The sequence below is a fragment of the Lathamus discolor genome, chromosome 3 (genome assembly GCF_037157495.1).
Source record: "Lathamus discolor isolate bLatDis1 chromosome 3, bLatDis1.hap1, whole genome shotgun sequence".
Lineage (NCBI taxonomy): Eukaryota > Metazoa > Chordata > Aves > Psittaciformes > Psittacidae > Lathamus > Lathamus discolor.
Genome location: NC_088886.1, coordinates 50,864,010 through 50,935,511, shown reverse-complemented (window position 1 = coordinate 50,935,511; position 71,502 = coordinate 50,864,010). Strand labels below are relative to the sequence as shown.

The window sequence follows — 71,502 nt, the reverse complement described above, 5'->3', positions numbered from 1 at the left end:
AAAGCAGGAGAATAAGGTGTAAAGTGGGAATTTCCTTGGCACAAGGAAGGCAATACCAGCTGATTAAACACTTGTTGGTCTTTGCCAACTCTGCCCATCGTGCTACCCACCTCCTTGCACTGACTTCTTTAAGCCAGTAGCCATCACTGCAGAAACCTGCCACCAATGGAATGCCACTGCTGCTGCTTCTGTCATGCTGCTTAGACAGATGGGAAGTGCCCATATCCTTAAGTTGACTTAAGAAAATACCTCTTACCAGCAAATTATGAAGCCAAGATAAGATTCAGCTGGGTGTCTGCATGAGGTAGGTACCTCCATCATTGTTATAGGAGCTGTGGTCTGTAACTGGTGTAGTCCATAAAGTTGTTCAGTTGAGCAGCTGTAGTTGTCAGCTTTGAGGTGCACTCACCTGCAAATCTGTGACTCTGAAGAGTGTCAGAGCTCAGATGAAGCCTTCAGTGAGAGCCAAAAATGGAGAATAGTCCACTCTGTAATATGCAGCCTGCTGGGATGATTTGTACAAATAGGGTGTACCCTAAAATGCTTGCCCCGCAATGGAGCAAGCAAGTGACTGACTGATTTTTGATGCTCCATTGCCCAAGTTTATGGTACAAAAGATTCTTCCCCTCTGGCCCTATTCATTGTAAAGCAAAAGGCAGTTTCTAAAAGGTGAATTCATGATGCTGCCAAATAGGTCCCAGTCATCATCTGCTGGCAGGGCTGAGCTTTTTGACCTGATCAGAAAAGGGATCTTTTACATAGAAAAGATATCAAAGATGATGTGTGTCTCTTTCCATTGATCTGAAAAGAAGCAGGTCACTGGGTAAATTTAGGATTTAATTTTATGAATCATCTTTTGAACTATGCTCATTGTGCTGCTTGATAGAGTGTGTTTCGCCCTTGATCTCTGCTGATAATATATTTTCTTCCAAATGGTATCTCTCATTTCTAATATGCTACTATTATTTGAACTGATTAATTGGAGTCTTTGGTCAGATCTGTATCTGGATATCAGTTTTAACCATATGTGTACCATACTGAAGTCACATTCTTGATCTGTACTTTGTGAGTCACAGGGCATCATAAAACATATTAGAGACTCCTGTGGTGGTATTTCCACAACAGACAATGCGATAAGAGACAAAACCAAACAGGTATGATGTTGCTGGTTCTTGGAGATCATTCACAGCTCAAGGCTACTCCTAACACAGAGCCAGAGCTTTCTCATTTACCACTGCTCAACCCAGTGCTTGTCACCCTATACCACTGGCCAGTCTTCAGCTGCACAGCAGATGGATGCTGTATGAATAACCATGTACAGTCCCCATGTGTGTGCCTGGCCCATCACTGTACTGAGCTATTAAATCCGGCTGAGCTGCTCAGCTTTTCTTTTCTGGGAGGTACCCATGCAGTCTTACTCTCAGTGATTGTGATGATGATAAAATCTTTTCCTAGATTTGCTGCAGAACTGCTTGAGAAAGAAGTTATAGAAGTGTTGTTTATTGTCTTTATTTTTTTTTTTTTTGAGAAAACAACTGTAAGGAACCTTTTAGCTGTTATGTCTTCATTCACTTTAGGTTGCGGAAAAGGATGAATAAAGACAGGTGATATAGAAAACCCCCATGTCAATATGGAGGAGAATCAAACTACCAGCAGTGGGTTTGTCAGACCTGGAGGATGACACCAGCATGAGGGATGAAGGCAGCTGCTGGCTCCCTGGGTCAAGAGAGTTGGTCTTAACACCTCTTCTCTGAACGGACACTGGCTGCTCAACCTGCTGAACTCTCTGCTCCACTTCTAATACCTTAAACTCCTGAGTGAATCATCTACAAAAATATTGAGGGTACAATTTGCTCCCCTCTGATCCTTGGAAATGCAAATATGATGGCTCCATCAGCAGGGCAGGAGCAAACACCTGGATATCCCATTTCAAGCAGGACTGATGGAGGATGCTATGGTATCAGGAGCTGATACTAACATTGCTGTGGCAATGATTTGAAAGATGTGACAGGCACCTGCAGCTCACAGGGGGTGGCAGCCAGGAGTGGGCTGCTGTCATCTTCCCCTGTACTGTGACCTGCTGTCTATGCATGGAAATGCTGCTTGAAGTGGACATATCAGGGCCCTCTCCCCGTGCTCTGCTGCTGGAGACACCCCAGACCTCATTACTCAGGTGCCCAGAATCAGGCTCTGTGCAGACTAAATGCTCGTGCCACCCTGGGGCTCAAATCACGATTAAACTAATCACAATTAAATAGCAGTGTGGTGTGAGGAGTAGAGAGGAGGGCTGGCCAAGGCAGCAGGATGCCTGAGCCATCCTCTGTCGGCAAAGTGCTGAGACAACAAACTTAACCTCTCTGTCCACAGCGCGCCTATCAGCCGTGGTTATTAAATCCCACAAAAGGAAGAAGAGGAGCAGTGAATAGGGTTGAAAGAAAAAGCACTTTCCCCATTTGGATTACCTCCTACAGAACAGGACCTGCCAGTGAAAGGCGGAGAGTGTAATTGCTGGCCTGAAAGAGAGAAAAAAAAAAATGAAAAGGAAAGGAAAAAAAAACCCACTATAAAAGGAAAGAAAGAAAGAAGGAAGGGGGAAAAATTGATAATGAACAATTTATCCTCAGAGCTAACAGTTAATTAATTCTGAAAATATCTGTCAGGCTAATGGCAAGGGGGGTGCTGTGCCACCGAACACAATTAGAAAAATAATAATAAAAAAAAAAGGAGGAAAAAAAGAAGAAAAAAGAAAAAAGATTTTTTTAAGGTGTTGCTATCTTCTTAGAGACCAGGCCCTTGGCTTCCCAATGTCATTCTCAACACAATTTTTTTCTTCTCTCCCTTCGTCTCTTTTCAGAAATTGTTCTCATGAATGATTTATATATGTCTAGTTATCTGGAGTGATTTCTATGGACCCGGGCGCATTGCTGCATAATTGTTAATTTTAATGCCATAATAGCTTCAGATGGAGGAAGAGATTAGGCGTTTATTGCACAATTAAATGAAACATACTTGAGAATCACAAAAGGTTCCATAATTATTTCAGACCATTAATAAAATGGGCATTAAATTATATGGGACACAAAAGGGAAAGGAAATAGATTTTCATTACAGCAATAGAAGCCGAGAGTAGTAATAGATCCTTGTTGAATTCTCTTTCTCTCTCTCTCTCTCTGAAATTAATTGTTGCCCGGCTTATTTCAAAGCAAAATAAAAGAGAAATAAAGTGTGTTAAAGAAGCTCTGATGAAAGGGCTTTGTTTGATAGGGACAATAGCCACTGATACACTCTGGGAAGAAAAAAAAAAAAAGGAAAAAAAAGAAGAATTAAAAAAAAAAGGAAGATTTGATTTTGTCTTCCTGCCCTCAGTCCTGAAGGCAGTTCGGGGGCTACATGTGGACACACGAGGGCCTCTCCTCCCGTTTCCACACCACAAGTTTGGGAGGGAGAAGGGAGAGCCTGGAAAGTTCCTCTGTCCTTTCCCAAGTGCCCCCAGGGATGGGGCCAGTTGTGGTTTTGGCATCAGGGGCAGAAGATGCAGCAAACTGGTAGAAAACCCAGTGATGACCTCACAGAGGGGCTGCAGGCAGAATTTGTCTGTTTCTAGACAAGACCCCATACGACGGATTTGCCTCGGATGCACAATGAAGGGCATACTATGGAGAAGGAAGCTGTGGCTGGAGGCTCCCAGGTGTCCAAACCAGAACATCCAGCCCCACCAGAGCCTGGATAATTTGTCCTCTGTCCCCTCTGACTCCGGAGAGCTCAGCAGAGAAAATGTGAGAGGCTGAGTGAGGAAAACCTCCTATTGCATATGGAAAAGACAGCCCAGAGGAATTTAGATCTGAATGCCATCGAAACCTCACCTTTTGGCCTGGGAAGGTCCAAACACAGAACCCACCTGAAAAGCATGTCACCTTCAGTATCACAAGAGCCCAGGTATCAGCACACACAGCCCTCATAAGCTCTGATTCTGGCTTATCTGATCAGCTATAATCTAAGTGGCTCTTTATTCCAACAGTAATTATTTCCAATTACAAAATGAAGGGGCATGATCAATGTCTTATCCCCTCCTTGAACTGAGGACAGTGCTGATGAGGTGGGAAGGAGTCAGAAGCCCACCAGACTTTCCAGGGGTACTCAGGATTTCTGGAAGTAAAAAGTGGCGCCTCTGAGCAGTTGTAGAAGTCCATGGATCTCAGTTATTCAGGCAGTTTTGCAGACCTTACGCTGTTTTCAGGCTCCTCAATGTAGTTGAAAACGTGTTGTTGATCCTAAGAGAGTTTGCACTGATCTGAGTGACCAGCAGTAGAGTTAAGAGTGGAAGAGGTCAAAAGAGGGTCATTGGGAGCTAATGGAAAGTTCATCTTCCAGACTAGCAGCCCGACTTCACTGTCCTTAAACTCCTTTGAGAAGCCTAAATGAAAAACTACCTCTAAACCATTGCTTGGCACTTGGTCCATGAAATGGTGTGCATGGCCAGTTCCCTTGCACAGATCACTCCAGGTGCTGCAGAGGTTTTTAATAAAATCCTTTCATTACAGGGAAAAAAACCCCAAGCAAACAACAAACAAATAAAGGAAAAAGAAAGTAAAAAGGTGGTCATGGCAAAGCCAAGTTATTAAAAAAACCAAAATACTATGTCTGAGGAAACCAGAACCAGTTTGTACATTACACCCAATAGAATTTGCCAAGAAGCTGTCAGCCTCCCCCCTTGCCTGGGTATGGGAACTGCAGAGGGATCAGAAACAAGGAGCATCCGAACATGGGGATAAACAAGCAAGAAAGCAGGGGTGTCTCTTCCTGGAACACAACTGCACTTGGAAACGTAGCTCAGCTGACGCAGATGAGACGCATGGCAGCTATTTTTAGGCTCCATGTAGTGTTCTACTTAGCAGCTGCATTCTAGGCCTGCCCCCATTCACACTGGCACTGGGAGGAAGCGATCCTTTGATGGAAAGGAAAGGTCTTTGGCTACCCATAGATATGGGCAGTGGGAAGCTGGCAGCAGAACTTCTCCTGAGAAAAGAGGGGGTTTAGTAGCAGCTGTGTGTTAAGGGCAGGGAAGCATTCTTCAGAAGGCAGTCAGGGAAGAGGAGAGAGGCAGGGGAGGTGATAGCCCCCCCTGCCACATCTGTACCCTTGTATCTGTGGTGAAACCAGAGCAGACAGGAAGGTGTTTCTGCTGTCACTGCAGCTGAGTGGGATGGTCTCTGAGACTCCAACAAAGAGCAGAGAGATGCGACAAGGGCCAGCATCCCACAAACCCTCGTAGTCTCCTATCCTAGTGCACCAGAACAAGCACCACCAGGTAGGTGTCCAGCACCATGCTGAGCACCTCAAGCGTCAGTGATGGGATTAGGCCTGCAGAGGGGACCAGCAGAAAAAGAGTTTGACACAGAGAGACTTAAGGAGAAATTGGGGGAAAAAAAATATTGGAAAATAAATAAAGGGGGGGGGGAGGGGGATATGTCCGAGGGGGAATTCTGATCCACGGCGGGAGGAGCAAATCAGAGCCTAAGTAGCAGCAGCAGCAACAAGAAAAGAGAAGTTAAATAGCTTTAGACTGCAATAAAGATGCTGTGGGCTGCGGCGCCAGTGCCCTCTCCTGGGCAGAAGGAGCAGTGCTCCGGGACCGGAGACCCCCGCGGGGAGTGGGGCCGTGAGGTGCAGCCCTTCAGGCAAGCATGGACCCCTACACCGATCTGGTACAATATCGAATAAAGGGATAATTAAGAAGCTACAGGGAGACTTGGTCAGGGTGGGGGAGTCTTAGGGAGGTGGAAGAAGGTCGGCATTAGGGGAAAATGAAGAAGAAGGTGAAATAAAACACGAACAATGCGAAGTATTAAAGAGCCTCTAAAAAGGGTGAGGAAAACAACCTCAAGTACAGCAGGTCACCAAGCTGAAAATAAGTAAGAAGAGGACTCAAGCCCTCTTGTAGGCCTCAAGAAGAGGCTGTCGAGAAATCTGGAGAGGGACTTTTACAAGGGTATGTAGTGACAGGACAAGAGGCAATGGCTTTAAACTGGGAGAGATTTAGATTGGATATTAAGGAGAAGTTCCTTCCTGTGGGGGTGCTGAGGCACTGGCACAGGGTGCCCAGGGAAGCTGTGGCTGCCCCATCCCTGGCAGTGCTCAACGAGGCTTGGAACAACCTGCTCTAGTGGAAGGTGTCCCTGCCTGTAGCAGGGGGTTAGAACTGAGCTTTAAGGTCCCTTCAACCCAGACCATTCTATGGCTGTATGTTCAAGGCACAGCTTTTGGAGGGGTGGCTCAGAGCACAGGCACCTGCCCAGCACAGGTGGCACAAGGTTTTGCCTTCTCCCCACCTAGGACACTCATAATGGGGAGGATTACATTGCTGGGGCAGAGGAGCAACACTTTGTCCTCTGCTCTGGAGAAAGCAGTGCCCCTGTTGTCTCCCGATGCATGATGACAGGGGAGTTCCCATTTTGGACTCATCTGTGTGTGCTGGTGTCACACAAGGACTCACAGCAAACTGCCTTATAAACGGACTTCAGGAATATGTGCAACTTGCATGTCCAGCTTTAGGCAACTTCAGATACACTGCTGTTGTGTTCTAAGGAGGAATTGGCTAGGGAAAGGGGCTGAAACCCAGGAGCTCGATAGAGCAGTGGGACAAAATGGAAGCAGGAGGAGATGGCTAAACCCAGTGACTACCTTGATGTCAGACCTAAAGGCAAAGGAACAGACCTTAGGCTAAGGAACAAAAAATCGCTGTCACCCCACTGTGCCTGGAGATGGCAAGGAGGAGTCTCAGGGCCAGCAGTAGCTGGGATTTGACCAAGAGAGACAGGGAAGGAGCAGATCCAGGGCAGGAGATACTTGGAGACCAGGGGCATCATAGCACATGGGAGAGCCTTACTAAATTCAGCCCTAGTGCATAGCCTGTCCTTTGGTTATAGGCAGGTAATACAGGTTACTAGATACTGCAGAGGGGTCTCTCTCCAACAGCAAGTGTAAGTTTTAGTCTTCTGTGTGAGCAGGGAGGAAGAGGGTTGTCAGTTTGAATATCCCTTGCCCTTATAGTGCATTATTCTTTAAATGTAGGCAGGATTTGCAAGGTTAACCTGTAGACACAAGCAGGAAACACATTGCTTCCTGGCATCATCCCATGCGGTACAGTCCCAACCCAGTGCTTTCTCCTAGCAAAACCCAAATGGTTTGACCGACAGTGAACAGCTCCATTCTGCTGACCACATTTCCCCAGACGGCCTTCCCCAGCCCTGCCATAGGCTGACAGTGGTGCTGAAGCTGGCATAGCCCCCCGCTCCAGCTCTGCCTCTAAGGGGCTGTGGCTCTTGACAAGCCTTGTACAGATAACACGCTTAGCACCAGCAAGGGGCAGAGGGAGGCAGGAGCAGCACAAGTGCAGCCATGCATCCTTCAGTCTCCAGGACCCCAAGGCAACTCTGGTCTAATCACTTGGTTCCCCCGACTAACACTGGGAAAGCCACATTTTGGCAGCTTCACCTGCCCTGGCGGAAAGCCCAGCATTCATGGAAAATTCAGGAATTCCTGGATTTTCTCCCACAGCCAAGGAAAATGTCTGCTCCCTATGCTCCCCTCTAGCATCTCAGTTCATTTTGATGGTCACTATGGAAAACAGTCACCTTGTCCTGGTGGCCACAAGCCTGTGATGCATCAGCAATGATGATGAGAGCTGCTGTGGTTGTGATCTTGCAGAGAGCAGAAGCCCATGGTCCCTGCCCTCTATGCTCTCCTGCTCTGGCTTGATTCAGGGCTGCCTGACAACTGGAGTGATCAACTCCCTTTCATTAACAGGGGCTAACAAGCGCCCTGATTATCATCATTCTGATCACCAAAATGACATTGACCTCAATGATGCTCCAGAGAAGCCTGTCCTAGCTAATCCAAACCAGGATGCCAGCACTGAGGGCTTTGGAGAGCAGTGCTCATCGTGCAGAAACAGGGAAAACAGTGTAAAACTATTTATGTATAAATAATTCGGCATGAACCCCTATGGTTGAAGGGGACAGTGGTTTTGTTTCCAGCTGGAGTCGGCCACTCTTGAACACAAAGGTCACCCTTGGCAAGAAAAAAGACCCCAAACCAAAAAAGAAACCAACAACAACAAAAAGAAAGGGAACTGGTGAAGCCAGTGAGGCTGGATTACAGTTTCCGAGATGGGGGTCAGAGAGGGGAGAGCTTTTAGCAGTGATTTGCACTCTCCAAAGGAAAGCTTTAGGATTTCTCTCCACTTCAAAGAAAAGCTGCCCCGCCGGAGTGCAGCCCCTCCTGGGCACGCCAGGCAGTCGGGAGCGGTGTTAGCACTGCTCACATGTAAGCGAAGGGAGCAGGGGATTCACACCTCTCCTGCTGCCTCTCCTCCTGCACCGCATGAGAGATTTCAGAGCACAGCGCAAAGACTTAGAGACCCAGCCTCCATTGATCATAACAGCAACTGAGCAGCCAAATCCCCGGGCAGAGATTCCCAGACTCACTCCCTCCTTCCCAAAAGCTGTTCCACTCTGGGGTGCATGATGGGGATTCGGGAAGGAAGTGTGCCAGTAGAGCCCATCTCACAGCTCTGCCGCTTGCCACCAGTGCAGAAGCTCAGCAATGGGCGTACCCCAGCCCTGGGAAACAAGTTTTGGTGTCTCCTGCAATGGAATGATCCTTCCCTACCACCTGCACCAGCACAGACCTACTCTCTCTTTGGGCTCTTACACAGTCCTGACCTTGCACATATCCCTCTGGCTTATTGTTGCAGGCTTAACTCTGACCATCTATTAGTACATCCTAAAATGTTTCTAGCACCTCCCTGGAGCCTGACACATGGATCCTCCCCTCTAGTGTATGGAGTTTCTCTGCCGTTTGCCCATCCTAGGTGATTTGGATTGGCAGTTACAGGCTAAGAAGCTGGTCCTTTCACTTCAGTGGCACTGAGCTATTCCAGAGCAGCTGGGACCTGCCCATGCCACTCACCACCTTTCACAGACACTGGTGGAAGTGGGAGTGTTTGATGAAGGTGGCCTACGCTGTAAGCTCAACAGTGTGACTGCGAAATCACTGCATGATGGGACCAAGAAGTTGAACACCTCCTTCTGCAGACCCCATCCCTTCCACAGCCCCCTGCACCCCTCCCTAGGCTCCAGCAGCTGCCCCCATCTTTTCCCCACCCATAGCCCACAGCTAAAATACCTGCTGCTGCCTGCCTCTGCTCTCCTAGCAGTTCTCAGAGGGGCAGAGCAGGGCATTAACACTCTCCTTTAAAGAGCTCCTGCTTGTTTAGCTGTGACCCTAAAATGTTGTAGGTACAGCAGCACTTGGGTGAATTAGGTCATTTATTCTCCCGAAGAGTAGCTTTAAGTAGAAAAATGCTGCTATCCCAACTGTGTCCCCTGCATTTCATCCTAATTTGAGTGTGCAGCATTCCTGTTTTTTCCTTCCTTTCCCTGTTTTTTTGAAGCATGATTTATTGTAGTTTCCAAAATGTGGAATATCGGTAAACTTATTTCTTTTAAATGGAAATTTTCCAGAGGAGAAACATTCCTGTTTTGCAAGGGAAACAGAAAATTCATTTGCATCCTTAAAATTTCCCTGCATTAGAATAAAAAGCCCTTAAATAGGGCCCGAAACACAAATGTTGTGCAGCAGCCACAGAAAAATGGAAACGGGCAGCATTTTTGCAAGCTGTTTTGCACTCCTGCCTTAGAAAACAAGCAGAGTTTTCAGGAAAAAAAAAAAAACCAGCACTACCTAGGATGCAATTTTAGTGTCAGCCCAGAGATACAGGAATAAAGCCCAGATTTTGGAGGAAGGACAAATGCAGTGAAAGCCTTTTGTCTGACCAAAGAGATACTAAGCCTTTGGGCAGGAGACACCAGGTTGTCCTAGCAAGAGAAGCCTGCCCAGACTCCTTTCATGGCAAACAGGCTCTGCTTGTCCTCTCCAGCCAATTCAGAGGGATCAGACCATGGGAGCAGAGAGACCCAGATATCGCAGGCTGTTGCTGTTGGGAGGGAGCAGTCCACATTTGGGGGTGTATCGAGAGGCCATATTCCTATAACAGGACCATTTAGTCCTGAGATCCCACTGAAGATCAGGAGCAAAGCCCTGACCCAGGCACACAGCTGCGTACCTAACAGATAACGATTAAAGGCATTGTGTGAGTCAGAGAGAGGGTTTTTTGGCTGCAATTAAATACGCAGCACTGATTAATTGGAAAGAAATCTTTATCCGTAAACGGAAGAAAATACTCCACTCACTGCATGTGTTAGGGCAGTGATGGGAATCAGCAGAAGGCTTGGCACGACCAAACTGCCTTCCCCCAGGACTCAAGCACACCTTTAACCTTGAGGTAAACTGGGTGCTGGGACACTATCAATGCCAGGAGCTGGTGAGAAAAAGCCACACAAGAAGGAAAATTTTCTTCTCCTGCTCTTTTCTTTATAGTTGGAATTAGTTTGGGGGACAAGTCACCAAAGAGCAAATCTTTTCTTTATCTCAGTAGTGCTGCTCTAATAGAAACATGTTGTCATCCCACAGGAGAAGACTCCAATGTTAACATGGGAATAATAGCAAAGAAAGGGAGAAAACTACCTATTTCCTCTGCTTTGATTCACTTTGGAGGCTATGTCCTCCTGTGTTGCTGACTGACAACAGCTTGAGATGCTGAAGTCAGTTAATTGTTATGGATCCCTGGAGCATTATTGCAAGCCTTGTGAAAACACAGAAGGGAGCAATAATCACCTGAGAGCATTAATCCTATAAAACCGGGGAGATTCATCAGTTTGGGGATCACATGGACCAGTTTACCCATCTGCAGTGAACCTCCTCTATACCAAGGGGTTGGATGCAGTCCTCTGGGCTGAGATGCAGCTCATCTTTTTGAAACTGCTCAGCTGTGATTTAGGGGCTCCTGTGGCTGCAGAAATGAATGATGCCAGCAAAGAGAAAGCAGAATGAGACCCTGACTGGGGATGCCGAAGTATCATTACATAGCTGCTTGTGTCACTGTATCTAAAGGGAGTCACTAAGCTAATTGATGCAAAGTTGCCTTTTCCCTGATAAAACCGTGCAATAGTTCTTTCGGTCTAAAAACCTCATGTCTCCTCTTGGGCAGGTCTGTAAGTCCAGGAACCGAGTAGACCAGCCTCCCAAGTGAAAACCAGCATTAAGCAGAACTGCGGGGGAAGAGGATGCAACAGTCCGGGTATGACAGTGGGGTGGCCTGTGTGCCTATATAGCCACCATATCTGGTAGGTCTTAGAGATGACTTGATCATCACAAGCCATCGGGTCACAAGACAGTCAGAGCACCAGAGGGAAATGAAGATGTCTTGGCTTATGTCCTGGATTGTGTTTGAAAGGATGGGGTATCCTGATCTCATTCCTACAAGTAGTCTTTCCCAGGGGAGGGTGGGGATCAGGGTATTTATCTGTGTGCCCCATACCGGAGGGAGTGTGAAAAGTCAGTGCTTTACACAATGCACTCATTCTTTCTCCTTACCCTGCAAATTTGTAGCTGTTGATTAAATCCCTTTTCAGAGGGGAGCATTACAAGGCTCCTACATGCTTTCCCAAGCAAAGACCTCTCTGCTCCTTCTGTGTTTTCATTCTCACATCAGCCTCAGCCCACTGAATAACAACAGTAATTGGATGTGTTTAAATAGCGCTGCTTGTTATTGTTTGACCAGTAATCAGACAAGTCTCCCATCCCCTGCAACCTGACTGCCACGTGCCACTGAGGAAGGCCGGCCACATCTCCTCCTCTTCTCCACCCCTGTGTTCCCTCACCTCTCAACCCTGCCCAAGCTGGGTGGGCAAATCGTGTTCCAGTGTTAGCAAGTTGTTTCTCCCTCTGTGGCCAGTGGGACACATGAGGTACATTGAGGCAGCCTTGAGATATTAATTTGTTGGGGTGGTAATTGCATAGAGGCAAAGGGCTTGAATGGAGGAGATGGGGCTGATCTGATGTGTTGCTTTGGTTTCTTGTTGGCTGGGATTGAGGCAGACAGTACAACAGAAGGGAATGAAGTGCTCTTCATATATCTTTCCAGGTGCATTCTGACTGGCAGGTAAAGAGCATACTGCCTTGGTGTGTTGACTCTTAGAGGTGTATAGACAGCACTGGTTGACCTCTGTGAAAGCCTGGATGTCAGATGCATTGGTGGACACCAGTCCTCTTGGGTCTGGTATCAGGTCACAGTGGCCTCAGCAAGGATTACCATCCCCATACAAGTGCCGGTCTCGGACTGAGCAGCTGTGCTTGCAGGAGGACCAGAGAATTAGTGCTGAGCATCTTCATAGTCCTTCCTCTTTGCTCCCATTGCTTGCCAAAAAGCAAAAGGCAAAAAAAAAAAAAAAGCCCCATCACAAATTCAGGCTCAGAAGCAGCAGCAAAGGACCTGAATTACTGTTCATATGTAGATACCAGACCAATAACAAGTATTTGCTGACAGCCCATTGGCCACACGTTTTTGCATGAGCCATGCCACATCTCTTTATTATGACTAATAGACACACTTGCAGAAATCAGAATCTATTTCCAAGTGATTCATGAGCCTGTAGGAAAAGGAAGGGGGGGAACAACAGACTAAATACACCTGGTAATTTATTTGCTATGAATAATTTGAGCAGCCCCAAGTGACGGAGCTATCTTAGTTATTTATCCTGAGGGGGAAATTTGCAGGTGCTGCAGACTGGGTGCGCTCCAGAGCAGGCCCTCCCTTTAACGTTTGCCTCCCCCGCCTCAGCATAAACCTCGATGGCCATATTTGGAACAAGATATAAGACATGCTTCATCCAAGTCTTTCATTAATTGCTGTTTCTGGAATCTCCTGCCGGCTAAATTATTCCCCACAGAATCCCTGTCTTGAGGGTTAGGAAAGGGTTACTGAACGTGCCTTCCCATTTGGGCTGGGTGGGTGGAAATATCGTTGGCTTTCATCTCCAAGCCTCGTAAAGAACAAGCAGCTGCTGGAGAGATGGGTGCCTTGTAAATAATCACAATAAATAAATAATGAAGCGGGCGCATCCCTCTGTCATAGGCACGGCTCTGTGCAAGGACCCTGCAGAACCGACCCTGGAGGAGACATTGCTGGCTGCTCTGCCGTGCTCTGCCCAGGAGTGGGTGGTTTGCCCTCATGTGGCTCCTTGGGAGCATTCGCTGTAGTTTTGGGCCAAGGCTGTTAGAGTTTTTTCCTTGCAGGTTGCAAAAGAGTAATTTTCTGTAGCCTGGCTGTGTTAGTCGGCAAAATAGCTAGTGGCTGCTCCTCCGTATCTCGCTTTTTGTGTGACCATATTGTAACTGTAGGGTTTTGTCTTCTGGCACCACCAGACTGTGATGCATTTTATTATTTTTGGTGTTAAAATTCAGAGAGATTTTTCCATGAAATATCTTTGTATTTGTTTCCAGAAACAAATGATTAACATTAGTATTCATTAGTATTCGTGTTAACAATTGATAAAGGGCCCACTACTGTAGTATCTGTGCACAGCACACGAAATTCAATTAAAAATATAATAATTTCCTCAAGCCATGATCATATAATCTGTACCATCCCCCAAAATTAGTTCCTGAGACTTGCCCCAAAGTTTATTGCAGAGGAATCTGTTTGCCAGTGAAAAAGGGCCCTGAGTCAGGGATGCTGCGGTCGAATGAGCAGGACCAGGCTGGGGAGGGCAGGAAAGGGCATGTACAACACAAACCAGGAATGCTTTTGGGTAGTGCCAGGTCAGCACAACTCTGCTCCCAGTCATTGTGTCTGTCCTGCAGCAGAGTTAGTGTGTCTTAATAAGGCTGCATCTCCCACCAGCATGGATCTCCAAGTGGCTCAAGGGATTGGGCTCTTCTCCATCCAAATGCTTTTCTGCCTCCATCCCTCTGGTTGACTCATTTTTGGAGTCCAGCAGTGATGTTTCCCTCTTTCCTGGCTCTGCAGACTGGTTTCACACCCTTGCTGGGCAGAAGATCAAACTGATGCCCAAGGAGGATGGCAGAGACCGTTTCATGGATGGTGACTGCAGCCCTGCTGCTTCCTCTTTCAGGAATGGCTTCTGCATTCCTGGAGAGGATGCTGGAGGGGTCTTTTCCTTAACGCTGGGGACCCATTGCCAGACTCCCCAGCAGAGCATGATATCTGACATGGCATTTAACTCACAACTAACACCCCAGAACAAAGAGCCAGTCTACGCAGAGTCTATGTGTGATGTGTGGACACCTTCCCTGCCCAGACATGTGGCATTATTCTGCTCTACTGAGCCTCTGAGAACTGGGGGTGAGCCAGTGAGGATGTTTGCCTCTAAGATGCCACCAGAAAACTCCAGCAAGCAACAAAAGGCATATCAGAGCCATCCAGGCTCCTGTACAGCAGTGTTTGGATGGAAGCCGTTGCATTTTCAGACAGTATGGGTGGGTATGTACCTTGTGGTTTCCCTGAAGCTGGTTCACTTGGTGAGGTCAGTGCCAGGGTTGGATTTTCCATGAACAACAGAACTGACTGGCTGTTTAGACCTTGTGTCACTGGTTCAATCCAAAGCTGTGTTTGCCAGACAGGGTTGGTACTGCCAGCCAACATCCCAATATGTGATGTACTTTGTATAGAGTGAAGTCTACACAGGGACTCAGGTTTGAGGCAAAAGACCATCTGTTACTACTGGTTGTCTCTTGCTACCATGGAGTGGCTTTTGCTTACTGGAGCATCTCTTACAGCTGTGGTCCCTCTCCAGCAATTCAGGACCTAAACAACACACTTAAAACCTCCTTATATGCACTGCAGGTTATCCACATGACAGATGACATCTCCAGGTTTATGGCAGTCAGCACTTGGCTGTCAATGTTCCTAGAGTCCTGCCTTTACACTGAGAATGTGTCATGGGGAAGAAATGTTCTCCAGTGTTTAAAATATCCCAACCCACCCCTGGGGCTTCATCCTGAGACACTGAGAACAGTTTCGTGAAAAGGGAGAAAAGGTCTACAGTCCTTCTAGCACGACAAATTGTCTGTTCATTGAATTTTTGATGGGTTTTGAGCATCACCTTCTCAAAGGCATTTGGATTTCTGATGTGTTTAACTGCAGTGCCATATCAGTGTACCTGAGAAGGGCAGGAAGAAAACTATACTCCTGCATGGTTTGGTTCATATAGGTGGGAAGTTAAATGTGAGCTTATCTGTGCTGTGGGCCTGTGCTTATGGGTGCAAATCTTTCACAAAAGGGGCACATTGACCAGAGAGCAGATTTGACAAAAAAGCTAACTCCACCTTGTTGGTACATGTGACACTGACAGATCTGAAATAAATGGAGTGGACATGAATTGAACCATCCTTCACTACAGTAACAGATGCTCCTGAAACTCAGAGCACCACAGCCTTCAGGAACATCTACAGAGGCTGCCTTTAAACACCGTTCCTCTCATTCAGATCTCTAAATGCAAAATGAGGAACTCGAGGACAAGACATAGATTTGTAAGAACTCCTATGAGCCTATGAACTGGTGTTGAGATTACATAAATCAATACAAGCATTTTCCTCTGTACCTTCGCATCTTGACCAGACCTCCACTTTTCATGTTATTTATCTGTACTAGAAGAATAACAGTGTGATAATACTTTTGAGCATATCCTTTGTCTGCAGAACACAACACTTGGTTACATTTGAGCGCCACGTGCTTTCCACGTGTAGCTTTTGACTGAGGTCAGTGATCCAGAAAAAGGCTATTCCAGAGCTCACCTGAAATACCAAGCCCTGTGGGTCACTTCCTTCTTCTACCCCAAGCTTTTAAGCCAACCTTGGAGCAGCCTCTGCATTTCTCCATGCCTGACATGTAGCTGGGAATAATTAGACTTCTGTGCTTCATCCTGCACCAGTGAAGATGGCTGTATTGCAGCCAATGAAGCCATCAGCATCCCCAGAAACAGAGGCGGGTGAATACATGAGATAAACAGTTCAGCCTTGGCACTTTTCTTGAAAGTTGCTGCTTCTATTTCAGAGCTCGTGTGCCTGAAAGCCTGTCTGGTTCTTTCTGACTGTATCAGTTGGTCTAATAAAAGATACTACCTTTCCTTACAAGCCTGCTCTGCACTTCTGAGCTTAGGTCATTTATCCTTCACTTCATGTTGCTGACAATGACTGAAGCTCCCTGGCCATACAATATCTAGAAAGTCAATTGTGTGTCAAGCCCTTGGGTTTACATGCATGGCCACAGCAAATATACTTATTTACTGGAGAGGCTCATCAGCTCTCCCTCCAGCTGCTTTTGCTGCAGAGAAAACAAACAGTGATCTCCATGGATCCTTCCCATTCCTTGGGATGTGGGCCAATGCACCAAGGACCTCATGGGGTCTACCCAACGTAAGGGGATCCTGCTGGGTTTTCATTGGGCAATTCTCACTGGGAAAGGGTGAACCACTCTTTATCCACTTGTTAGCTACCATTTAACAACTAATGCTGAGGAGAAGGCACAGAGTTGGCCCTGCCCCAGGAGTCTCTTGCAGGGGTTGCACCCAGAGACCCTTTGTGGGTCCCATGGAGCCCAAGCTACTGTCTGGCTCTGCACGGGCATTTTTGGTGTTCTCTGCCCCAGCATTACGCACTTCACAGTGGCAGGAATGTCAGCCCAAGTAGCTGCTGGCCCGGCTGCAGTCAGTACAGCTCAATGGAACACTTCCACACATACAGAGAACCATGTTTAATGTTACCATCCACAAAGGCTGCTATAAATCGGGGCACAAAATTATACTGTACGGTAGTGCCACTGACTCACCCAGCCCAAGACTCTCACCAGTAAAATGCACTGGACCTGCTGGTGATGTCAGCTGGCAACAGGTTTCCCATCATCAGTAGCTCCTGAGAAGGACTGGCCACACTGCACAGTTATCATCGGGAGGAAAATCCTCTGGTGCAAAAATACGCATCACCTTCCTCATTAACAGTGGACTACAACAAAAAGGAATGCTGCAAAAGCGTAATGAACAGATCACCTGTGAGAAATGAGTGTTGTAAATGCATATAGCACTCTGTTAAAGGACAGGGTGTTCATAGCAGATCATGTGGTGCCACGGCTAGATAAAATGAGCAGAACAAAAATGAAGTTTTGAAAGGGCTGTAAACTTCAGGCTCAGGGCATAAGCCACGTCCCAAGTAATGGGGACTGAGGCAAATCTTTATTTTTCTAGCAAGTTATTTTACAACTCTCTCTCACAGAGCATGGTGCCTTCCCAGGAAGTGTCTCTTGTTGGCCAGTGTGAGAAAGCAGTCACTGGGCACACCAGATCGTAGGATGATCCAGTCTGCCACATCCATCACTGCTACCCTCTTCTGTCAGGTATGTGCAGGGCAGTGACCTGCTCCATTAAATCTTTTCATGCAGAGAATTTACAGACTCCGTACAGAAGTCTGTAACAGTGTCACTACTTCTAGCTGTAGCTTCATGAATGCTTTTCTCAGGGTTGGCGGGGGACCGAGCAAGAAATACTGCAAACATGCACAGGGAAGGATCTGTAAGTATGTATTCTGTTCCACACAGTATCTGTGAATACTGTGAGTGCTGTGTGCTTGTGTGAGCTGTATGCGTCCGTTTTACATATATATATCTTATCAGAAAATATTATATGGTGGCATGCGATTAAATGGGTGTTTTTAAAATATGTGGCACATGCATAAACAAATGTATGCATGCACCTTCGTGTAAAACAACCAAATATGAAAGGAAAGTAGCAGCCTGTGCACTGAGCTAGTTCTATGCATTTGTAAAAAGCACGGTGTGAATCTCCCCAGGTCACTCAGAACAGCAAGGAGGACTGGTGTCCTCAGTGCCTGTGAAAAGCACCAGAGACCTGAAAGTCTTTCCAAAACGTGCTCCCTTCAATTCAAAATAAACTCAAAATCCACTCCCTTTCTTAGCACCTGAAGCATAAAGAAACCCTGTTCTTTCAAATATCAATTATTTTCCAGCAAGTAAAAGTTTGGATCGGATGTATTTTCAAATTACAGCTCTTCACCTCCCACTTTTGGCAACTGCAACACTGCAAGCCCGACCGTGGTTCCTGCGAGGAGGAGGAGGAAGATGAAGGCAGAAATACAGCTATATTTATGCTGATATTAGATCTCAGGCTACATGATGTCATCTAATTTCAAGTTACTCCAAATAAGCTACCTCCAAGAATATAATTTTAATGTTTCCATATCAGGTCGTTCTTATCTTTCTGCTTTACCATGATATCATTCAGGAATAATAATCGCACTGTTAGTTTTGGTGTCTAAACAAGCTGGCGAAGAGAAAAGGATTTCAGTCACCGCCTTGGAAGTCGCTTCTGTCTCAAAGTAAAAGACCCCAAAGATGCGAAGTTTATAAAACCCGTCCTCGGGGGTTGTACAGCTCCAACAGATGCCCTTCCAAGAAGGATGATTTAGGGTAAAAATGAAAGTATTCAAAAGTTCAGGCATTGGCACCTCGAAGGAAATCTTTCTTTTCCTCTCTGCCTTTTATTTTAAACGGGGGCACATACGGGATGTAAATGAACAAAACAGAGCCCGAAATGCCCCGAGCTGATCGGAGAGTGTGGGATGATGCATCAAGGCAAAGGCGCCAGCCAATGAAAGCCGGGCTGCCGATTTTTTATCATTAATATTGCGATGTAACATTTAACTGATTGGAAAGACTTTTCGGGAGCAGGCAGAGCCTACGAGCCATCCCCCCTTCCGAACGGTTTGTCTTGCTACCCGGATTTTTGAGAACGACGCTAGGTTTCCTTCCTTTAATCTTCGTGAGGGATGAAGAATGTTATAATTCCCCCTTCCCTTCTCCCCCTCCGAAGAATCTGAGAATAAACAATGAAAACAAAGGGAGTTTTGTTGTTTAAACGGCGGAGGGGAAAATACAATATATAGACGAGAGGGGGGTCGGGGGAAGAGGCGCCAGCGCGGGTTTAACCGCGGATGTTAAGCGCGGCCGCGCACGCCCAGCCGCGGCCGCTCCTCGGGACACAGAGGCAGCAGCCGGGGCCGCTGGTATCGCTGCTCCCACGGGGGAAGGGGAGTGAAAAATAAGTTTCCATGCGTGTCACCCTTCCAGTGCCGCGTCCGAGCCCGCAGGTGGCCGCCGGGGCCGGGGCAGCGCTTGGACGTCCCCGCTCCGGCCCGCGGTGAGCGTCCCGACGGGACTACAGGGACCACGCGTGGCACGGAGGTTCCAGAGGGGGGATAACGTAGAAGGCGCCCACGGGGGCAGCTGGGGGCAGTGGCCTCCTCTACCCTCCTTGTTTTGGTTGCTTGTCCCGTATGCACGGCAGCGGCGGCTGGGAGAACGGGGAAGCTCAGGGAGCCCACCTTCGGAGGGGGGAAGTTTCCTCCCGAGGAGGATCCGCTGCCCCCCGGGAAGATCCGCAGCTCCCGCTCTGGGCACGGGGGTCCCGGCGAGCGGGGAGAAATTCGCGGCTCATTACTGGGGGCAACGAAAAAAGCCGTTGGGTTGGCCTGGCGGCAGCAGAGTCAAAGCCTCCGGCGCTGTCGGCCCCATCCAGGTGAGCGGACTCTAAACCATACGCCCCCCTTCTTCTTCCTCCTTCTCTTCCTCCTCCTCCTCGACCCCGGCCCCACACTCACACTGCTCTGCCGGGAAACGAAAGTAATTTATTGCAAGAGGAAAAGAAAGCAGAAAACAAGGTTGAGGGTGGTTTACACTGTTATTATTCTTATTTGGACGAGGGGGCACCCACCAATAGCGGCACTCCTGCACTGAAAAGACAGCGACGCCTGCTCCAGGCCGGGGGGGAGACGAAGTTACCGGTGGAGCTACAGCCGTGCCCCGGCGAGGGGTACGGGGGTACCCGGAGGGGCCGGGTCCGCTGCCCCCCCATCCGGCCAGGGGAGCCTTCCCCCGCCGCGCCGCCCGCCCGACTTCTCGTTTCTCTCTTCTGTCGCTCTCGGAAACGGGCGGGCGGGGGGTAGCGGGCGGCCCGGCGGGGGCTTTTCGGAGCAGGTTTGTTAACCAAAGCAGGTGCTAAAAACCAATAAGCCTGGAACAAACGCGGTCCCCCTCGGGAGCCGGGACAATTGTTTCCATTTAATAAATATTTTCCCCACGGGCGTTTCGCGGGAGGCAGGCAATTATTCAAAGCAAGCCGGGACGCGGGCCGGCTCCCGGGGTTAAGCGGGGCTGCGGAGCGGGGAGGCGGGTAGGGGGAGGGTTGTAAGAGGAAGAGCGGTCCGGCGCACGGAGGAGAGCAGCGAGTGCAGCCCCGACGGCGGCGGCGGCGGCGAGCCTGGAGGGCGTCGGTACCAGCCCTGCTCCTCACACCAGTAGGACGGGGAAAGGAAGGGGGAAGGATGGGGGTGACCCCCCCGCTTGTCTCGCCTCCCCCGCAGCTGCTATTAGCACAGCAACTCACAAAAGCCTTCCTTTTAATCTGCGCGTTTGAAGGGGGGTGGGGGTGTCCTCTTTTCGCCCTCCTTTCTTCCTCCTCCTCCCTCCCCTATCCCCTCCCCTCCTCTTCCTCTCGCTCTTCCTCTCTCCCTCTCTCCCTCTCTTTTTAAGCGGGTCCCCCTCCGCGCTGATTGGGCGCCCGGCCGCGCTGTGAACGCCCTGCCGCTATGTCAGCCTGCGCGCCGCAGCCCCTCGCCTTTGAACTGCCCCGCGCCGCTCCGCGTCCCCACCGCCGGCCCGCAGCAGCGCCCGGCGGCTCGCCGCCCGCCTAGCCGCGGGCCGCAGCTCCGCGCCCCTCCGCGCTGCTCCGCGCCGCTCAGCGCCCCGCCCCGGCAGGGCTCCCGCCGGGGACGGCGTTGGCGGAGGACCTGTGATGATCAGCTGAGCCCGCTCCTCCCGCTCCTCCGGCTCCCTCGGCCTCCTCCTCCTCTTCCTCCTTCACTTCTCGCCGCCGTCCGGCGCCCCCAGCGCGCCCTACACCGCAGCGCCCCGCCGAGCCGCCCGCCCGCCAGCCCGAAGCATGTCCAAGCCCAGCGACCACATCAAGCGCCCCATGAACGCCTTCATGGTGTGGTCCCGCGGTCAGCGGCGCAAGATGGCCCAGGAGAACCCAAAAATGCACAACTCGGAGATTAGCAAGCGGCTGGGCGCGGAGTGGAAGTTGCTCTCCGAGGCGGAGAAGCGCCCCTACATCGACGAGGCCAAGCGGCTGCGGGCGCAGCACATGAAGGAGCATCCCGACTACAAGTACAGACCCCGGCGCAAGCCCAAGAACCTGCTCAAAAAGGACAGGTATGTCTTCCCTTTGCCTTACCTCGGGGAAACCGATCCCTTAAAGGCCGCCGGGCTTCCCGTGGGGGCCACTGACTCTCTGCTGAGCTCCCCGGAGAAGGCCAGGGCTTTCCTGCCTCCCACCTCAGCACCTTACTCCTTACTTGACCCCAGCCAGTTCAGCTCCAGCGCCATTCAGAAGATGACTGAGGTTCCTCACACCTTAGCCACCAGCACCCTGCCCTACGCCTCCACCTTGGGATACCAGAACGGGGCGTTTGGCAGCTTGAGCTGCCCCAGCCAACACACTCACACTCACCCCTCGCCAACTAACCCGGGCTATGTCGTGCCATGTAACTGTACCGCTTGGTCTGCTTCCAGTTTGCAACCTCCAGTTGCCTACATATTATTCCCAGGCATGACCAAGACTGGGATAGACCCCTATTCTTCAGCACATGCGACTGCCATGTAACACCCACCCACACTCCCACAGGCGTGTGTGTGTCCCCGGGTGGCAGCCGGAACTGGGATTCCTTCGTGTGCATGTACATAAAACCTGCAGAAGCAAAAGGCCACCCTGAAACAGGACTCTGCTGCCCGCCGCCGGGCCGGGACAGACGCGGACACTGCCTCGGGGACTTGGAGATGCTCTCGCCTATAAACCTCGCCCTGAGAGCTGGCCCCAGGCTCGGGGGGGGATCTGCAATGGCGGGGTCAGATAGGAGCCTGGCACTTTTCAGAGTTGTAAATGTGTTAAAAAAGGAAAAAAGCAAGAGAAAAGCGAACCTTGAACTGCCCTTTCGGGACTAAGCGGGGGAGAAAAAGGAGGAGAAAAAAAAAGAGGAGGTTTCGATTTTTATTTATTCTCTTAATGCCTATGAGTTCTCCAGGGTTTCATGTCACTTGGACTTGACTTTGGGATGTCCCGATCTTACTCTGATTATTTCTTTTAGTATCTTTTTCCTTTTGCACATTAAAAGACGAGATCAGCTGTGTTATATATATAAATATATATATATTTTGTCACCACGCACTACTAGGTAAAATTGCTTTTCATGTCAGAAAAAAGCTCTTCAAAGTTTAAAAAGAGAGAGGGAGAGAAAGGGAGAAACATTTATATTTAAAGCATATGATAGTGTTTGCTTAATTTAAAACAGATAGTCCTTAATTTTGTGTGATCCAGTGAGACTAGATCTAAGTTTACTTTAGACAGAGCGTCAGGTATGAAGTCAGGCAGTAGAATTGTAAAAACTTAATACTAATACTACTACTTCTAATAATAACGAAAAACCGAGTAAAGACCGAGGGTAATTTCAACATGTTTTCACCATGTCTTGGGGAAGAAGAAAAAGGGGTGAAAAAGTATGTATCCGGCAGGATTTTACCTCGTTAAACCTTTTCGTTTGTTGAACAAAAGGCGTTTTGAATAAAGACAATCTGTCATCGAACGAGGCAACTGCGTGGTGTAAATGCGGTGCCTCGGCTCCCAGCCCAGCGTCCCGCACCGGCGAGCGCTGGGGGCTGCGGGCGATGCTCCCCGTGGCAGGGCCGAGCTCCGTCCGCAGCCCTGCCGCTCGCTGCCACTCTCCCCGTCCCGACCCCACGGTAGCCGATCTCTCCGGGTCGGGGACGGTTTGGAGCCGAAATGGCCGGGCCGGGCTCTGTTTGGAGCCCGTAGGGGTAAAACGCGGCTGTGGAGTAGGAAAACTTCCGAAAAGCGAAGATGGAGCAGCGGCAAACCCGAGTATCTGCGGGGGGCTGCTTCCTTCAGCCCTGGACCCCGTCCCAGAGGGGAACCACCCTTCCCCAGGTTGTCTTTAGGGCGTTGAAGTTTTACCTGTGCGAGGAGAGATTTGGAAGGTGGAGGGGGGGGGAAGGGGGGGCTGGTGTCGATGGTGATGAAGGGAGTGGGTTGGAACTAACGTCTTGTCCGTATCAATTAGTGATTATATTTTTTTTGGGAGGGGGGCGGGGAGGGGGAGAGGAGAGGACTATTCTTCGGCGCCCCTTTGTGAAGGGAGGGAGTCTTGCTGCAGAATGGGAAGAAGGAGTAAGAGGTCCGTCTGGATGAGCTGAATAGCCGGAGCGATGCGTGTTTGGATGTGCTTTGCTCATTAAGTGCTCTTTGGAGACCGATGTTAGAATTAAACGGCATAACACAATTAACATACATGGGGCTTGAATGGGAGGGTAAGCAGAGGAAGAATAGATAGATAAATAAATGAGAGATCAGGCTAAGGTAAACAAAAGGGGAGAGGAGAAAAGGGCTGAAAGGAGAGGTTAGAATGGCTGCTCCAGCCTTGTTTAGCATGACAAAACGGCTCTTACAAATGAGGACAATTAAAGGAGCTGGCTTCGGGAGGGCCTGGGAGCAGCGGGGCGATCCGCTGGGACGCGCGGGGCTGAATGCGCCCGGCGTGGGGCAGGGAGGCGCGGCGCGGCGCCGGGAGCGCCGAGCTCTGATTTAACCCCAGCTGACAGTTGCTGTCAGTCTGGGTGATAACACCGATAGCTCAGTGTCCTTTAACATCCACCCAGATTAGTCTGACAATGGTCGGAGCGAGAACGAGGCGGGGAAGGAGCCTGCCCGCGGCCCGCCGGGCCCCGCAGGAGAAGGGGGCAGAGCAGCCAGGGGGGAGCACCGTGTCCGCCCCCTGCTCCTCACCGCAGCAGAGCTTTGGTGGGACCCTTCGTACCCCTGAGCCTGCCGGGCCGGGCCGAGGCGCAAGTCCGGGCGCTGCTCCCGAGGGCGGCCCCGGCGGCTGAGGAGAGGAACAGGCTCGGTGGGGGCCGGGGTGCTCGGGGGAAAATCGGGGCGAGGTGGGCGAGTGCGAAGAGACTGGGCTGGAAAGTTTAGCGGGGATCTTTTCTTCTGACAGGGCTGGAAAGTTCAGCGGGGATCTTTTCTTCCTACTTCGCTTTCTTCTTGCTTCTTTCCGCCTTTCTTTTCTTTTTTGCTTCTTTGCTCTTTCTTTCCTCCTCTTTTTGCTTTTCTTTCTTTCTTTCTTTCTTTCTTTCTTTCTTTCTTTCTTTCTTTCTTTCTTTCTTTCTTTCTTTCTTTCTTTCTTTCTTTCTTTCTTTCTTTCTTTCTTTCTTTCTTTCTTTCTTTCTTTCTTTCTCTTTCCTTCCTTCCTTCCTTCTTTCCTTCCTTCCTTCCTTCCTTCCTTCCTTCCTTCCTTCCTTCCTCCCCTCTTCCCTTCCTTCTTTCTTTCTTTTCTTCTTTTTTTAATTTTCTTCTTTTTTTCTTGTCTTCGTATATTTGTTTTCCTCTCCCTTTAATCTCTCCATCTCTCTTCTTCATTTTCTCCTTTTTCTCTCTGTTTCTTTCCTTCCGTTCTTCCTTTCACATCTTTTCTTTTTCTTTTTCCTTTTTTCCCTGTATTTGCTTGCTTCTATATTCCTGCTCCTCGTTCCCTTTCCCTTTCTCTCTCGTCTACCCCCTCCTGCCCTGCTCGCCCCCCTCCACAGCCCCTGCTCGCCGTGTGTTCCGTTTCCATTTACCCCGCCGTATTATTCCTCCAACTTTCTCGCCTGTCTGCAGGTGTGTAGCTATTTAACTCGTGGAGATAAATAAATTAAATAATGATCTTGACACTGCTATGAACCGATTACTGACTTTGATGTCAAAGGGAAACCAAAAACAGAAAGAAAGGGGGAGAGAGAGAGAGGGAGAAAAAAAGCTATTCCCTCGAGGGGAAAATGCAGCTCCTTGTCAAACCTGTTTCCCCACAACTGTCTCTTTCTTTCAATAAAATCATTAAACAAAGGCCGCGGGGTTATGCGCACCACGCCTTGGGTGCGCGGCCGGGTGCTGTCCTGGGCCGGGCTGCACCGCGGAGCCTTGCCCGCACCCGCGCAGCCTCGCGGAGCTGCTCGCCACGCTGGGACCGACGAGCAGCGGCCCCGGGCCCGAGCCTCTCCCCACCACAGGGCCCTCTCGCCCCCCCCACAGCTCCCCTCTGCCCTCTTTCCTTTCCCTTCTTTTCTCTTTTTCATCATTTCTTTTCTCTCTTTCTTCTTTTCTCTTCTTTTCTTTTTTCCTTTCTTTTCTTTCCTTTTCTTTTTTTTTTCTTTTCTTTTTTTCTTTTCTTTTCTTCTTTAGCCTCTCGTCTCATCTTCTCTCATCTCTTCTCTTCTCTCCCCGGAGAATGGTTCTGTTTTGGCTCAGCGCTGCCTGCAGGACCACCTAGACACTTAAGGGCATCCAGCCTGGCCTTCCTTTAAGCAAAACAGCAAATAGAGAGAAAGAGGAAAGAAGTCGGGGGGCAGAAGGAACCAGGAGAGCCCTAGCTAGTGCCCGGGTGTTGCCACGCAATCGCCAGGGAGCTCTGCTCACAGGAGAGACAAAGGCAGAAAGGGAATTATATGATGTTAAAAAACTTTATTTTAAAGGACACATTAAGCCCATAGAAGTCTCTGAGAGATATTACTTATTTCTGCTTATTAGTGATAATAGCCCGGTAAATTTGCTATTGAGTGTATCAAAGGCATTCAAAGAGACTTTGAAACATCAAAAAGATTGCAATTCTGATTTTACGGTTTTATTCCAGGCCCGACCTCCTGGCTACATCCCTTGATTGTAGTGTTTAAAAGTAAGCGGTGATCAGAAACACATCCTCCTCCTCTTCCGCTCCCAGCAGCCCCGACCGGCCGCACCGCACCGGGCCGGGGTCCCACGCGTGGGGCTCCGGCCGCGCCGGCTCCATGCTCCGCCGCTGCTCCGGCTTCCGAGGGCAGAGGAGAGCCCGGCCCTGGCAGAGCACAGGCAGGAGGGTCCCCCCGCCAGGAGAGGGCTTACCGCCCCCCTTAGAGAACAAATCAAAACATAGAAAATGCTTTAAAATACGATAAAATTACTACTGAGCTAACTATAGTCCAGCCCGCTGCTGCTGCTTTCCCTCCTCGGGCCGCGGGGGAAGAGCGGGCTGCTTTTTCCGCGCTGCTCCTCGCTGCGGAGTGAGGCAGCCTCTGACACTGCTTTTGATGTGCCTGTAATTTACCTCCCCCCCCCCCCCTTTTCTTTCTCTTTCGGTCCTTAATTTTGCCTCCGTGTCTCTTCTTCCTTCACACGCCTCTGTTCCAGTTGGGGTGTTTTATACCAACATCAAAGGGACAACCCAGCCTTTATTATATTTTTTTTTTTTTTCCCCTTTTTCCTTCCCTTTTTATTAGGGCAAAATACTTCATTATTACTGAACACGCCGCATTTGGAAAGCTAAACAAGAAGTAACGTGCAGGGTCGGAGCAGGTCCACACTGCAACGAGCCAACATGTGTATGCCTAAAAGCCTAGAAATTAAATACAGGTTGATCCAATTTAAAAAGGAGAGCGAGGGAGAGGGAGCCGGCTCTTTGAGTGTGTGAGAGAAAGAGGGGAAGAGATGAGTAGCTGGTAATTATTGAAATATAAGGATGAGATTAATTCAAAGGAAACAAACTATGAAAACAATTGGAGCCGAGTGAAAAGCAAAACCCAGATTAGAATTTGCTTGTGGTTTGTTGTCTGTCTGCTTTCTTTCCTCCTTCCCACCCATTGTCACAGTGCAAGGCAATGGGATTTGCACACTTGAGGTGTAATAGCATTACTGCATTAATTAAAATTTTCATTTCACGTCCAGATTGTTTACTTATCTGCTGGAAACATATGTCGGGAGAAGTTGAGATTCCGGATTCTGCTCCGCTGCCCAAGGTGCAGCGCAGTACAGGGGGGGAGAGGATGACTTCAGATTTTTTTTTCTTTTCCATTGCATCCTCCAGCCTTATCTCTCCGCTGTAAATTATAAGGAGACTCCATTGAGCTGAATATGAAGATTATATTTGCGAACGGCGCGTCCTAGAGCGGACCCGGTCCCACTTTGAGATGAAACAAGACGTCTTGCTGGCCCCGAGTCCCCCTCTCTCCTCCCTCCCCGTGCAGCCGCAGCTCCCTGGGCCCGGGGAGGGGGGGGGGGGGGGGGCTGGATGGGACCCCCCGACATCTACCTGGTCTGGTGGAGAGGGAGGGAAAGCAACGATGCTCCCCTCTCGTCCCGGGATAGCCCTCCGCTTCTCCCCGCTCCCGCCCGGGAGGCAGCAGTGAGAAACGGGTCGCTTCCCCACCTCCCAAAAGCCGTGCTTTCCGAAGCGGCCCCCCAAAAAACCCACAGCCGGGGGTGTGTGGCTGAGCAGCCCCGTCCCTGCTGTCGGGACAGCGGCCGCACCGTCGGGGAGGGCGCTGCAGCGGAGCCGGGGCTCTGTGCGGGGCAGCGCGGTGAGGGGTGTCCGAGCGCCTGCAGCAGTCAGGTGCTGTTGGTGGGAGCCGCCTGTTTATCTGCCCTCCCCCCTTTATCCCTTTCATTTTCCCTTTTTTGGGGGTGTGTGAGGGTTTTTTTATTATTATTTTTTTTCCCTTTTTATTTTTCTTTTTTTATTTTTTTTTAAGAGACCCCTGAGAAGGCAGCGAGGTGCCGTCCTCTCCGCCGGGTCTATCTGTAATTGAATCTAGGTCAGTTATTCTAAAGCATGGGAGAGGCTGATTCCCTCTTTCCGACATCAGCCCGGAATTTGGGGGGGGGGGGGGGGGGGGGAGGGAAGGAGAGAAAGGGAGAAGAGGGGGGTCTTGCAATTTCATTTAAAATGTAATGGTGGATGAACCGATAAGCAAATAGGAGAAAAAAGGGCTCTGCTTAAAAGAAAAAAAAAAAAAAAAGGCATGCTTTTAATATGCTTCCAGATGGGGGCAAAATGATTTACATGGGAGTTTATTTCCTCTTTGCTGATATGAAAGAATTACAGATACAAAACCCACTGATCTATAGAATAAAAAAAAAGAAAAGAAATGTTATTTTCCTGTAAAGGTATCAGTTCATTTATATTCATTTAACCATCCATCCATCAATTCACTTTCTCACTCTCTGCACATTCTCTCTGCCTCTGGTAAACCTACCCCTCCAATATACTTTTCTGGAATATACAATGAAGTTTCCTTAAGAAAAAAAAAGGAAATAATATGAGATTCAGCTGAAGTAGCTAAAGCGAAGTTTCCCTTCTTTCCCCACCCAGCCCCTATTTTATGTTACAGACTTTGAGTAAATCAGCAATGTGGAAAAGAAAATGTTTGAGTTTGGGAAAAAAAAAGTCTGTGTATATCTATAAATAATATATGCAATACAGATGTTCTATATGCCCCTACATGTGTATATATAATATATATATAGAGCGGAGTTCGTGTGCTCAACATGTATGTATTGTGTCTCTATACTTATGTTATACAAACAGTTCATTCTCTCCCTATGTGCGTGCCTATAAAATAAAATATACGCATATTGTACAGATATTTACAGCATTCATATATCGTAAGTACACGTACATAGATTTAAACATACATCCAGCCTGCGTATGCTGTATATATGCACAATATATATGATGCCCATGCACATGCACATGCAAAGGCAACATCTCTCTGAATAGGAGCAGAATGTTTGTATTTAAACATAAAATATTTTCTTACATTCTTAACACATACCCTTTATGAGCATTGAGGTACATAGAGCCTCCTCCATCCACATATAGAGGGAGTGCGATACTGGAGGGCAGGGATCAGCCTGATGGCCTAAGACCTTCACAATCTAAAGGCCACGTCTGTGTTTTTTGCATTTGGGATGGTACCTGAACCTGAGATGACACTTCCTTTATAGAAGTAGTGACCAGAGAGCAAACCTCTTTCACTCTTAGTAACAACTTCAAGTACTAAAGCAAAGCTGCCCTAGGTGAGCTCTTCCCCAAGGCTGCTGCTTGCTGCAGCTGTACCCGGCCGGGGGTGGCTTCTATCTTCCCATGCTCTCAGCGTGATGGCCCTTACTCGCAGGAATAGTTACAAGGAGAATAAGACTGTGCACTCAAAGACAGAGGCTGCTAAATCATCCATCATTTCCCGGAGACCTTCAGGCTGGAGGGATGCAGAATAACTTCTTTTTCTGGTCTAAATATAGAATCAAAAGCTGTGTAAGAAGTTGTCTTTTTATTGTTAAAAACAGGTAAATAGAGAGGCAGCTAGATATGAAAATACCTATATATACAGATAAAAATATGCATCTTTATCTTCAGCTAGATACGGATATAGATCCAAATGCAATTTTTCTCATGGCTGCCATTAAAAAGAGCCTCAGCAAGGGCTTGGGGGGTCCTCACCATTCTGTTTTTAAAATCCATGGATAAATAAAGCAACCAGCCAATCACCCCATGATCAAACAACCCGGTGACAACATAGACACCAGCTACCTCGTGGATGCCTGCCCCGTGCAGATCCCCTGTACAACTGTGAACCAGATCAAAGGCTGGAGCTACCAGATCCCTTATTGTAAGTGACACCTGCAAATGTTAGCCCTGCTTCGTGTTTCCAACCCATACCTGAATAAATACATAATCATATCACACAGCATAATTAATAGGAGTATCACCATGAAGGACTCTTAAAGGAAAGGCTGTTGAAAGAGAGTTCCTGAAGATAATCCTTTTAAAAGGTTTCCTTAAAATGCAGCCACTAGCGGGAATAAGGCAGGTTTAGTTCCAACATCTTAATACCTCTGGTTAGCACAGTTTTAGATCTTGTAAATGTCTTTCCTTTAATAGCGGCTTGACTTTTGATTTGGTACTTGCACTTTTTGGAGGATCTCATTGCTGCTGTGGTTCTCAATGGAGAAGGTCCCCAGAGGAGGCCCAGCCTGGCTCCACTTTCTATTGACCCATCGGGGACTCACAACCTCTTTTCTGCTGGAAATCAAACATGATTGCATCTTGCCTGCTTGTAATAACCTTTTTAACTTCACCATTCTGGAGCAAGAACTGATGTCCCGCACTATTGTTTAACGACCCATTTGAGTAATTTTCAGGGTGCTGCTTAATTTGTCCTTTTTCCTTATCCTGGATGGCACCCCAACTCCTGGGCCACCGAAACGGGGTTCAGCTGCTCCCAAGCTCTCTGCTTAGTGTGTTTCTTGACTCCTCCATTGTGCTCAGGAAAGTCCTGCGTGGCATCCACTGCCAGGGTTGGTAAGTAAATCACTGGGCTTTTGTGCTTTTACAAGTGACGTCTGTGTGAAATGAGGAGATAGATGTGAGACAGCAGGCTCTGCTCTCAGAACCCTTCTCCTTCCTCAGTTTCCCATCCCATGTGTTCTTTCCATGATCGTTTTGCATGCTCACATTGCTTAGGCTGTGTGGTGGCAGGTAAAGCTTGAGGAGCTCAGGGCTCACAGTGGAGTAGACCCCTGTTAGGAAGCCCTTGTCCTGCCTTTAGGAAGAAAAAGGTCCTGCCTTTTGCTGTCACTGCTTGTCTAGAGCTTCAGCCCAGGATTCTTCTCATGATTTTCATCAGGAAAAGTTTAGATTTGTGAAAAATGTCATCATACTGGCATGGAAATAAGTGAGGGCTTTTGGAGTAAGAAATGATGGACACATCCTCCCAACAGCAATAACTAAAAAAACCAAAATAAATATTACATTTGTTTAAATCAGGGTTTTTTTTGGCTTGTTTGTTTCTTTGCCCTAGAACTGCAGACAATCCTTTTGAATACCCCAGTCCAATTTTATCAGTTGGTGACAGGTTTGATGTCCAAACTCTCTTACCCCACAAGGAATTTTTTGCCTCTGGAAAACCATGAAGCATACCCAGCAGAGTGCAGACCAGGCTGTCACATTGTGGTGGTGTGCGTAACAGAAAGCAGGATCAGGGCAGCATAAGAGGTCATGGTCCTGCTGGTTCAAAATGATTTTAGGTCATTTGGCTTCAAAATAACCACACAAAGCAGTCCCCCCCCCCCAGCAAAGCTTTACAAACCAAACCCACTGTGGTATGAAGGAGGACTGAAATGTACTTGCTCCCTACTTGCCCAAGTTTTATTTTCCCGTTTATCTTTTAGCTGCTACTGCGCTATCACATCTGAGCTTTCTCCAGCGTTTTTTTCTAGGCAAGGTTAGAGACCTCTGATTTAGAGTATTTAATTGCTTGTAATTTCTCCTAATTTCCATGTAGTCATTTTTAATGTTTGCCTCTTTCCTTCCCTGTGAGCTATTAGCGTGAGTCATTTTGTTTCTTGACACAGGCAAGGGTTTTTCCCCCTCTCCTTTTCCATCCAGCCCTACTTATATGGGAACTCCCCAGCCGGGTAGGGAAAGGAGAAGGGGAATTAGATCTTTATCAGAAACTTACTTTCACCCAAAATTTCTTTAGATTAGTAAGTTAAACAGGGGCCAACAAAAGGCAAATGAATGCTTTCTCTCCCACTAAGAAATAATTCCCCTGCAGCCAAAAGTATTTCCTCTCCTCCCCTGGAGGCAAACCAGGAGGTGGTGTGACCATATGTCCCTCTCTCAGATGTACCAATGTCAGTCCTCAGCAACGGTCTGATCTCACTTTTTCTCTCTTTGGCCATAGAGTGTCAGGGAAGGTAAGAACTAAATTTCTATCAGAAAAATAGAAAGAAAATAAAATAGGAAAATGGGGAAGGTGGCATTAAAAACCTCAGCATTTGCTTCAAATCCTTGCCAACTTTTCAGGCCTTTGTAACTAAGCCAAAAATAAGGCTAGAAATCCACCTTTCATTTGCAGGTCACCTTGAAAGGTATATGAGTAGCTCTTTTACTAGCATTTATTTCAAGAGGATTTCAGCGAGGAAAGTAACAATGACAGAAATTCTGTTTCCTCACAGGTTCTCAGTTTTGTCTTGAGGATATGCAAGCGCTGGACAACTCCACACTGTGGACACTCACCCTGATGCAGTGGCATAGTCTGACTTGAGGTACAAATGCGGTATGGCACGAAGATGCTTTAGCACAGTTTTTGAATCATTTCCTAGGCCTCACAGCCCACACATTCATGTTCAAATAGCCGCAGGGTGGGAGGAGATGCCTACACAAAAGTGGGCAAGCGTCCGCTTTCCACTCAAATACCGTCCCTCCATTTTGTGTGAGATCTCCCTGATGCTCTTGTGAAAAGAGGTGGCACCAAGGCGTTTCTCTCTGCTCCCCACTGATCATTCTGCATGGAGCTGAGCCACTCCCTTCAACGTGAGGCTAAGTAGGGACAGGAACCTAAGGGTTTACTTCCCTTACTGGGACATTAGGAGCAACTGCTGCCTGGAAAGAAACCATCCAGAAGATCAAACTGTGCACATGCTTTAGTCAATGTTTTCTCAGCCTTAATTGATAACTGATGAGGAAATCTGCTCTGCACATACGCATGCATATGTATTGACAAGCACACAGACACGTGTGTGTATACATAGATCTCTTTAAATTTAAATAGATTTACAACCAAGGACTGGAAGGTGGATAAAAGGTTGTTAGAAAAGATCTAACACATCTGTATGACCTTCTGTGGGGATTAAATGCATAGTAGGCTGCACTCAGCGCTAATGCTCCTATTAATTTGTATTTTTCATTGTTGCTTTCACGTTTGTCAGGCTTCAATGAAGGGATAATGAAGTAAATGGATGTTAACTACAAATTAATCATCCCTGCCTTGATAGCATTAACACAGGTTCTTACTTGCGTACTTTCTTTGCACAGAAATTGTAGCAAACTTTCTATATCTATACCAGCAAAACCAGTGGGACGTTGTAACACAGCAGAGAAAGAGAAATAAAAAGAAGGGAATTGAGATGCCTTCCCCAGGGAAGTGCAGATACTTATTGCAGCTGTTGAATTTGAATTGTGAGAAAGCACTGAGGAGGTGGAGGGCATGGTAGTTTTGCAAGGAGAGCTTGTTGGAAACGGTGCGCTGATCATGGGCAGGTAGGAGTTTTGGTCGTGTTTAACTCCTAAAAGGGCAGATCCTCTGAGGGTTTATTTTTCTAACTGGAGTGTATCTCCTCTCGCTGTGCAGCAAAGGGACATATATTTACATGGATGTATTTAGAAATGTGCAGGCTTCTTTTCTTTTTTGCAGATCTCCTTGCTTTACTTCGGAGCTTGATGTCTGTGAGTCTGGTTACGTTGTCGTATCTGGTACTGGGGAGGCTGGAAGCTCCCTTTGGATCTGAATGGGAACAGGGTTGGAGAAATCTCAGGCTCCCCAAGTCCCTTGAGAGTGAGTGGAGCAGGACTGAAGGCAGAGGCAGAGAGCCACCAGCCCCGGTGGTTCGTCATCTTGGAGATACACATGCCTCTGCTGAAGGCTTTGGATACCCTGCAAATGTATATTGGGCAGCTGCCCCTGCAGACGAATTTCATGAGCTTTTTGCAGTTTAGACTTTGACCCAGGCAAACACGGGGATTTCTGCTCAGGTGTTTAATTTCTGATGAAGTGATGTTCGACTTTATGCAGACAGGGCAACAGACTCATTTTGTGCTGGCAGTAGAAACAAATGTAGATTTTGATTTTATCATTAATTGCTCACCTCTGCTGTGATCACTTGGCACTATGTTCTACTATCAACACAGATTTCCTTCTGCTCCCCTTCTCCATATCACAGGCTGCTGTAGATCTTTGCAGCCAAGTTGACTCTTGCTGTGATGCCCTAGGAAGTCACTGGTGTCTTGTGATGGACCCTGGCAGAGCCCAGCAGCACCCACACTACCAGCATCTGGTCCTGATCCTCATTTCTTGGTCATCAGTGTGATGCTATGTCCAACTCCACAGCTGGCTCCAAAAGCGCCTAGATGCCGGTGTCCAGAGATCCCTTTGCAAAGAAGGAAACACTTGGTCAGACTGAGATTGTCAAGTGATAAGTTCATGCAGCTGTACCGGCTTTTCTCCTCCAGGCACACACTGGCAATATTGTCCAACCTATAAATATGGAAAACTTTCAGTGCTCTTAAAGATGGGCACTTCATGGGCAAACTAGTACTCCCCAGAGCAAGTGGTGACTGTAGGTTCATCCCCAGAACAACTGGGGCATGCTGCAAGACTTGAAGGTATCATTGGTTACTTGAGAGGAGGCATTATAGACTGTTCGGGTATTTCTTAAATTGATTTTTTTGTAGCCTTTGTCTATTCCTTTTTATCATCTTCCTCTTTACCAGTTGTTGGTGCAATCTTTCGCTCTCTTCTATGGATCAAGCACTTTTATTAGTTGATGGACTGATTACTTGATTCACTAAGAAGTTTTACATATTTGCCCCAACATTATTTTTTGTCATCCCAACCAAGATTTATCACTGGTCTTTCCTGTATGAAATGCAATCTTTTGATGAAAAAACAAGAGCATTCTCTAATTACCATCTTTCCACACGTCTCCCAGGGTATCACCTTTCCTGTGGTCTCCATGAGTCATTTGGAGGCACTAGGTGACATCTTTCTGCATAGTTTTCCCTCTCCTGCTGCCTTGGAAAAGCAGTCAAACTTCCATACCTGCTTGTCTCATAGTCTACCCTGTCTTTGGGTTGGGACAACCAGAAGATCTGTTTGTGGGTCCATTCCCTGCACTTGATTCACTTGGATTAAACACAGACCTTTCTCTCTGCCTCTTCCCCTCCTCTCTTCATGTTCCCTTCTTCCTTGTGTCCTTCCCATCCCGATGGGCACAGATAACATTTTCTCACTGTGAAAGCTGTAACTCCATGGGTTTTCAAAGGGATGGATTTCATTCCTTACCCACCATCTCTGCTATACACTCTCCAAGCTGAAACATCTCCATTTGTTTTCTCGGCCACAGAAAAAAACAAAGCAGTCTAGAGGTACATAAGTATTCCAGAATTCACTTCTCTGGTGGTACAGTTTAACACTGACCCATGGCCACTTCTGTGGCTCTTGCATAATGCTTTAAACTGAGCATCTTTAGTTTTGTCTCCAGGCCAAGAATTTGTTCTTTAATAAAAAAACTCAGAAGTGTCCTGAAGGATATGCGCTCATAACCATGTGACAGATGTGCAAGCTTGCACTTATGTGGCCCCTGTGGTCTCAGCTACTTGGATTAATGAGGGTCCAGTGTAATCCTTGCTTTCTTTTCTTGCAGATGCATGCAATAGAGCCACAGAATGACTTTTGCCTGTCAGGCACCTTCTCTATGCCATCATGTGTACATGGCTGCTGCTTGGAGAGCCTTGGAGAAGGGAAAGAAAGGCTCTCAGTGTCCTGGCCAAGCATCTGGCTTCCTTTCCTTGTTGCCCCCACAGCTAGAGGAGCAGCACTCTTCTTGCATAACTTACCCTGCCTAAAGTCTCCAGAAAGTTAGCTGTTAAATCCAGCTCCAGCTGTTTGTTCTTTGGGAGTCAGCCCTACCTTCCTGCTTGTTTTTCACAGGCCCAAGTCCTTCTGGTCCTTCAAGAGCTTGCCCACCCAAAGCAGCAGAGACCTGCCTCTCCTCCCACACTGGTGCTGGAATGTGAATGTGATGGGTGCTGTGATCAGAGCTGTGCAAACCTGGCCTTGGTTGGAATTTAGGATCCTTAATCACACAGGTTTATCTAAAAATAAAATACAGGCTCATAAGTGTCTCAAGCATTTTATCTCATTTTGTGGGGAGATGTGAGATATTTCTAAATGGAGTTGGGAATGAAGGAAGCAGCCGGGTACATTTTAATTCTAATTTTTCCTATATATCAAGCGTTAAATTAACAAGTGAGGGAGAGCACTACTGAAGAGCTATCTGCTGTTTAGACAGGCATATCAGGATAAAATTACTCTGCTTGCCCGTGGTTTGTCTGGATACTCCTGGAGCTGCACCAGTAAAGAGTATAATTGTACTGCTGTTTGAGGTTTCAGATTTGGTGCTGTGAATCCTCCCCTCTGACTATGCAAGGTTTGCTCCATGACATTAGGTAACTATTCCCCATAGGCAATTTTTACCCAGAGAAGGTGCAGAGCTCCTCAGAAGGTGTGGGAGTAAAGGGAGAAGGGCTCAGGCAAGAGACTTCTATTTGTAACAGTGAGGGTGGTTGGCTCAGATGTTTGTTGGAAAAAGGTTTTCCCCGCAGCTTTTCAGTAGGGGGGTCTAATTGGCACAGGAAAGATTTTGCAGCCAAGAGAATGGTTTCTATTTCTGAATGGTTGGTGCAATGCACACATTATTTCAATATCATCCAACAGATTTAATTTTTCTTTTTCTATAGTAAGAATTGCTGTGTTGCCTTCAAGTAATTGAGTTTAAAATCAGAACACTCTTCAGAATCTTTTATTTGCTGCGTGATAAGGGGCACTGAGGTCTTTGGATTAGTTAACATCAAGATACAGCACCTCCAGGCTCTGCACAGCTGGCCTGTACCGTGCACGTGTATGTCGAGTACTCCTGTCTCTGAGTAAATGGTTGGTATTGACTTCCACTGAAGCTCAGTCATAAAATGCTTCAGTGCACTGAATATGATGATTTTTTTTTCCTCAATCCAAGTCCCAAGAGGACTCACTCCAGATATCCCCACTCAATGAAATATTGTCTCTGCAGCCAGAGAAAGCAATCTCCTGAGTATGAACCTTGAAGCAGAGGAACGGGTTATTTCTCAACAGCCTTTTGATATTGTCAAACCTTCAATCTCTTGGGAATTTATGGACTTTGCTAATACATAGGACTGACTCTGGACACTAAATGCCTCATTTTCACCAAATCTGTAATTATTCCCTTTGCACATTTCATGTCATATAGTTGTGGGGATAGTATCATTGTTCCCATTTTATAGATGTGAGAGTTGTGCTGCAGAGAGACGCCGGGAAAGTGTGCACAAGTCTATTCTGCATTGCTGGCTTCCTCTTGCAGTGCTAGTACAGCTAAGGGGTGCTTGTGTGTGTGTGTCCTGCGTTTGTTGTGTTTGCTGGTAAATCTGTTATTTCTTCTCCTTGTTTTCAAGGTCTTCTGGCCCCCTCAGTGTGAACGTTCCCAGAGGTGACTCTTTTTACCTTTAAAGCAGAGATGGAATGAACTAGGAGGAAGCTCCCCCTTCTGCAAGTATTTGACCGCAGTGGTGGAGCCTGAGGTTGCAAAAGTCCTTTAAGAAGTATGCATTTTCAGATGTCATTTACTGTATTAAAAGCTGGACACCCAATCCAACTCCGAAATACTTGAACCTGGGAGTTGCTGACATCAAACCACTGTGAGTCAGCCATGTGGGACAAACGGCACTTGGTGTCCCAAGGAGCTCCTGAGGGATTGTACAGTGACGATGGATGTGCACAGGCATGTTGAGATGACACAGAAGTTAGAGCAAGCAGGACCCAGCTGAGCCCTAATGGCTGTCCCTGAGCTTGCAGGTAAAGACTATCAAGGCAGGCAATTAACCCTGTTGTAGGTAGGCAAGAAAGTCAGGACTCATTTAATTTCTTGGCTTATTCCTTATGAGGCTACAAGCTCATTTAATGTTCACACAAAGTTCTGAGTGACCATGTGGACCTGGAGCTCACGATACCTTCCTTCTTTCTCAGTCCACCAAAGCATCCCTGAACACATTTTTCCTTTGATCACAGTTGCTTATGACTAGCAAAATCACACAGGAAAATCGTGAACTTATTCACACAGGGAAACCCCCAGATTTCTGTATAACAAATTTTTATTAAAATCATTAACTATTAATTATTAAAAATATTGACGTCTGCAAATTTCCATCCGTTTCAAGGAACAGTGAGGATGCCAGCATAGCATGCTCTTTATGGAGAAGTGTTGGGGCTGCTTGCTCACTTCTGGTTTGAAGGAGAAGAAGCCCATAACCAACAACATCTACTGAATTAATCAAAAGCTGAAACTTGAACTAAAAAATAATCCACAGGTAACAGGTGTGAGGGTGCAGTTCTGCTGCAGGTAAGGTTTGCATCTGAAAAGTTAGCTGATTATTAACCAGCCTATTCCTCCAAACCCCAACCCACCAGTCCTTGTTTTCCTTTATTTCTCTAGCACACTTACACATACACCGAAGACTTGAAAAAGGCAGCACAGATTTCATTTCCCATTCTTTCCAACCTGTCAAGTCAACCCCTGCTAGCACAGATTTCACTACAGCATCCCTGTATTTGTTACAACACTGTGGAAATAGCAGCGGAAATTATAACACTCCTTGTGAGGACGTTACAGCTTCTGATCTGGGTTGCCAAAACATTCTTTCCATGCCAGTTGTCCTCCCTGAAGCTGCCACTGGAAATGCTTAACTTCACCTTGGTGTCATCACTGATTGCCTCCTCACCAACATTTTGGATAGGCTCATGGCTGGATTAAAATGTATTATTCCTGTCTTACATGTTTTCCCAGGTCCTTGAGGCACAAGGTAATGCTGGAGAGGACAGGGCTAGAGATGCTGATAAAAAAGTAATGAAAGCACAGTGCAGACAGCCTCCTTTTACTGGGCTTTGGGAATGCTCTTGTGTTGACTGGATTTGTACCTTCCAAGCAGTTTCTGGTTAAAAGGAAGAATAAGGAGTACCATATTGCCCTGGGTTAGATCTCCTGGGGCCTGTGTTAGTTGGTTGCACTCTTGTTGCTGCACACTTACGTGTTGTTTCCATGCAAGCTGCATGTGTGCATCAGCATGAGTTTATATGTCAGAGACGTATCCGTATGATGGTTTTTGTTTTGTTCTCCCACCCCACCTTTTCAGGCTCCCGGAGCCTGAAGATCTCCCATTTGGACTCCAGAGTTCCGTGGAGATTAGGACAGCAATGTTTATGTGCTATTCTAATGCTGGTTTTAGTAGGATAAGTGCTTTTTAATGCATAGCATTAAATAGTGTGTCCTGTTCTCTCTCCTACAGGATGGTTGTCTGGAGGAATGTAATTCCAGCTTCTGCCTCAGCATGCTATTATACACAAGCACGGTTACATGCCCACATCAGGCATGGTTAGTGCCACCATTGAGCATTATTTGGTCAATTTGGCACCGTCAATATGAGAACCATCTTGACAGAATGAGTGTTGTCAACCCCAACAGGACCAGGGATCCTGTAACTGCATCCTGAAGGCAACAGGACTTTAGAAGGGCATTCAGGGAGTGATGGGCAGTGGTGACACCCAAGGGGAATATCATGAGATGCTGCTATTCCCATGCGAAAATCCAGCAGGACACAGGTAGTGTGTCACATTGGCTTGCTAGTCTTGTGATGGCTCCTAGCCACTGATGGAGACTGATCTGCTGACTGTACCCACACAGGCTTCTGGCTATGGGTTTGCAGATAGAATTGTAGGCATTGGGCAGATGTGGTGATACTGCTAAGAGTCAAGAAATCACCACAAAAGCAGCTTCCTCATACTGGGCTGTTTCCTACAGCTTTTGGCTGTCCCAGCAGAAAACTGCTAGGGAAGGGAGCTCATCCTGAAGCAACACATCTACTGAAGGTACTTGGTGCTGATACATCATCTGATCTGATGGTGCTTTCTTGAACCTTTGCATGTCCTGCTCTCAGAAAGCACTGTCTTGAAGGAAACCGGAAGCATCCGTGGAAAAGCAAAAACCTGCAGAGCCTGTGGTAGTCTGTGTGAGGGTAGAGACTCATTCACTCTGCTCCAGGAAGCTTGCAGAGGGAAGGTTGCATGCACTATTGTAAGAGACATAATGTGGTCTTAAAATAAATACAATTATTGTGCTTCTGTTATGAAGTATATGTGAGAAAGACCATTCCACGAGATATATGAGGGCTCTGACCCAACCTTCATTAATGTTGCTATCTGTTTAAAGTGAGTAATTGCAGTGAAGTGCCAGTCAAGTTCCCGTTATGCTGAAAAGTCTCCAGAAGAGGTTCAGTTAGCAGAAGCTGATGAGCTGCAGTGTGGGGAACCTCAGGAAACCTTTCCCAGATTAGTCATAAGAGCCAGCCCTTGTACAGTGCTTGTCATCAGCACGTGCCAAAGTGCTCCATAAAGTGCTGCCTGCAGCACTTCCCTTGCACAAAGTAAGGTCACGGATGAGCAAAAGGCTCCCCCAAGGTTGTCTGGGGGGCCAGAAGCAGAGCTCAGTTTCCGTGTCCTGGAGCAGTGTCTTTGGCCTCTGTGTTGAACAGCACATCTGTTCATAGAGAGATGTAGGAGTCCTGGCTGGAAAACAGCAAAGCATCCTTGGCTCTTGCAGCCCAGGAGGCAGAGGCAAATAAGATGTGATAATAACCAGTGCTTCAGGTGCTACCTGGGGGGATTTCAAACACTCCTGTTGTCTTCTAGAAGACTACATTCATCAGTTCTCTTGGAAGTTGGCCACCCTTTTGCCTTCACCCAGAGGTGGTTTGCTCTGTGAAGATCTCTGTCTTCCATTTGCCGGCTGCTTCTTTCACTGCAGTGAGGGGCTGCAGCCATTTTCAGCATTGGGCCTCCAACTAGGCACTGATACTCTGCTTTCCTGGTGGGTTTCAGCTCAACAGGTCATCTGTCCTGGTAGTCCTCCCATTCAGAGGTACTGAAAGCCCAGCTGTCTCCTGCCAGGACCAGTGTCTTCCAGGGGATTGCCTTGGGATCCTGGCTCTCTCATGAGCAAGGAGAGATGGCCATGGCAAAGAGACCTTACCTTTTTTGCCAAGGCCATCAGTCTCTGGATGCTGGTAGTCTGAGGCTACCTTGTCCAGGTGGCAAGTAGGAATCTGCCTTCTGCATACAAGAGCTGAAAGATGCAGAACCCAAAGATGCTAACAAGCTAAAAAACCAGGAACTGTGTTTCACTGTAAAGAAACCCTCCTGACTGCTTCTCTGTATCTATCTGTACTACTGCTTTCCAATGTCTATGCTTTTCTATATTCACTGTCTTGCTGTAGAGGTCCAAGTTTGCCCTGAAGTTCAGCACAAATGAGTCCCAAAAGCTGTTCCCCTGGATGCTCCTGGCGAGGAGGTCAGAGAAGACGTGAGAGATGCTGGATACACACAAGCAGCAGGGAAGCAAAGCATCTTCCCGGTGTTTCTGTGACTGTGTCCATCTAAAGTGACAGTCCACGTCCTGTGCCTGCCCTGCCTTGGACATCCAATGACCAAAAGTTGCTCCAGCACCAGAGTCTACGAAAGCCTAACAGGGGCCGTTGGGGGAGGTTTGGTGACTGGAAGCTTTCTGCCTGGTGGGCAGGCAGGGCAATGATGTTCATGGCTTTATCTGGGGTCTGTTGTGTCTTGTAAAGATGAAACGATGTTCACAACTCTCACCTGCTCTCTCAACGTGGGGGGATGGAGTCTGAGGGAAAACCGATGAGAAAATATTTACTAACCTATTAAGTGAGGTCTCTCTATTGGAGAATTTAATCTCCAGGACATCGTTATCTTTGTTAGGTTTTCTGTATCTTAGGTACTCAATAAATGATTGTTAAAGTAATTCGGCATTCTCCTCTCAATCAGAGAACACAACAGCATGTCAGCTATCCAATCACACTCTCATTCAGTAAACAAAACACAGGCAGGGTAGGTACATGGGTGATAAAACTCTGAAACAAGGGTCTGGATCTTCAAAAAGTGATGGAAACACTCTGTGGCTGGAGACTGTAGGAATGAGGTAAGCAAGAGCCACAGGAAGATATCCACAGGGAAACGACATCAGAAACAACCATGGGATGGCAACAATGTGGTGCTTAGCTATGCCATGGAAACATCTACTTGACTCCCCAACACTGAAAAAAGTGTGGTTGTCTGTCTTTCCATGACCTGGGGCTCTTCCTCATGCCTTACATTTTCCCTGGAAAGGTTTGGAGCCCCAGCATTCACGGGGGTGCTTTCCTTAAGTGGTGACACCCAGCATAGCATCCTGCATCAAGGCACACTTACCTTTTTGTTGTTCTCCCGCCCTTCCTTTCTGGGATGGACCCGTTGGATCCCCCTTTGGTTTGCCCCCTCTGGCTGTATGTGTCCCTTATCTGCGCTGCATTCCCACTACTTCCAGCCCAATATATCAGCTGTGTGGGGCTGTGCATGCAGCCCCGTATCATGATGCCCACTCAGAAGTTTTTTCAGCTTAGTTGTATCACAGATGGGTGAGTTTGAGCACTGGAATTGGAGATCCAAGGTTCAGTCAGGGCCACTGCCACTGTGGTCCCATGGGGTTCGAATGCAGCTTTGTCTTCTTGTCCCCCTGAGATGCAATTCATCCTCATGTACAACAGAGCACTTTCATTTTGCCTCTTCAGACCTGGGTCAGGTTTAATACAGTCTGTGAGAAGGGCTTAAAACAGTAAAGTATGAGATTGAATTATGGTCTAATCTGCCACTAATAGAACCTGACCAGCTCCATTATTCAATGTCAAATCACTGCATTTGTTATTAAAACGTAGTGTGAACTTCCCTAATTTCTGTCGGGTTAGGACCATATCCATCATTCTTGCCTGAACCGGCACCAGGGTAGTACAGATAACACAGACAAATTTAATATGGCAAATTTACCTTAGGAAGCTTGGTCTAGCAGCACTGAGAAGGGAGGGGCTGGGCAGTCCTAGGAGGAAAAGGATGGATGATAGCAAGCTGCAGTTTGACATTGCAGGGGGTAATGATATTGCACAGTGCCTCTTTAGGAAGGGAAGGTCTAGCTGGCCACTGAGCTCTAGCAGTCTGACTTAAAACTGTGCTCAGAGGAGAGGTGACAGGGGAAGGGCAGGCCCCATGTTCTGGTACAAAAGGAAGGGAGTGGAAACACATAACCACAGTTTTTAAGATTTGCAGGTGACACCACCATTATTGCAACCATCACATCATAAGGTTGCAGTCTCTTTTTCCATGGGCTGTGAACAACTCTTGCCTTCTCTCCAGTGATGCCATCCCAGGGAAGGCAGAGCTGTCACATCAAATTCTTCACCTTGCTCACTGGTGAAGAGTATCTACCCTCCGTGTTGGTAAATACTCCCTGGGAAGAGACAAATGGAACTAAAATTACTCAGGAAGTCATCAGCAGATATCTGGATAGTTAAATGAAGTCTGCCTAACCTGGTTCAACTGTGAATTGTACCAGGATTTTAGGTCTTATCTGCACAGGTGGAAAGCAAGGCCATTAACTCGATGGAGCATCAAACAACCTTTGTCAGAAACTCCTTGTTTATGTGCATTTTCTTCCTTTTTTGTCTTTCTCCTACATCCCTACTAATCCTAGAAATACAGAAGTGTGAAAGTAAATCTCTACCATGTTGACCTAAAAAAGGCTAGAGAAAGAAGAGCCCAGAGGCACACCAGGAGCGCTGTAAACCATTATACCCATTTTCAAAGGTAAACAATCTGATTGCAATAGAGATTAACAGAATTCATTAGAGGAAAAAAAACCCCAAACTTGTCATTATTAGGTCTAATGAGTTGACACTGGTGGAGAGGGACTTGGCACCATGGAAATGACAAATATTAAGAAAGAAAGATAAACAACTCTATCTGGATAGTGAAGACCTTCTCTGGCCACTCTCTTCTCATTGCTGGTATGAGTCAAACCAGCAGAACTGTCTTTAAAGAAGCTTATGTTTCGCTCACCTTTGCCTTCAGCACAGCTTCTTTCTTGTAAGGACCAGGGAGAATGCTTGGAGGGCTCAACGAACCTTTACAAATTAGTGGATAAATCTGCCTCATAGTCAGCATGTGGAGTAGTAGGTGTGTGAATATGTGATCATTGCTCCTTCCAAAAGTGAATACCCCAGAAATACTAAACACTGTCTGCGTGAGATCAGTGTTATAGATCATTCTCATGTGGTAAAGCTTCCTCTATCTTTATTATACCTTGTCTGTGGCACTGGAAAAACTTTATGCATCCACTTGTCAAGACGTCCTGTGTCCCTTGATCTCCCAAGGCTTCTGTCTGGGCCAAGTATTCACGGACAAGAAGAAGGAGCACTTTGTTTGGGCATAGTCTTTGCAATTACTGGGATAAGGAAGACAGCCAAGCCTACCATCAGTGGTGGCTTTATTCATGTTTTCTTCCCATTCTTCAGGAGAGCAAGGAAGGTCTTATGCAAAGCAGCATCACTTGGCACTCCAGTGGAGAACCGTGTTAGGTATGTGCTCAGAGGAGCTGGTGAAAAACACCCACACCTGATTTGTCAGCTCAGAGGATGCGCCTGGTGGCATGGTGGCCCTTGATGGGAAGGTGCCAGACTATATGTGGCAAATCCAGTGGATTAGGAGCTCAAAAAATATGTTTCTCTTTCTCTAGTCTCTGCAGCCTTCACCTAGTTTGCCTTTTCTGGGTACTCTTCATTTAGTTTCTCCTAGGGTTGACTTTTTGCTCTCACAGGTTCACCTTTGCAAGCAGTTCTGTGTGGAGAGGATTGCAGCCAAGGGAATGAATTCTTGCTAGGGGGCTAAGGCAATATTCCTGATGTGTCTTAGCTGGGGAAAAGAAAGGACTGAGGTCAACATCTTGCAGTTGGATCTGTGAGAAGGGATCAAACTACCATGATCTCTTTGGAGGTTCCTTCCTGGATTGTGCTGGTGGATTGAGACTAGGGAGGATCCTTGTTCCCTCCTGCACCACCACCCTTGTACATAAGTGAATACCAGCAATACACCTCGTCCAAAGGATTTGTTGCTGTGAATAATTTTGTTGTCAGAATTAAATTGGCTTGCACGCGATCCCAGACATATAGCCAAGCACGATGAGATGAGCAATGCTCATTGCCCTTTACCTCCCATCCTTTGTACATCTCAATTAAAAGGTGTCATTGAAGAGGGTTTTGCAAAGTGAGGCGTCGAGTCTGAGCGGTGCAGTGTGTGGGACAGAGAATGCTGCGATGTCTGTGTGCTGCTCAATTATTCATTTCCTATTTCTGCATATACAAAAGGTTAATCCACGAGGCGCCTGCCACACAGGGAAAGCAGCTCTTTGGAGACGGCTCCATATTATTATTATTTTTTTTTCCTAGTGGTTTTTCAAGCATTATCTCTCTTCTGTTTCTTCAGAGGGGGGGAGTATGTAGGATAATTAAGAGCTTCCTCTTCCCAGGCAGACAGCTTGAGAAGAAACTGCCTGGTGTAGGCAGGATGGATGATGGGTTATTAAAATGTTGGAGTTTTAACATGGGAGTCCTCCATCTCTCCAGTCCTCACCCTCACCAAGGCTTTATGTACTAGGGGAAAAATGCCATCACTGAAACCTGCACCTTACTCTTGTCACACTCCTGCGGAAGCTGCTACAGAATCCCACAAATGCCCCATATTCAGAGGCACTAAGTTGTCTTGTTAAGAGAGTTGTCAGGCAGTCAGTTCTTTGGGCAAACTCTGTGCTGTGTCTTCCAGCTCACGTTGCTTTAGCAGCTTTAGCTTTAGCAGGGGAAGAGTCTGGCCTCATTTCCTGACATTCAATGAAATGGTGCACTTGGAAGAAGAAACCACCACTTTTGCAGTGAGACCAAGCAACAGAACAAGGAAGGAGGCAGCATAGCATGTCCAGTGTTACATTAGCCTAGGAGGAAAGGCTTTGGGGCAGTGGCCTCAGCATATATGGCCACAGAAATCATATATTTCCATCAGAGCAGTTTATGAGGGAGGGTTGCAGAGCTCTACCTCCTCCTTCCTTCCCTGAAATATGTGGTTTTCCTTGGTGTCTAGGGGCTCTGTCCTGCTGACCTTCTTTTCTGTTGGGGAATTCTAACAGGATCTTTGGAGAAGCCCCAGGAGACCTCCTCATGACTGCTTTCCACTATGCTGTGTTGACTAGAACTCAGAACAAGTTTCTTGTGCTGCTCTGAGCTTCCAGGATGTGCAGGTGAGCAGATACCTGGAGTGGAGGCTGCCCCCCCAATGTCAGAGCCAACAAGGGCTGTGCTGGCTCGTGCTTCACCTTGTGCTGCCCTCTGGGTCAATGTGGAGCTGAAGGGGCACAGCCAGCCAGGTATGACTTCAGCCACCCATGGCCAGACCTTCTCTGCGTTGGCCAGTACAGACAGCTGGGTGACCCTCTGGCTCTTCCATTATTCATCCTTCTGGACTGATCTCATGGAGACAGTTCTAAAGGTCGGCTCGGTGTTAATATGCTGAATGGGAAGATGCTATAGGCTGGAAATTGAGCCTGTCACACCAGAGTGATTCTCATTGATGGTATTTGATTTGCCATTAATATTAATTGTAGTTTTTGAGGAACAGTCAAAAAGATCTGCCATGAGTTAACTGTCTCAGCAGTGTTTGCCATTGGAGAAACATAAATACTGTGCTGAAGTTGTTCTCAAAAGGCTGAAATTCCTCCTCCAAAGAAGCACAGATATGAACAAAGAAGAGGTGCCCAGAAAACACAAGTGCAGCAGGTGGAATAGAGCCTGTGAGACATGCCACCCTCAATTCACAAGACATTCCATACCTCCTGGGATGTCACAGGAGGGGAAATCAGGAATCTCCTGAAAACCAGCAGGATTATCAGGCAGATGAGTAGGCCACGCAGGCAGCAGCTGAATTTCCTGCCTCTGCTTTCCCAGTGCTGTATAGACCAGCTGAAAGATTCCCTGGTAATTCAGGATATCCCATATGAAGTCGCCATACTGGGTCTTCTCCTGCCACAGCAGGCTGGGCCATACAAAAAGGCGCCTTGCAAAGAGTGGGTCTCCATTCCCAAAGAGCCCAATAACCTCTGAGTGGGTGTCCTGTTTCCATGGTGCATTTCCGCCTGTCCAACAAGAAGTAACTTCACAGCTGGAGGCCACATTCCCCCTCTTTTCAATAACAGAATAACTCTCTCACAGAAATGTGAGTGAGTTTAGAGCATCTGTGGGTTGGGGGACAAAAAGACAAAGGGAGCCTAGTTTTTTTAGGTGAATTGCATTCATGGAGAGATGCTATAATTTACCCTCAGTTATTGAAACATAAGGTTGGTTTACAATAGTTTTCTAGGCTTCTTCTGTACTCCACTTAAGAACAGCAATGGCTTCAGCTCCACACTTACAGGCACTGGTTTTTGGAGACTACAAACCATCCCTTCATGAAGCCAGTATGCCCTGCTGCTCAAGGAGTAAGTGCAGTTGATATGGTTGGATGAGGCACTTCATTTTTAAATGTCTGCAAGTGGTGAAAGGAATTATTAGCACTTCTTAGTCATTTGGTTGACCAGAAATACTTGTAAACTTTCACTGGTATTTCTAAAAAAGTCTGAGAGGAAACACCCAGGAAAAGTAGATGTTTCCTTTTGGTCTTTTCAGAATCAAAAGTTTTCCATTTGCATTACAAGCACCAGCTGAGGATCAAGTGAAACCTAAATGAGATTACCAACAAAAGGAAAGAAAACCTGTCTCTGCTAGTGGGAAAGTTTGACCAAAACTGTGGGGTAAGAACACAGAACTTTTTCAATTTGGAGCTGGCCAAAAGAAACACCAGTGGAACCAGAAAGGAATGATTTCTGCCAGTCTGTTTCAAGTAGAGCCTGGGAGTCATTCGGGAGAGGGGTGAGGGGCCAGTCAGCTTCTGTTAGGTTAGCTGAGAAATACTGTTTAAAAGAGATTTTTACATCTGGTTGGGGACTTTGAGGGAGATCCAAAGTTAGGCTTCAGAGTGTGCCTGGAGGGGACTATTTGTTCTGTCATTGTCCCAGACAAAAGTCTGGTGCTTGGGTGAATGTTAGTTTTAGCAAAGCTTTTAATCTACAGGCAATTGCAGCGTAGACAGCTGCTGAAAAGACATTTGAAGACATGCAAGGTACAGCAGCTCGAGAACTCGACTTGGGGCTGGAGACAAATCCCATCGTACCATTCCCAGGTTATCTCTTTGAGTCTCTAGATCTGTCTATATTTGTCATCATTTGTTTAAAAGAATGTGGGGGAAGACCCCCCCTGAACTGTGCAGTATTATCAGTACATTATTAATTCATTTTCCTGAGCAGAGAACCAAAATCTGAATCTATGTGATTTTGACAGGGAAAGCAAGTGAAATGCTCCTGATCTGATTTGTAATTGCATTGGAATATGGCCTATGAACTGGAGAGGTCCTTAGCTCCTGGACAACCACCTTCACGAAGACCTGAACATTGCTGGATACTGGAGAATATGGACCATGGACTTCTCCAGATTTAGTGCTCTGTTGCTCACAGCTCCAAGGTCCAGAGCTGGCCAGGGAGAAGGACTCCAGGCTGCTTCTTGTGGCCACTTTAGCAAACCTTAACAGTCATCCATAAGTAACTCAGGGAGATGAAGCTGACCGATTTGTGCTCTGAAACCAAGTAGCTTATGGGCTAAGCACTTCCTAATAATGAAACGGGAGATACTAATACCAGTGAGTATTCGTTAACACCTATTTAATTCTTGATGTGAAGGAGGGCTTGATGTTTCTGTGACAATAGCACATTGAGCTTCTTTTAGTTTTCTTTATTTTTCTTCCAAATGCTGTGAACAGCTTCTGTTGTCCCACCATCCCAGAAAAGCTGTTGTATAAGGAACAGAGAATCGGGAAAAATATAATGGAAGAACTAATGCAAGAACTACTGGAGAATCAATGAAATATGGGAGATCCAAACAATCAAAGACAATACTTTTCATACAGTGGGTATTGAACCAAGGAAGCACTTCGTACAGGAAGCCACAAAGGCCAAGAACTGAGCAAGATCTGGGAGGTAATACACATTTACATACACACTGAGCTATCAGTGCTGATGACAATAATTGATCTGAAAATGCAAAGATGAGCACAAATTCATGACTATGTCCTGATTTCTAAATACTGGAGACCTTTAATATCACATCAAGGGTGTGATATCAGGGTCTGGACATCAAGGAAATACAAGGCTGTTTGCTGGGTCTCTTGCATCACCTGTTGAAGTTGGTCTTTGGACAGGATGCTGCATTCAGAGAGGCAAGGTGACAACTGATATTTGAACAACACCTTTCCAACCCACCATGATTTGCCTGGTGAATGCACTCGCGTGGGAGGAAAGGAATATTTGCTTCATGTCCCACTGAGACAAAGACCTCATGGAGATTTACACAAAACAACCCTCCTTCCAGGCTGTTTAGGATCTTACAAAACCCTTTGGTTTGATTGAGAGATGTGTATTTCTACCCAAGCCCAGGCAGCTAGGAAGGATGCTCATTTTCATGTCCTTCTAACCTGCATATTAAGCACACAAGAATCATTGCATGCTCAGGGGAAACCTAAGCAAGGCAACATCACAGAGAATCACAGGATGTCACAGCCCTCTCCTGTCTCCCCAGCATGCACACAACCACACACATTTGAATGCAGGATTTTCTGCAGGTATTAAGTTCCTCTGGGTTTATCTGAGAGCAGGCTGCTCTAGTTAAAATAACACTGTGCAGCAGAACAGAAAATAAGATGTCACGGCAAACTAAACATCTTCACTTTCTCAACATACTAAAAAGCTCTGGGGTGAGTAGAGATGGGCTAACAGCAATGGGACCATGCAGCCCTGCCTGGCCCCTTGGTGGGTGGGTTTAACTGGTCATGCATTTCTATCTTGTCATCATTCCCAGGGAAGAGCTGGGTGAGATGGGTACAGGCCAATCCTATCTCCTAAGACATCTTTAATTTTTGCTACTAAAGAATACATTTCATTTGCAGTAACATCTTATTTTCTGTTCCACTGCACAATTTTATTCTAACTAAGGTGGTTTTCTCCTGGATAAGCTCTGAAGAATGCTCTAGCTTTCTTTTCAGTAAGAAGAGCTTTGGAAACCTTGCTTTTATTTATTGGTTCATTTTATTTCCTGTTCTTTTTCTGCCATGTTTAGTATGACTGAGTGACCAATTCAAAAAAAATGGAAAACTTGTGCGGATTGTGTAATAAAGCAGAGAAGGTTACTGAAGGCTCTGCATTACGCTTTCAATATTCTTTACAAAATATAGATTTGAAATAGAGATATGCTGAATAAGATGGGTCGCTGATATTTAATTTCAGTTCATATTATTGCAACAAATAGGAACAGTCACCAGCATATATCTACTGAGACATCCACAGGGAATTAACTCTTTGGAACAGCCCTGTTGTTCCCTGTAAATACAAACCAGAGCCTTGGAAGCTCTCTTCTCCAGCAGCAGGAGATGAGGTTGCAAGATCTCTGGGGCAGGAACTGCCACTTGCAATATGCGTTGTCCAGTGACTGGTGTGAAGGCATCAACCCTCCTGCTCTTGGAATGGGGTAAAATTGACAATACTCCTTCCAGATGCAGCTCCCCTTCTCTTCTTGGTTGAGGGTCACCACACATCACCCCACTGCTTCATTTCCACTATGGAGGAAACCACACAATGATTCAACAGAATACTTTGCCCAATAAATATTGCATTCTTGTCTGTGTGTATGGTGTATGTTCACACAGTATCTGTTTTGCTGAGAAACCCATCTCAACTCAGCATGTCTCTTAAACAGTTTCCATCATGGACAACTTTCTGCATGTAATATTTGCTTTATTTTCCCTTTCCTGCATTGATATTGCAGATTTAGCACAGCAGTTGCTTGTGTGCAAGGAGAAAAGATAGTAATGAGGAGGTTGTTTTCTCTGTTTAAGGGATACTGTGACTGCATGATCTGAAGAGACGGGCATCTGCAGAAACGGCACCACCTTGGTAGGGGAGCACCAGTGATATGTAAGACAGTGAGAAGCTTATTTTCACCTCCTTTTTGTGGGAGTTGGCTGAGACAGAGTGTGGTTACAGCGCAACCCTACTTCTGCGCAACACAGGTTTTTTGGGGTCATCTGCAGGTGTTTTATGCCCTATTTCTGTGCTAGCACAATGGCAGCACTGCTCTGTACAGGTAAAAAGTTCAGCAGCTTATGGAGAAAATGTTATTCCCCAGCAGCTGCTCATGAATTCTTATATGCCAGCAGCAGTGCATGAACCATTCTTTGTTATAAGATAAAATCTGACAGAAAAGCATAGCTCCTGACAGAAAAATCTGATGCAATTAAGTTTCTGTGCACAACTCATAAACTTTGATATGGCAAATAATGGCTAAAATTGATCTTAAATCCAACATTAAAAAAAGTACCCAAACCCCCCACGTTCCACCAAATCGACTCCAGGTATCCATCTATGCTGACTTTGTATAGGCAGGTCATGTTTTTCTTTTAAAGAGAGATTTTAGTCAACAAAGGTAAAAAATAGGACAGTGTGGATGAATTCCAGGCAAAGGTGGGTTTCTTGCACTGCTTGGAATTAGCAAAAACTAATTCTGTGGAAAAAGCTAAACAAAATGACACAGACTAGCTTTGAGGGATATCTCTTCTTGGGTCAACCACTTAAGTAAAGCCAAAACCATATATTTGATTTTATAATCAGTTTAGACCACAGCTTTAACTGGGAAGTTGCTACCAGACACTTCTGTGTCCCTGCCGTGTTTGCATCTTTGATGGAAAGCATATTTTGGAGGCAAACTAAGGTTTCTTGCTTTTGCCATGTTAGAGGACCAAGTTAGAGGGACAGGGGCATTGTCAACAGCAATAGCAATGTGGTCCTTGCTGGGAGGAGATGCATGAGGACCATGGGCTGGGGACCAAGCATGGTCTTCATACTTTTTGGAGTGCATAAAAAATGGAGCATGTGAGCATCCTGAGTGTTAAAAAAGATAATTTAGAGAGGGAAAAAGATAATGCACTGAGCAGAGCTTTCTATAGTCTTAGGATATTTTCTGTTTCCAGAAGCTGGGTATGGTGTAAAGCAGGTCTGGTGCCTAGTGCACTACTTTGTCCCAACTTAATGCGGTCCAAGTGAGGTGAATATCAACATTTGTGGAATAAACTACTTTATAATGAACAAAGGCATCCAAAGCTGACTGAAGACCATTCATATTAACTAAAATGCCAACAACATAAAAGAGAGACCAACAAAACAATAGTAAAATAATATTTGGAAGCAATCTCACCTAAAGAAGGAACACAAGATTCCCTTTTTCCAATTGAGCAAAATAAGGGGGCATTTATACCCACTACCGTGTGCCCAGAGCCTGACAGTCACTGTGTCACCCCATCACTGAGAGATAGAAACAGACACCTGAGCAAAAGCTGCCTGCAAAGAGGAATTTCCTTAGACATTGCACTTTGGAGATGCTGAATGATCCTATTATAGACTTATCAAAGCAGTGGGGATTAGTAGAGATAAAACAACTTTCAGTACTGGTCTCTGCCTTTCTTTGCTCTTTTGTTTGTCTAAATAGCTGTTTTGGTGAGTGCAGAGAAATAATAGGAGGCAATTATTGCTTCATGTAATGTTCCATGTTTTGTTTTGTAATCCTTCAGTTCTGTTTATTTTCATTTTAAGCAAAAAAGTTCCCCCTGGAATATTATAATCGCCTTTTAGCTTTCCAATGCTTTCCCTTTGCAGAAGGGCTCCTGGCTTTGTATGCACCTGATGGCACCACAAGGTTAGCAGCATCCCCAGGGCTTGGGGCATTGAATGCTTGCTGTCTGGGCTGCAGCGTTGAGATCCAGACACAAAACAGTGGGAACAAATCCACCCAGCAGCCCAGCACAGAGAGCTCCCTCACTGGTATCCCTCTGTGGCATCCGTGGCTCAGCTCCTTTCACCTTCAGCAACCCATAGAGAGATTTTGAATGGTACAGAAGAAGCAGAGGAAACCAGAAAGCTTTTCAAAAGCAGCTGATACCTTTGAAAAATCTGTCCTTATTTGAGCTTTTAGACATCTTTTAGACCCTGAAAATTTCTGTCCATCCTCTCCTTAGTAGGTGATCTTGTCTAAAATCTCCTTAGGAAGATCTAGTGGGGAGTTCACTTATGTTTTTCTCCATTTCCTTGCCTTGTCCCTCCAGCCTCTCCTTAGGAGGAGCAAGGAGATCTAGAAGTGTTCCTGTCCCCTGAGTGCTATTAAGTAAGGCTACTGGGGTCTGGAGGTACAGGCCTTTTTTGGAGGAACGTTTTGCCCCAGTAAATCTCTGTCAGAACATAGCTCTGCAGGTAGCACTGGGGATTAAAACTGGAGGGACATCAGCTTTTTCTGTTGAATGCCCCTCCAGAGGCTGAATCAGTTCCTTTTATGTGAAGCCCTAAAAGTCAGGTTGCAGGAGATGGCATCCCAGTAGATTTAAGAGCTGGTGCCATCATATATGTTGTGTATCTACTGATTGAGGCACTCCAGAAGTGGGTCTGCTGGCCTAGTGTGGCTGCCTGGGTCATGAGATAATGAAATCTTATCTTTGCTTGGGAAAAAACACGCCTGTTCCCTCCTCAAGTACACAGCCCATGTTTACAAGGGCAGTAAGAGAGCCAGTCCTTTCTGAGGTATGTTTGCATTTGGTGCCACTTTGCACCAAAAAGGACAAAATATCACCTGTTTACTCCCTCCACTCTTCAAGTCCTTAAAGAAGGGATGGAAGACTACAGAGCTGTCTTGTGATCAGGTACCTCTATAACCACAGTTAACAGACTGCAAGGGCTAAACATATTTAACTTTTGCTCATATTGCACAGATGACTGCCTATAATCACAATAATATTTGCATGACCCTGTATTGCCAGGCTATAAATATAAGCCTGTGAGAAGTTGTGCAGAAGCTGGAGAGGAAGGACATTTTCAAGCACTTTGCTGGCTCAGGGCCTTAAATGATGGACAAAGAGTGGATGAAGGTGCCAGGGATGAAAGATCATCCATGGTCACCTGGGAGGCAGAGGGTTGGTGCCTGTTACACTGATGTTTCTGCAAGGTGGCAGTGTACAATCTCCAGACCCCTCCTGCAGCTTAGTCTGGAGCATCACCAAACCCAAAAGGTACACCTGAGCAGGGATGTGAATCTCACCAGTTTGAACTCTATTCTGACACAAGGGCACCCCAAGCACTTAACCTAGTTATGCCATTATTTGAGGAAAATACCACTCCTCAAGGCAGCAGGCTTGTGGACTGTTAACTTCAGCACAGGGATGCTCCCATGGACATTAAAAATAAGCACACACTCAAGTGTTTTGCTGAGCTGAAAGGGCTTTACCACTTATGATTTTGAAATACCAAGAGCAGCTCGCTTGTTCTGCCTGGAGTGTCTTTGTTTCATTCGTGCAAGTTAGTTTTATCCTGCAGCTGGTCCTGGGGAATTACACGGCCAGCACTCAGCATTGGCTTGGTTGGTTTTCTCTTCTCGCTCATATGCCGACAGCAGTAAACAAAACCGGGTGCCTGGGCTGAGTGTTCATAGCGGATTAAACACCGAGCCTTAACCGATACTTATTGACAGGCTTTCGCAGCAAAGAGAGGACAGGTGACAATATTCAAGAAATATGCATAATAAAGCTTTGGAGAAGTGTGCTTGGGAGCTGGGGGTGGGGGATAGGAGACAGGAAAATAATGCATAATTCACAAGGCAAATGAATCAGTCCTCTTTCCTCTGCCTGTTGCAATTATATGGAATACTAGTAACCATGAGGTTACTATTTATTGTTATTATTATTATTACTTTTATACCAGGAGGCTGAACAGTGAGGATGGTGATATCTGAGTGAGGATGAACTGAAAGCTGCAGTCACATTTAGAGAGGTGCCTCACCAAGATTTCTATCTAGTTGTGCTTTCATTGTGGAAAGGGCTTTTTTTTCTCTTTTAATTCTTTCCCCTTTAGATTGGTAGGGAGTTGTGGAAAACGGAGGGCGGGGGGTGGTGCGCGTTAGAGCAGAGAGATTGGGTAAAATTATTTTCCTTCATGCTTGGCTAGGCCCCAGTGTAAAAAAGGGGACCCAGCTTAGGGCTGGTGGGAGATTGCAGATAAAAGCAGCTTCATTTCTAACTGACCTTCCATGCGTTCTGCCCAGCTGGGGGAAGGTGGGGGAAGGAACAATAAGAGCCACCTCCAGAAAAACCATCCCTCAATAACCTACACCAGGCTCCAGTGAAATGAGGTGGGGAAAAAACAAAAGCAAGAGGCAGGGCTTTGCCTGGAAAAACTTTTGATAACCTCCATAGGAAGAGAGGCGTAGAGTGGGGAGCAGAGGACATTGTTGTGGCTGGAGGCACAGGGAGCCTCAGTGACATGTCACAGTGTGGGATCCATGCAGGTATCAGAACCCTGTTCCAGAGGCTGTCAAAGCAGAAGTCAAGTCTCAAAGCAGCCAGATGGTCTAAAGTCAAATCTAAGTTCTGATTCAACTAAAGATTTCATCCAACACTCATCATCCATTATTAGCAAGAATGGGTGTGGGCTTGAAACACATGCACAAGCACTCCTGTCACCCAACCTTTGTACATCAAGACCCTTTGGAAAACATATGCATTTTATATCTTTGGAGGAAACAAAACTTCGGATTACATTGAATGTGATGTGAGCTGAGTGAAGGTTTTCATGGAGGATGAAGGGTGCAGGTGGTCCTGATTGGTGCAGGTGATCCTAACCTATACAGGTGATCCTGATTGGTACAGGTGGAGGGAGTTCACTAAGAGCTTGATGGGCTTAAATAGGTCCCCAGCAAGGCTTCTTCTCTTTTGTTTGAGAGTGGTGCTGGTGCTGGCTGGATCTTTTGTGGGGGTAAGGTGGTCTTTGCTGTGTGCTCTGGAGGAGAGATGTTTCTTTGTGCAGACCTGCAGTAGCCACTCTTTCTTTCTTTCTAGCAATTAAGCATAACATGGTCTCTTTCATTGTGCAGGGTAAGACCAACTTGGGAGGCTTCTCTGGGGAGGCTCTGGTAGTCATTGCCTTAGCAGAACAGTGTCTTACTGGGTTTAATAGTCTATGGCAAACACTATTAGAGATAGGGTGTGCTTTTTGTAAGGGTGGGCAAATCTACCCACGGTAAAAGTAGATGTGAGTCTTTTGGAATGAAAACAGCTGTAATCCTGCTATGTTCAGAGAAGAGGCCTGGGCTCTCTGTGGTGTCAAATCTTGGTGCTGCTTTGAATCCCTCTTTCATATCCCTGAGCAGTCGGGGTGCTGTTTTAAGTGGGAAAGGTGAGAAGAGCTGTTTTGCACTGAGTAAGGCTGGCTATAGGCTGATTGAGGTGCCTGATAATGAAGGCAGTAAGTATATATTGCTCTTTTCTCTATTCCAGTGACTGCTATGAGCAACTCAAAGTGCAGATCCATCTTGGTATGTGTATAACAATCACAGGGTGGGATTCACTCAGTGATTTCCTTTAGATTACTAAAAAAGCTCTTTCTTGCCCTAAATCCTAGGCTCATGTCTCCATTTTGCATAATGCTCTCAGCTCCTGGAGGTCCTGATGGCAATTTCAGGCTCTCATTGATGGTGATGTAGCACCATCGTTCTCTTGTTTGCAAAGCATCTGCTAGCCCAGTTCATTCTGCTTAAGTGCTGATATTGTCATGGAGCTCTTTAGCACCTTTGACTGTAGGTTCCTTGTGTGTATCTGTGTTTTTGGTGAAGAACTGAGGTGGGGTTTGGAGGTTTGCACAGGGAAGAAACTGTGACCTGAGAATTCCTTTCTTTCACCTACATAAGGCTCAAAAGCCAGATGTAGAATCTATCAGCAGAGCACTCATCCTTGTGAGCAGACTGCTTTTAGAAGCAGAGTTGAGACAGAAAGTAGCTGTGAAAATGCTTCCTTGTATTTTGCTATGTATGTAAAATCAAAAGGGGGTATAAACCCTCTTTTAACGTACATTTCCACTGACATAAGAGGCTCATCAGACCTTGCTGCTGCTCTTTGAAGTGTCTGTGCTCAGATGGCTGTTTTGCTGAAATGCTGAAGACATCCTCTAGGTTTCTGGCCCTTAGCATAGTCCTGCCAGAGTATGCTCTCAGAGACACCTGCCCCAAGATAGTGCTGGCCACTGCAATTAGAACAAAAGGTCTCTAATTAGACAACAGACACCTTTCTGGATTGTGCTACATTGGAGAGGGGAGGAGGGCTTTTGCTTTGCTTGTATCTAAATGGTGTTGGTAATCAGGAGATTATTTCCTGAACTTTTCTTTGAGCTGCACTGGAAGTTGAGCAATTGTCTCCCTTGGAAGCCCTGGGTTGTTGTTTCTGTAAGGCTTGAAGTATTACAGCTTTAAACATAAACATTAGGTACGTTTCAACTGGCTTCCCAGCTGAAGCTTTCACAAGAAACTTCATTGTGTCTCCTTCAAAAGGCCTGCATGTGAAAACAGCTAACAGAGGCATGCTCTCAGATATACAATGGTTTCTGTATATAAAATGAAAGGTGTAACACTTCCTTCTGTTCCTACCAAGAGCTCTTCCAGCCTTCTGCCATCAAGAACTGAGCTGATCTTGTAGGCATCTTTGCTGAACCATCCAGGTGCCTGTGCAGGATTAAGCTGAAATGGGGGGGGGGGGGAGGCTTTGCTAAGCAACCTGCACTGTTGCCTGGGGCTGCAGGGATGTCCAGGGGTGCAGATGGGTTATCTCTCTGAGATGCTTTATACTGCTGAGCTCAGAAGCCCTCCAGAAGATGCCCACTGGATGTTTCTGGCTCCTGGTAGTTCCTGTACTCCTTTTCGAATCCCCTAAGTTCTGCAAATTCCTATTCCTTCAGATCCTCTGTCCTCACCCTTGACTGCCCCTGACTACAGGACGAGGACCAGCCCAGTGAGTCCTTTGGAGAAAAAAGATGAAGAGTAAGAATTACTTGTTTTCCTTCACCAAAAAAAAAAAAAAAAACAAACCCAAACAGGTTTGTAATTTCTCCAGAGTGGAAACTGCACCTGCCAGTCTGTTTCCTCATGCCTCTGCTCCATGAAGTACTTCAACACAATTCTAACTTGAATTGCATGAGTTTTCCTGCCTGGCTTCAGTTGGATGACTCATGGGTTTCTAAGTTGGTCACATACTTCAGGGTCCTGCTGAATTGAATGGAGCCCTCGAGCTCAAGGATGAAATGTCAAAGAGACACTAGCTCTGATTAGCAGAACAGCTAGTTCTTCAGCATCTTGCCATCCTGCCTTCAAAACCTGCCTCCTGCCCAAGCTCATGTCAAAATGTTCTGCTTTGGAAGTTGTATTACAGTTTTGTTTGATGAATAGAAGTACAGAAATGTGCTAGGTACTTCATAATGTTTCATATCAGAAACAAGATCTTTTTAGTTTAAAAAAAAAGTGTTTTCTCGGTGTCTTGTTTATCTCTTGCTGTCTGGCTGGAGGAAATATTCTTGCATACCTGAGTTTGCCTGAACCTTTCTTTCCAATCTTAGAAAGGCATTACGGGCAAAGTTAAGAGAGCCTTGATTTTGAGTTAAGTTGGAGAGACACTTTCAAGTGAGCCTTGATTTTGAGTGAAGTTGGAGAGACACTTTTGATCGAGTATTAAAGCTGATGAACTATACCGGCAGTAGACCCCCATGATGACCCCGAGTGGGCTGCAGTGCTGGGAGGAGACTGCTTTGCCTTCTGCACTGTCAGCACCAGAGGAGTAGCAAATGCACTTGCAGGACCAAGAGTTCACTAGGCTGTAAACTCAAATCTACACACTCAGTGTTGCCTCTCCGTGGTGCTTTCAAGTTTCCAAGGGAAATTTTAGCTGGTTCTCATAGTTTCACTTAAGGTCTTAACCATCTTCTAGGAAGCCCAGTGAGATCTTCTGTCCTGTTCCTTGCAGACACTGGGTTTCTCATTCCTTCTGTGCTTGTCTTGATTCAGGTGTCTGCTCCACCCTGCACATGAAACGCAGAACACAGCCTGGATTTCTCCTGTTTCTGCCCAGGGAAGTAATGCAAATCTCTTTATACCACCTTTTGCCAAAGGAGGAGGGCAGTGAAGTTTGGTTATATCCTGGGGAAGGATTTTGAGAGGTATGTACTCTGGTCCTGTTTTCAGGCCCTAAAGACAAATGGGAACAGTTGTTCCCACCATATAAGCTGGGCAGAGCACGAGGGGCTCTGAGACATGGGCAGCAGGGCAAATGCTGCTGTTTTTCCATCCTGTTCTCATTAATAACAGTTGACTGGCCTGTTCTTCCTTTACCCCACAAGTCCTGTTTAATGTCAGCAAAGCCTGCTAGCTAGCATAGAGTTTTAAAATTTAAAAAAAAAAGAAAAATTACTTGTTATCAATCCAATTTCTACTAGAGGAAATTCTATTAAATCCCCAGAAGAAAGTGCATTATAGCTGTACTTTCAGAAGCAGACCCTTGAATAAACTTTTTTAGTTATTTCACATAACTTCCATTATGACTGTCATTATGAAGCAGATGAACATTTCCTTGAACAATTAGGCGAGGGTGCGTGGAATAAAGACTGCAGTTCGCCTGAGATCATTGAAACCTATCTGTTTGGGTGATTCATTTTCTTCCAACTAGGCTGCCCATAATAAGCTTTTCTTCTCTGGCTTTGTCTTGTTTCGCATTTCAGACGGCCACAATGCCCAAAGAATTGAAAGAATCTTTCCCCATGTCCTTGTGCTGTGACTGAGCCTGGCAAACAAAAATAAAAGATATTTCCTTTTTTTTTTTTAAAAAGCAGAAAAGAGAAAGAGGCAGCAAAGCAGATTAAAAATAAAACAAGTGCTGGTCCTTGCGGTGATGGTAACTTGGGGCATGAGGGCCTTGAGAAATGTTGCAGAGTAAAGGATGGGAGATGGGCTCTTTCTGCTTCTGAGAGTGAAAAGACATCTGGGTGCATATAAGAGATGGGCGGCAGAATAGCTCTCATTTTGGCCTGGCAATTGTATCAGTTGGAGCCACATGCAAGCATGGGGATGCACAGAAGACCTAATCTCCTGCTTCTATGACTACAATAAAGTAACCTATGTTAGTCAAGTGTTCCTGGTGACTGGTGGAAAAGAGTGATGGAAAATTCAGCTATCCAGTGTGCATGTGTATTACGAAGGTTTAATGTCTGGTATGCAGAGCTGAGACCAAGCAAATGGTATGTAAAATATCTTTACAAATACAGGGTGTTCTCTCTGCATCTTCCCAATGCTCTCACCCCATGGTCTGGGACTGCCATCAGAGGTGCAACAACCCCAGCTTAATGCTTTGCTCAGTTCATTATTTCCCAACAGCTTTTCTTTGGAGCTGATCAGGACATTGTTGTGCCAGCCAGGCTCTGCTGTTGACGTGTCCAGCAGCAAGGAGCCCCAGCAGGTTCCAATGTCTGTTCTGGTAAAATCATCTCCTCCTCAGCACGTCTCCTTCTCCCTAAGGGCAACAGCTTTACCCTGCATATGAAAGTGCAGCTTACCCCTCCCATACTCCATACTGCACAAACTGCTTTAGCAACTTCAATTTCAAATGAATTAAACTGAATTTCCTTGTTTTGATAGTTGTCTTAAAGCATGCTATGAAATCACGACTGCACCTCATACTCTCCTCTTTAGAGAGCTTGTAAAGCAGTTAGGTGTTTTTTCCTGCACAGACAATGTACATAAATATACCTGGATAATGAGAGATGACAAGCAGATTTACTGAGGATATTGTCACTTGACAATCGAGTAGGCTTGTAGTGGGCTAAAGCCATATCTCCATTGTTCATCCAAAATTAAACATCAGCCTACTAGGTGATCCCTTGCTGTTTTACCTCTTGTTGCAAGCAAAACAACAGTAGCGCAGCTAAAACTCATGTCTAGTGGCTAGGACTGTAAGTGTTTCATCACGGTTATTGCCCAAGTCTACACAGCAGCCTGATATTTAGTAGGTACTGCTGCAAATGATATGGAAATATCCTGGCCACCTCTAAGAACTCTTTGTGTATCAGCTTGTAAGTTAAGAAATTGCTAGAGAGCCTAAGAAAATAAAGAGCTTTCTTTTAAAACAGCAGAAGCAGCTGACTTGGGGTCTGCCCTGGGCTTCTTGTGGATATATATATTAACAGGGATTGAATTGAATAGAAGCTACTGGAGAATGTGAGGCAAGGGAAAATGTTTTCATAAGAAAAAGAAATGGTAAAACTTAAGGGAGAAAGCAGAGAATGTGAGACCTTGAACCGTGCCTCTTCGGAGAGGGGGGAATAAAAAGGAAAAAAGTGCCCACTTGAATAATAGACTAACTAGTGACCTTGAACATATATGGTGTGCATAATAAGAGTGAAACAAAAGAACCTCTGAACGTGAGGCATTCTTAAACTGGAGAATAATAATCACAAGAGGCAAATTTCGGGAAAAAAAGGGAGAAGACATAATATAACAGAAGTAATAGGGACCTGAACCAACCTGAGATGAGAGAAATGCATGAAGGGGTTTAGCAAGAGACCAGGCTCATGAATGGCCTAGTTACTGCCTGCAGCAAAGCCAAGATTTTCTTTCTGCTCCAGGAGGATTTTATTGGTGTGTACTATCTTTGCCTAGGTATAAACTCCACTTCTTCCTCAGATCACTGGCCAAAATTAGGAAGAGGATAGTTTCTCAGCTCAGTTCTGCTACTCAGCCATACCCAGTCCTCCCTATCCCCTCCTTGTAATGCAGCCTTACTTTAGCACAGTGGCTAGCAGGGGGTGGTGTAACCTATTGAAGCTCTAGGGTGGCATCAGCTCACACTAGTGAGGGATGTGGCTTGATGTTCATCACTGGGCTCAGTGGATCTGACGGGGACAGTGGATGTATGGGTTCCCACTGGCACTAAAGAATAATGCTCCCAGTTTACCGGCGCTCTCCATAGGTGGTGGGAACTAATATACATCAAAGTGAAATACTCTCGTACTGCCTTGCCAGTGTATCACAGCATATCAGATGTGTGGTGGCAACTTCTTAAGCCAGCTTGATCACTCATTTGGTATCTGCTTCTTGCCTTCTTAGCTTGTGGATTGTCTGTTTCTTGCTTTCCTGTCCTGAATGCAGCTTTAACACAGTACTCACCTGAAGGTAAAGTCCCTGACCACACGGTAGGCTCCTTTTTTCATCAGGTATGGTTTGCAGGATATTTAACTCCAAAAGTGAGATACCTTGCACTTTTTTTGACCAAATCCTGTATGTTGTAGCCCCTTTATAAATGTCATTCACAGCTGCTTCTGATTTGACTTGATTACCTCCAGAAGAAATGTCTTCACTGATGATCTGGAGAAGGCATTTAAGATGTAAGACTCCTTTCTGAAGTGCTCCTTTGCATGTAACTCTAGTTTTGTTTCTTAATAATCAATTGCCTCCTTATATTGATGGTATATATATTGATCTCCTCTCAGAGGCTGGGAGAGGTATTTTACTTTAGCTTTACTCTTCATTGCTTCTGTCTTCAGAGCTTCTGAGCTTGTCCTCTAGGATGCTCTTCTAATGCTGTTCACTGTGCTGTGAACGCACACGATCGCTACCTGACATCCCCGCAAGAGGGTTGACTCTACCACCTCCCAGTGCTTTCATCTGCTCAGAGCAGGACTATCTGAGAATGGGTTGCTCTGTTCACATCGCAGATGGAATTTGTCTGGACCTCTGTGCTATGGATGTAGATGGCACTGCTTGTGTGTATGTGGGTTTGGCATGTGGGCAGATGCTTGCTGCATCTATGCCTAAACCTTGGTTTTACAAACTGGCAACAGAAGACTCCATGCAATGGAGTTTGTAGGGCCAAAGAGGTCTTCCTCTCCCAACTCTGGCTGAAGCCACTAATGACTGATACAGAAAGGTCAGACACACTGATGTGGCTTTTGCCAAATTTTGCAAAGCCAGTGAGGCTGGACTTTTTTGTTGGGTTTCCATCCCACAAGGATGCCACTTGGCTGCTGCATCCTTCTGATGGAAGACCCATTCCTTCACACAGCCCTGTGGGCCTCTGCCCATTTCCCCCTCTGCCTGGCTCCAACTGCTTTGTGTGGATCCTTGTGTTGTCCTCAATTCTTCACACCACAAAAGATTAAAGATAATACTAATACTAATAATATAAAAACGCCCTTCTGAGAATGGCCTGCCGGCTGGTATTATGCCATATAAAGACTCTGTGAAATAGCATGGGTAATTTACACTCATTAGGAGGAGAATGCAGTAGATTAAAGGTAGCAAGGGTGAATAGCTTCCCATTTTTGTCAAACTTGCCTAACCTTTTATTCACCTGCTGAAGCCATTATTTTATAATAATAAAAAGAGGAGAAAGAGCCTTGCATGAACTTGGGGAGAAAGAGGGAGAGTGCAAGCTAGAAGCTATTTTCTCAAGAGAGAGAAATGCAGCACTATAGATTAAAGGTGAAAAGACAGCCCTCATTTAAATCAATCCACCTCTCCGAAGCATATTTATTCACAGATTAATTAGAGTTGCAAATTAAAATGATCTGGTTGGTGGGAACATTATTGAGGCCTTTAAAGTGCGGGAGTGAAGATTAAAAGGAAGCACACTTACCCTTTCCTTATGATCTAAAGAGGAGATCAAAAGAGTCGGTGTCAAATTAACAGCCCTGATGATTTCTCTCTTCTTCTAGTCCTCCATTTATTATCTAAGGCTCATGTTGATACATGCAGGATGAAGATCTGCTTTCCAAAGCAGCTGGTGCATGAAGTGTGTAAGGACCCTTTAGACAACTCGGATCAGGTAGGAAGGTCTGCAGCTACCCGACTAGGGCTTGGGTAATGAATGTGTAATGAAGGAGGGAAGCCTTAAAATTTTTCCTATCAGATGACATGGGAGCAAGTCTTCATTTTGCATCTTGAGGTGTTGTAAGGAATTGTTCAAGCTGCTGTAACATTGGACAACCAGCCTGCACGTTAGTTTACCTGGTCTGTGGTTAAAAGAGATTAATTGAATGCCCAGCCTCTTGTGAGGCTGTGGGATGGATTTGGGGCTTGCTGTTGGATAAGAAACATCTTCCTCTCCTCATCTTGCCCCATGGAGCATGCTGTCAATTTGGAAAAAAATTCCCATTAGAGAAGCAAGTTGACAGCCATTTCTCTGCAACCTTAGGCTTGAGAGTAGCTCTGCTCAAAGAATCATCTCAAAAGGACCAGAAATAAATTCTCCTTGCTGAGGTTTTTCAGAGCATGAAAGCTGTGTTTAAACGTAATAACAGGAACCATTTTGCAAAAAAAGTTCATCTTAATATCTTAAAAAACCCTCACACTCTGATTGTTCATATTTAAGTAAAAAAAAAAAGAAAAAAAGGTGCAAGAATAGGTATGCTGAGGGCATGTTCCCTAAGCATGTCTCATTTTTATCTGAGTTTTCAAGCCTGGAGAAGAAACATCACCCATAATCTTGCTTTTCTTGATGGTGGTCTTACCTGTGCAATGAATGCTGAATAAGCTGACCTCTCTTGCCACAGACTGGCTCTGCTTTGGTGTTTTAGATTTGTCCCTCTGTGCCTAGAGAGGATAATGGCAGCAGTAGTGTAGACAAGGTTCAAGGAGTTGTCCAATTGGACAGTGACAAAGTAAAAGGTATCTCTCAGTTTGCAAGCGCGCCAAAATATTATAGAAGCTGCAGAAGTAACATAGATGCACTTACTGCCGTAGTTCATAAACTTTTTTCTGAGCCCTATTAGAAAAAAATAAGAAAGGAAAAACCAGTTGAATTCCTGTCTGATATCAGCGTGAGCAACGCAGAATGGCCCTGAAGCACTTATAGGAAGGGGAAGAAGCAGCAACTAGATGTACTTACTGGCTTTTTCTGAAGCCAGACAAAAGCTTTCATTAAGGACAACTGTTTGGGCCTTTTCCTTTTGCTCAGTGCCTGATAAAAGGCTGACCATTACTTCAGATGAAGCTGTGCAGAGGATGAAGGGAAAGACAGCCCAGAGGACTCTGTTGAGCTGCACCAGAGGATTGTCTCGGGGTCTGGACCTGCTTTGGGGGCGGATGGTTGAGTCCTAGGAGCAAGGAAAGTCTTGGCTTCTGTATTGGCTGTAAGGGTTAGCAGTCTTGTATCAGCAGGTGCTGGTGAACCCAAATATCCAGGTGATATGGTTTGCAGTCCTGTATTGTATCAGGAGGAAATTAGCTGTCTGTGCTGCAGCAGCAGGAGGTGGCTGCTTTTCTGAAACATATCCCTGAAGGTACTGAATGACAACACAGTCCATTTCTCTACTCTTAATGCTTAGGTCTGTGCACAGAAGATGCCTGCCCTCAATTCCTGAAATGTAGTGTTTTTCCCTAAGTTTGAAGTAGGAGGTGTGAGATGGGTGCTAATGCCATGGCATGTTTGAGACTGAGAGGCTGGCTCCTCTACAGGAGACTCAGCTACCCCAGGGCAGGCTGGACCGTGACCAGTGCTCCCACCAGGAGCAAATCCTAGATGCCAACTAACAGAAGATGGGGGATTGTTCCACCTATTTCTTCATTAACGCGTATCTTAATTTGCTGGGTTGCCCCTATGGGATTTGGCATGTCCCTGTGTACTTCAGTTTTTCCTCGCAGTTGAGTTCTTCCACTATCAGACACCTTGATTGTCCTGCTTGCTGTATGAGGAACAATAGTTTCACTGGCGGTGGGGAAGGCAGAATCCCAGCTTTAACTTCTTTCTTTATTTTTATTCTTTGTCAATCCCTGCTCTCTCCACCTTGCATGTCTCTCTACAGCCATGTGAGTGTGGCATGCTCTGTCTCCTGCTTGTCAATACCAAGCTATAAATGCAAGGTATAGGTGCTCAGGCATCAGGGGCTCTGCATGTGTTCTGGCCATGCAGAAGGTTGGCTTCCCAAGCCCAAGAGTGGACTCAAGACACTTGTTCCAGATCGTGTGGGCTCAGCCAGACTTCCTCCTCTTCTGCAAGGTGAATGGGCACTGTGTCTGTGACAAGCATTTTACTCACAGGGCTGGTTCCTTGAACTCTGCTCTATGGTCAGAAAAGCCTAGCCATGAAGATTTCTATGAAAGGTGTCAGCTCTGTGTTAGTGACTTGGGAGCCTTTCTGCGGTGGCTGAAATAGCATTTTCAGTTTAAAGCATCCACTTTTCTCCTTGAAGCAAAGTTTGCATTTGCATGTGGATGCAAATGAGAAATGTAATAAGGTGGGAATTTTTAACTGTAAATATTTTGTTCCTGGTTTGATAAAACGGCATCTGTGAGTGCAAAGCCACAGTTTGTGTCGAGTTTTCTGTTCTTATTTTGGTTTTGATTTTGACCATGTAGGACAAACATTTTGCATCTGAAAGATTTAAATGAGCTGGGAGATTTGTTCACCTCCCAGCTCTGCTGACAGGTTCCAGGGTGTTTTCAGATGCTTTCCTGAATTGATGATTTCTAGGTCAAGGAGAGTGTTACGTTTTTTTGACCGTTTGTCTTCTACTAATCGCTGTCAACCTGGAGATTTATGCGTTGATAGTGATGGCAGATGGGGGTCACTTTTAATAGGAATTCACATACCAAACAGTGAAAAGCATGTTGGGGTGTACAGCATGGGAGCTTTTACCAGGTAGGCTGCAGATAGTCTGGGGCTCCACTGCACTAAAAACGTTTGTTTTTAATAGAAGTCCATAAATGGAAGCCTTGATATTTTTCTTGGAATAAGTGCATTTACATACACTTTTTCTTTTTGAAAGTTTTAGTGGGAAATGGTCACATTTGTTGCCCAGTTTCTGTGGTTGCCTGTGTCTGCCTATGTGCTTCAAACACACTTCATGTGTGTAGCTGTGTCCTGCACTATGAATGGTGAATCTAGTTCATGGCTTGTCTAGTTGTACTCTAAATATGCTATTACTTCCTGCAATACAGACCTCCAGAACCAAATAGCAAAGCAGCTGCTTGTATTCTGGCTTCTTTTTCAGGTGAAATGAAAATCTTCAGCTGAGAAAGGAAATCTAGAATTGTCAAGAATGGCAGAACAAACCACTGCACCTAAGTGGTATTTTGTACTAGGCTAAAAGGTAATGGATCCCCTTTCAATCTTTATGCTAGTATTGAGGTATATGGAAACTAAAATTCCTAGGAAATCCAAAGTCTTAATTTCTTTAGACATTTTCAGGAGCGTATAAATTGAATTATGTTTTTCTGTGTGGTGAATGTGATGATCTAAAGGATCATGGTATGCTTCCTAATCTTTGTAGTCTGCTTAAACAAAGAATTAGACTAGAGTCACAGATATAACCTAGATATGAGACAGGATGCTCCTCATGCAGCTGTTGTGGTTTCTGCTTGTGAACTTTATAGTAAGTTTATCTTGAATATCCCCACTTATTGTTAATGAAGAAAATTAATCTTTTCAATATGTCTCCCTTGCATTACATTCCCATCTGCTAACAGCATTTTCAAACTTGCCATTTTCAGCCTTCTTCATAGTTTAAGTGTATTCTCTCTTAGTTGCTGTGTTTCCCTCATCTTTTACTTTACCAAGCACATTCTTGGAGCCCAGATCTCTTGTTTCTCACAATTTTTTTTCTGCCCCATAACATTGTACAATTTTCCTATGCAGATGTGGGAAAACAGGAATATCTCTACAAGTTCTTTCTTTAAAAGGGCATGAACTAATTAACTTTAACCAAAAAATGTGTTTCAGAACAACTTCCCAATGATTTTTGGAGTGGGGAATTGTGTCCTTGAGTCCTGCAGCAACCCAAAAATACATGATATGTGAATATAAGGTTGTATTCTATTTTCCTAATGAAAACCCCATGTTATACACCAGTTAACCTTGCCACATGCTGGGTTAGGTGCTTGCCTCAGAGAGGATGTGATCCTACAGCTTTGCTCCATGATGGAGTGGCTTCTTTGCCTTGAGTGTGGAAACCTGGTGCAGAGTATTGTTGGCTTCAGCAGGTCCAAAGACATAGGAAAAAGCTTCTTACATCATGCAAACTCAAGCTGTTCCTTTGCTTTGTGGTTCTCAGATGCTCAGGATGTGTTCTCCCACATATTCTTTTCTGTTTGCTGCTTTGGTAGCTGTGTGCTTGAGGGCCTGAGATACACAAGCACATTTTGCTGTCCTCTGGTTTTGAACAAGTGTCTTGTTGTGGCAGGAAGTGGTTGTGTGTCGGGATAGTGTACATTGAAGGGGTTAAATCAGCTCAGCCACTATCATGCCAAATGGTAGATTTATTTTCAGATCCCTGAATGTTAAATTGGGTAAACCAACAAACCAGCCTGTGGACCATGATTATGCAGCCACCAGCTGTCATCATTGTCTATGTGACATCTGGAAAGCGTCCCATCCTGGTCTGCTAGGTTAGAGGAGTGGCAGAGGGCGGAAGTGAGACACTCCAGCCAGAAAGCACATCCTGAGAAGTGAGGGTCCTCTATCCCACTTCAAAACAGCCAAGAACAAACATTTTGTGAATAGGTATTAAAAAAAAAAAGGAAAAAAATAACCCTCCAAGCACTCTTTGAAAGCTCCTGAGCACTGGAGTGATGCAGAGCTCTGGTTAATGGACACTCCCTAAGGTTTCCCCTCCCATGTACCACAATTGATTGCAGTGAGATTACGATGCCATTAAAATTCACTCTGCCCATAAACTAATGCTGTGGAAAATGCTGACGTTTATAGCAGCTCCTACAAGAGACATATTTCAGTATGAAAGTGAGTCCTAATGCAAGAACTTTATTTAGGTAAAACAACATCCAGGGAGGGGGGAGAGGAGGAGGAGGAGAGGTGGTGGCAATTGCAGAGAATTTTATTCCTTTCAACTAATGGGTATACGGATGCTAAATTTAAAAGACATTTTTAATAAATCTATTGGCCTTTGACAAAATCAATCCAAACCCCATAAACCAAGAAGTCACCCACTTGGTATTAATGAGGCTACATTTGCATTTATTTTTCCTTTACACTAGACAAACCATTAATTTCCTGTTTATGCTTCCTTTGAAGTCTGAATGCTTGTAGATAGATGGCCACATCAAGTCTCCTGCTGCTACATTAATATTTTGCTATAAATGATAAATTTGACCATTTTATACAACACCCCTTTTTTCTTTAAGAAAGCTGAGAAAATGCAAGCAATAAGTCTTAAGCCCCTGAAAGCTTAGCTGTTTTTTTAAATACTCTGCAGTCAGTGATTATTAAAGCAATCATAGCTTTAACTTCTGGTTGCATTTGATGATACCCAACATTTTGCTGCCTTAAATTGAGAGATGTTCATTAACCAATCAGGGTCATTCCTTTTGCAAATCATCCTTCATTTGACTGATGCAAAAACTGGACACAGCCAAGTCACCTCTGCTTCACCCCATCTCTGGCCTCTGAAGGTCTCTTTTTGCATCTTATGGTTGCTTCCATGCAAGTGAAGGATATCCTTGTGCCCCATCAGGACAGCAAAGGTGCCTTTTGCCAGTTCTACAGTAACTCATTAATTCTGTGCTTTTCCTTTCAGGATGCTCTATTGACTAAATAGCTTTCTCGGGGTGATTGGTACCAGAAACTCCTCAAAACACCAGCTACTAGAAACAAAGGGAAAAACTTCTGAAAAACTTTCAGGAGTCTAGGATGTTGGGGAGGAGGGGGATTTAACTCGTGAAAGGATTTTTTTGGGGAAAATTTGTAAGTTCTAGTAGTCTGGACCCTTCTCTCAAATCACAGTCCCAGATCCAGAGACCGGCACAGATTTGGTGACGCTCCATGTCCCCATGCTAGATGTGGGTCTAAGAATGGGCTTCATGAGCTCAATATGGGTGGATTAGTCCTCTCTCGAGGGGAGTGTGACAATTGAGAGCCAAGAGAGAGCCCCTGCCGCCAGTGCATGGAGTTGTGTGACAGTAGAGAAAGCCTAAGAAATACCTAAAGTGGGGCTTCTGATGGAAGCATCTTCCTGTAGCACAGTATAAGGACCTGCTCTGAAGCTGGTATTCGCATTTCAGACATACTGCTGGGCATGGTTAACTGGGCTCCCGGGACACTGTGGAAGATGCACTTTTATACTGCTTTGCTGGGACTGGGGAAGAAAGGGATGTCCAGTCCTCTTCTGTTCATCAAGTTCGATTTTCTCCTGAGAGACTCTTAGAAATGGGCCCAGATACTTCTCACAGACTGACTGGCCAGCCCTTGCATGATGACAGCACTTCTGCAAGTGTGCTTTAGCAGGGATTTAGATGCTTAGATTCTAGCAGGCACTCAGCTGCCGAAGGAGAGCTTTTGTGGGTCTGTTTCTTGATGAAGGTGTCTAAATCCTTCCTTGACGACTCCTTAGGGGTTTTCAGATCTACCTTCCACCTGTCATTCCTTCTTCCTCAAGAGAAGCACAGATGTGGAATCTTTCAGGATGGCTGCAGAGCATTTTGAAATAGACAATGATGTATTCTGGTGCCTTTGACAGACGAGAACTTGGTGCTGCAGGAAGCCCTGCTGCCACGCCTGTGCTGCCTTTACTCATGGAGCAGGGTGCTAGACTTTGAGAAGCAGGTTCAGCAGCCTGAGCACTGCCTGGGTCCCAGCTGTGGCTGCAGCGAGCCCCAGTACAAGCTTTGTGGCTGCAGCAAGTCACCTTCTGAAGTCAAGTCCTCTGGCAACACGCCTCTGATCCATGTTCCTTTTCAGCTTTGCTGCTGTCCCCCAGTGACTCGGGGATGCAAAAAATGCATGGGCTGCAGGGATGTCCAATGCAGTGAGACTATGGATTAAGGGCTCCTTCAGCATTTGCTTCTTCCCCTTTCAACAGCATCTTTTATCTGTTGTCTGATAGGTCTCTCAGCAGCTTATGTGGTGGAGGACATGAGCTGAACTTTTCCCCTCTGTCTTAATCAGAATTGTTCCATGCACACACTTCTTAAACAAGAGGCAGGGACCTGAGCATGAATTAGCAGATTAAATAGAACTTTTTTTTCAATGAAGCATCATTTTTATATCTATGCTGGGGTTAGATTTCATATAACCCTGGTTTATTTTCTTTGTCAGATGGAGTTTATGGAGGAGGGAATGGATGTTATATCAATAGGGGAGTGGCTATTGACACTTGCTGCTATGAAGTGCCTTTATGTGCTTTCAAATGGCAGGATTATGCTCCTGATGGCTCGGTGCCTGAATTGTCTCATGCTCTATTAACAGCCTAGATATGGAGGCGTGAACTGATCTTGGGGCTCTGACATGAAAGAGGACTGAGTATTAAATGTGCAAGTTGCACCTCCTCTGTTTATTTCTTTGCCTTTTTTTAATTGAAGAAACATTCTTATGTCTACAGACATTATTAGATTCAGCCTGCTGGGATTCACACCTTCCTTCCAAAGTGCTTGGGAAGGACTTATGCAGCACAGCAGTCCGATGCATCCCTTGGCTAAGAGTTAGACTGCTTAATTCAGGAGGCTGGCATGAGAACCTCGAGACTTTGTTTTTAACACTTGTGGTATACTTTCTCATCATTCTCATTCAACTATTTCTCATTCAGCTCCCAATGTCTGGACTTAAAAGGTGCCTATGTCCAAGATTCATGCCAAACTGGTCGAATGAGCAGCATACTTAAAAAAGAAATAACGCCTCAATTCAGGTCAGCAAAAGGATAGGATGTGATGGTTTCAGAAATAACATTGATCTCGTGAGAGTCCCGGGTAAGCTTCCCATCTTGGGCAGCAGCTCTGATAAACATAGTGCTGAGGCAGATTCTGTACCAATGAATCTCTCCCAGCATTCAAGATTTGTGCCTGGCAGAAGCTTGGTGTTTAGCCCTACTCCAGCCAGCCCCTCTTTTTTGCTTGCCATTCTGCCAGCTGCTCATATTCTGAAGACAGTGGATGTCATCTGGGTATATCCACGGATTTCTTTTCCTTCCCAAACAAGTATGAACATGCTAAAGATCAAGTGAATGTGGTAGGTACTTCCCATCAATAATTAGAAATGAAAGCAAGCATGAAATAAATAAGTCTGAGTTATTCTTATGGAAATCTGAAACGCATATAGGGATTTCTGAAACCAGCCTC

General features: G+C 46.0%; 1 protein-coding gene and 1 long non-coding RNA gene across 3 annotated transcripts; both read left to right on the top strand.

Moving 5' to 3' along the window:
- Positions 1–20,674: 20,674 nt before the first annotated feature.
- SOX14 (SRY-box transcription factor 14) lies at positions 20,675–21,753 on the top strand. The gene has a single exon (XM_065672684.1). It carries the CDS (start codon positions 20,931–20,933, stop codon positions 21,651–21,653), a length of 723 nt encoding a protein of 240 aa, XP_065528756.1. The 5' UTR covers positions 20,675–20,930; the 3' UTR covers positions 21,654–21,753.
- Positions 21,754–55,354: 33,601 nt separating this feature from the next.
- LOC136010983 (uncharacterized) lies at positions 55,355–58,602 on the top strand. Of its 2 annotated transcripts, none has more exons than XR_010611125.1 (3): positions 55,355–55,388; positions 55,910–55,947; positions 58,459–58,602. It is a non-coding gene; the product is annotated as an uncharacterized LOC136010983 (long non-coding RNA). The 2 variants fall into 2 exon arrangements; XR_010611124.1 differs by lacking the exon at positions 58,459–58,602 and adding an exon at positions 57,360–57,559 and having other exon boundaries at positions 55,356–55,388.
- Positions 58,603–71,502: the final 12,900 nt, after the last annotated feature.

Coding starts and splice junctions, on each gene's coding strand:
- SOX14 (XM_065672684.1), top strand. CDS start 20,931: ATGTCCAAGCCCAGCGACCACATCAAGCGCCCCATGAACGCCTTCATG.